At 42.3% G+C, this 56,024-nt stretch overlaps 1 protein-coding gene and 1 long non-coding RNA gene across 4 annotated transcripts; both read right to left on the bottom strand.

Moving 5' to 3' along the window:
• Positions 1-916: 916 nt before the first annotated feature.
• Positions 917-1,405, bottom strand: LOC135349828 (uncharacterized). The gene is made up of 3 exons (XR_010399005.1): positions 1,266-1,405; positions 1,081-1,176; positions 917-1,014 (listed from the first exon to the last, which is right to left on the bottom strand). It is a non-coding gene; the product is annotated as an uncharacterized LOC135349828 (long non-coding RNA).
• Positions 1,406-24,550: 23,145 nt separating this feature from the next.
• On the bottom strand, positions 24,551-31,233 carry LOC135349825 (uncharacterized). Of its 3 annotated transcripts, none has more exons than XR_010399001.1 (12): positions 30,615-31,232; positions 27,468-30,567; positions 27,232-27,368; positions 27,065-27,184; positions 26,912-27,013; positions 26,743-26,852; positions 26,392-26,692; positions 26,191-26,346; positions 26,020-26,128; positions 25,813-25,970; positions 25,640-25,761; positions 24,551-25,317 (listed from the first exon to the last, which is right to left on the bottom strand). XR_010399001.1 is itself a non-coding variant. In XM_064548437.1 (5 exons), the coding sequence occupies exons 2-5, from the start codon at positions 27,703-27,705 to the stop codon at positions 26,918-26,920; spliced, it is 591 nt and encodes a 196-aa protein (XP_064404507.1). In that variant the 5' UTR covers positions 27,706-30,567; positions 30,615-31,233; the 3' UTR covers positions 26,900-26,917. The 3 variants fall into 3 exon arrangements, 1 of the variants encoding a protein (XP_064404507.1); XR_010399000.1 differs by having other exon boundaries at positions 24,552-25,351; XM_064548437.1 differs by lacking the exons at positions 24,551-25,317; positions 25,640-25,761; positions 25,813-25,970; ... (2 more) ...; positions 26,392-26,692; positions 26,743-26,852 and having other exon boundaries at positions 26,900-27,013; positions 30,615-31,233.
• Between the last annotated feature and the right edge of the window lie 24,791 nt (positions 31,234-56,024).

Raw genomic sequence — 56,024 nt, 5'->3', positions numbered from 1 at the left:
GTCAACAAAATTCAACATCAAGGACCTAGGCGAACTGAGGTTGATCAAAAGTCACAGGACTCAATTCGGATTGCTTGGAATGCAAGATTGCAGTACGCCAGTGAGCAACACTCACCAAAGCAGTTTGCTGTATCTCTCTGTTTGTACACGGCCGGACATTTCATATGCGATTACTTCGCTACCTGAAAGGAACCACGAATTATGGAATCCGCTACACTATGGATAGCTATGGTCGAAAGTCAACCTCAGGGTACTTATTCTTGCTATGTGGTGCAATCTCAGAGATGTGTTCTGCATACGTTGCTATGGCTAGTGCTACCCAAGAATCTGTCTGGCTAAGGCAGCTAATCATAGAACTGACTGATTCCTCTACTGCAGACTCACCTACTCTAAATCTGCTATCGCGATATCAAACATCACTTCATTCGCGAACAAGTGACGCAAGGTACCGAAATGGTTGCTAACATTGGTCTCAGTCGTAACTTTTTGCAAACTCCGAGAGAAAACTGGAGTGGTGGAACCGTAATGTTTAAGGGTGCTGGGACATACCAACAAATTGATGTAACAAAACCACAGGAATGTCGTTTACATAATAATATTCATTGATGCGCGTTTGAAATTGCGCCCGCGTGCAATAATTTACTATTAGCATGAGCCGCGCATTAATTAAGTTACAGTTACAGTTGCTATAGAGTCTAGACACAGTGGTTACAAGTAGGATGCCCAAATTGCCCAGCAGAAAGAGAATTCTACAGCTCAAAGCTGCAACAGAAGCCAACATCACAGATGTAGGTGCTAAAGTTGTTGCACGAGGCACCAACCTTCTCGAGCCTGGTAGCAACATCACGACACATCTCACCAACTGGTACTGTACACATTAGGCTAAGAGTAAATGTTGCAGTGATTTTAGTTACCGTGGTGAGAAGCCGCTGTCAGTTGTCCTCCCTCTGTTCCTGGACTGGGTTACTGCTGTCACCACATACGTTAGTGATGTGACCACGAATCCTCACTATCCTGGTAAGACAAATAAAATACCCATGTAAATAAAATACCCATGTAACACAAATTATTATGTTTTACTTTCCCAGTTCTTGTAGCTCACAATGGGTTCTTGTTTGATTTCCCAATTCTACTGGCTGAAGTGGAGCGACGCCAAGGGACTCTGTGTACGTCTGCCTTTGAGAGTAAAAAAATACACTTTAGCGATACCCTACCTCTCCTACGTCAGGTATGCTTTTCAAGAACTGAAATTAGCCTTATCGTACAATGATCGTAGATGAAGAAAGATGGCCGGAGTGAGTTAAATGGCACCAGGCTGGGTATGGAAGCGCTCCACTGTACATCCTGGGTACTGCTGTAGAAGGTAGCGTACAAAATTGTAGCAAATAAAATGATAACACTCCAACGTCGTATCTAGGTGCTCACAGGGCCTTCCCGACGTCCAGGCTATGGAAGCAGTGATGACTCACCCGTTGCTAGTGAGCTGCCTCACCAACCTTCCTATTCGGTCTCCTAAGAGACAGATCGAGCTGTGGTCAACACAAAAAGCTGTGCATCAGCAGTCACTTGTGAAGGCCTTGGGGAAGCCAACTATCAGCAAAGCACAGGCAAAGAAACTGGACTGGGGATTGCTACTTTGAAGACCCTTAGAACAGACTGCCCTACTCCAGATACTCCAGAGGCGTTCATGGAGGCTTTGAAAGCTAATGGAGTAAAAAGCAAGCCCCTGAGAAAGAATTTATCAATGAATGTGCTGCTGCAGTGAGAGTGACTCACCTGCTCCAACTACATCAGCAGTTAGCCAGACTACAGCCAGAGCCCCGTGGATCTTCTGCGCTGTCACCTCAGTCTGGACGGCTACTCATAAACAGCTCTTCTAAGAGCTAACCACCGTCGCACAAAACATTGTCTTTTCATAATTGCACAATCAGGGGGCGGGGCCAGAGCATGAAGATCAATTGCGAACGCAAAGATGATGTCACAAAAAGTGTTCGATCTCGAGAACCAGGCGCTGGGCTTATATTTTGCATGCTACTCCAATGACTACGTTTTGATATTTTTCATACGCTACCCAGAGCATGAGATATGGGTGTGCCGTATTGGATAAATAGCTCTACATAATCAAAAACTCTTCGTAACTTCGTAGACAATAGTACAGTTTAGCTAATAAACAAAGATCAGGTATGTAGCACAAGCGGTTCTCCAGATCGAACGATTTTTATCTTCAGAGTGCAGTCACTTATAACAATCCTGTTGTTGGTCCTCACTTCTTGATTTTTGGAACATAAACTAGTTATCCACTTCTTAATAGTTCTGTGAAGGTAAGAAGTGTCTATTTTCTGCAAACTTTCCCTAACAACCGTGTGTGGGTGTAGTGTCCCAGCACCCTTAAGTCAAGAGAGTATGTGTTTTAACACTTAGACTTCATTATTGGTTATTGTGTAGTTACCATAGTTTATGTTGACTCGCTTAGTAGTCTTTTGTTCTTTTGTTGTAAAGAGGAGAGGCCCTGCGCGTCTGGTCTCTGAAACTCTGTCAAATTCAGCTGCCAATACAATGCTTGGGGTATGGGAAAGTTGGGTCCTGCGCAACCTGTTACTGATGACACCACCATGTATGGGATCTTGAGACCAATCGGTATGCTGCACAGTGTAGAGGTGCACAGCGTCCCACACGTGCTGATAGTCGTACCCTTGAAGGCGTGTGCATGATTGTTATTCTGCCAACGATCTGCCAACGATCTGCCAACTGCCAACGATTGAAATGTATTGGTCTCGCAAAAGCCTCTCCCAAGTCATGATTCTGAGCAGATCCCTCATGGTTATGACAAACTCCGTAAGCTCTTAGATTGATTACACCCAAGCTAATACAATCGATGAACCCTTCGAAGGGTACTTGCCAAACCAACTAAATGGGTGTTCGTTTATCAATGGTACCATATACACTGGTAAAAATAGAGATCTAGATCAGCCACATCTGATGTTGGACTTTAAACTTATGGATGGTATAGAGCCTAAGGTGTACATGGATCCGACTAGAAAAACATTTGAAATTGCTAGGATTGGCGACGAGAGCACCGTTTCAACGTCAACTGGCCCGGCCAATATAATAACTGGTGAGTGATGACCAATCCTTTTATTGTACATCCATTTTGGGCCATGATGATTTATGATGATTTGTGATGAATTGATGTTCATGCAGTGTTGAGCTACATGCAGTGTTGAGCACAGGTACACACAGTCCATCCATATGGAACGCCACCTGGGTCAAAAATAGAGTATCAGCATCAAGGACCAGACTGTCAGCAATCAGTGATTCCAGGAAATCGATATACTAGCTAGCAATCAGTGATGCTAGGAAATCGATGTACTAGCAATCAGTGATGCTAGGAATGCTAGGAAATGGGTGGGGTCATTGCAGTCATTGCAGTACCCTCCTACTCAACTGGAAGAAAACGTGGCACCCCAGTGAGTATAAGAAACAATATGAGATAAGAAACAATAATTTTTTTTATTTTATTATTATTATGAGAATGTTTTTTCTATTGAGAAATGGAAAGCTCTGTCTACAGGAGAACAGCAAAAACACACTCTCGCAAAAGAGATTCAGTGCTCTCCATCAACCCTGAAAGCCTAGATAATCTAGGAGAGGTTAAGGGACGGGTTTCAGACATTTATTGACACCGTGATGGTGTACAGGTAAATCGGTAAATCTATAGGTACAGAAGTACAGTTTATTGTATAATCATTTGACAAGGCATACACAATACTAGTGACGCAATACTAGTGACGCTGCGCATGCGCCAGCGAGGTATACGCTGGTGTGTGTGTGTGTAGAGTTTAGAGTTTGCAACTGCTAGCTCTTGGATTGCAATTAGTGGATTTACAAAATAACGTGCTAGAGTTGTTGTGTAGTAATTTATTAGAGTATAATTATAGGTGTACGTGATTTTGTTAAATTAACTTATCACACAATGAATCCAAGAAGAAACTCGTAAAGAAAAAGCTCAAAGTGAAAATGCCCCAAAAGCATTTCTAATGGCATATCAACGCAAGCTACCCATTCTATCGACTCTACACCTACTACCTGATGCCGTTCTGAATGACTTGGAACAACACTCTTCTGCTCCACCTCCAATCAACTGGCAAAAGTTTGCTAGAGACCACAATGTTCCAGGAGACAACTGTGTCAAAGAGTTCGCCGAGAAGTCTGGAGATGGACGGCAACCAGGCAGTAAAAGGAAGAGACATTTGTGTGGAGGGGTACCTGTACCTGTCCCACCAACTGTGAAAAAAATTCAGGAATCATGGACAGAACAAGTCCGAACAGGAGAAATGTCACCCTGCTCTCCCTTTACTCTTGTGTCATACAATGTTTGCAATGGTGATTTGGAGAAGTTTCCTTTAAGATAAACCAGACAACTAACCACCAGACTGGCCACAGATGAAGACATCGAGAACATGTCCAAGGATGAACTATATTCGAAGCTGAATGCAGAATATAACGACACAGACACAGTGGAAGAGCAATTTAAAACTATCCAACGACCCTGGCAGTAGCTCTGCTGGTCTTCTTCACTGTCATTGAATCTGTACCCATTGTCGGAGTAGTCCCACCACACACGAAAGGACTGATTCGTTTCAAGTGCTGATTCCAGATTCCAGCTGCTCAAGTGTCGTTCGACAAAACTCTTCTCAATTATCGTGCCTTGATACTGTGGAATACTCTTCTTGGTTTACAATAGTGCTAATAGGTTTGAGCTCTGTTTTAGCTCGTAGTCGAAGAGTTAGGGTTGAAACAATGTTCTGGGGGTGATGTAGCTGTTGCTGTCTTTCTGGCTTGACTAAAGATACGCTCTTGGCATTCAGTGTTCACGGACGACAGAGGACGACAGAGGAAGAATTTCAAACTGAGCAGGGGCATGAGCAAGTCCAAACATTTTCTCTCTTGTCATTCCAGCGTAAAATCTGTGAATGAGCTCATAGCAGAGCTCATGGTGTACCCACGTGCGTTGAAGTATCCGTCGTTAGGGTAAATAGAATAGACGGGTAATTTGTATGGCAGTTTCGAGAAGAAGCAGTATGCTCTTTTGGATAGTTTGCACATGTGCTCACAGTAGCATGTCTTCAGTGGACTTTCGGACGTCACCTTTCAACAGATACAGTAGCTGCTTGCAGAGGTTATCCCTTAAGAGGTTAAGAGGCTCACAATCCAAGATCGAGTAGTGAGTGAGCCAGTCGGATTTAAGAGTAAAAGTGTGGGTACATGCTGGTACATGCTGGACTCCCGTCTTTTAATATACCTTCCATCTCATCTTTCGTTGTGTTAATACTTCGGGAGTCTAGCTCTTCTCGGATTTCGTTAACTTTTAGGTTGATTGATATTGCCTGTTGTTTTCCCTCTCTTTCCATGTATTGCAATCCTTTGCAAATCTTCTAGGCTTCGCCATGGCGCATGTCCGAGAACCTGGCACCGCATCCACCACATTTGTATGTGCCTCCTTGTTTAGTCCCTCTCTCGAACTGTTGTGCAGGATGGTCGCCAACAAAGAATCTCAGTTTGTCGGTAATTTTAATGCCGTTGGTTGTGGTTGTTGGTGGTTCAGATAGGGTTAGGATGCAATCTAGCCGATCTTGTAGCAAAGAAATCTGATCTTCAGTAGATGGATTTCTGCTCTATAGTGGCCTGTATGTTAATTGTTCCTTGAGTCTCTTGCTGAGTACAGAACACTGCTGGGTCGTAAACTCAGTGTGCCCCAGTTAGTTACAGAAACATGTTGGGACGAGCTAATGACAAGCAAAGAAGAGCTTCCAACACCGACTCTATTTATACACGCACTCCATGTGGTGAACAACAGCAGCAGCAAGGCGCCACCACTTCTGAGCTCCACTTCTGAGCTCCACTTCCGAGCTCCACCACCACTTCTGAGCTACAAGGTGCCACTACAAGGTGCCACTACACAAGGCCACACCACTTCTGAGCTACAAGGCCACACCACTTCTGAGCTACAAGACCACACCACTTCTGAGCTACAACACATGCAGTACCTGCAACTGGGTTTGCCAGAGGAAGAGCATACCCCACAAACACAGCTTAAGACTAAACATGGACGAATAATTACAAGACTACTAGGAACAGTGATTGAATATGACACCCTTCGACATAGTCTCTTCAAAAAAACCCTACTGGCACAACTACAACGAGACATTCAAATAGAAAAGACAAATCTCTTGAGTAGAATATATTTCAACACGCATCATTCACTCCCCGACTAATGCGCAGACTATACCCAGCTTACAAATAGACTTTCCCTTTTCAACAAGATACTTGCTACAAACTGAGAGATACTTGAATCTTGGAGGCTAGGAGCGCCAAGAGCAGCTAGCTAGCTAGCACACGACAACGCACAACGCACAGACACTCAATAAATGCGACAATGCTTTCAGGGCTACTTCCTGTCACGTGAAATGAAGTCATTCACATGAATATCATTAAAGCATGGCCACGCCTTGGCCCTAAAAGGAAGTGCATGGAGATAGCTGATACACAATCTTCCTCAAAAGTTCTCAAGTTAAGATATGTGTCGAACACGGTGGGTACAACGAATTGATGCCGTTGATATTTTTCAGTCTCTTCACCAATCCATCATCGTTGCTTGTATGGAAGTCATCTACCGCCCGCCGGTCGGGGTTTAGATCCGATGCCCGTGTTAGCCATCACCACAACCGAATTCCTCTGCGCACTCGTGACTCATGCCTCAAGTATATTCAGGTCAAATCTTCGAAGAACATTGTAGCAGCGAAATAAATACAGTAACAGTACACCATTCAAAATGTACGACCGGGCATACACCATTCAAACGAAACCATTGAGCAGAGAAACCATTGAGCAGATGTGCAATGATGTAGGGACTGAGCCGTTTTCAATGTTCCTCCATCACAGTTCTACTTTCTACTGTAGTTCGATATCGATCCCGGTACTCGAGCCATCTGCTCACAGAGATGAAATCTCGCTTCAGCGCCCATCAGAAAACAGCATAGTTCCATCAATTATGGTAGCAGAAGAAGATCACAGCTCCAAAGTCAGCCAACTAGTTGACCTGTACAAGGATGATCTCCCATCACCAACCTGCATCGAGAGTGAGCTACACTGATGGCAGATGAGCAATACTGTAAGCAAGTCCTACTAGTAAATACATTTGAGGGAACTGAGGGTATTTACTAAATGACTGAGCAATATGTATATACAAGTTGTTTAGTACATACCCTCAGTCAAATACCCTCAGACATTTACTAATACCCTCAGCGTTTGCTAAATACCCTCAAATGAATACATTGTGTTTTTGTCATCAATATTTTGACACAAACGGCTTATCACTTCTACACACATACCTGATGTAGCTATATAGATGATGCAGTGGGTAGATCTGCTTTGCTTGATTGTCTTTGTCTTTGTCGGCGTGTCTGTTGTCATGCGCAGTAACACTAATGTAGGCGTGGCTTCATGTATGATGGGCGTGGCTTCTGGTGTGTGGGCGTACCCCAAAATGTTTTGCACTCTCGCGCACCCTCCTACTGAGATTCCGAAACGCCAGACATGAAATTGATAGCACTGTTACATTCATATGATGTGAAAATCAAGCCTTTATACCATATGATACATATGATAGTTATCTCACCGCTGGCCGGGCATTTAAAATGATAAAAACGGGTAGTCTGCACCATTTTATTCCTTGTTGTATGTGCAATTGCTAGTCATCTGGAAACCCGATAGAGAATTAGAGCGGTTAAAGTTAAAGGACATCAAGATGGAGTAGAAACATCTGAGGGAGTCCGGGTCGTGATCCCGTTCTATGATTCTTCCCTGTCGTCACATCATTTTTGCACTTCAGTCTCAGAATTTTGTGATAAACGATGGACATCAGCGTATTACAAGGAGACACAGCTATCTATTGAAGTACATCATCATCGACAGCAGACACAGACACACAACCTACCTCCGTTCGTTGATGATGCTGAACATGGAGAATGACGAAGGGGTTAGCAGTGAAAACGCAAATCCTGCGAGACAACCGGTTTCACCATCTACAACGATGATGTAGCTGCCAAAATCTGTCTCCTCCTGTCCCTGTAGACTCACCGACCTTCACGAGCCTTGTTGCAACATTGTTGCAACCATACCACCAGCTGGTAAAAACACTCTATATACAGTTGCATATCTATTAGTTACAAGGGTCACAGGCATCACCACCACTATGCTTCGAGGCGAGAAACCGCAGTCTAGCAAGTCAGCGATAAAACCATTACCCAGCACATTCTAACTTAATTACCACAGGCACAATGGAGAATCCATTGATGCTTTTGGCTGAGGTTGAGCGCCGTCCGGAGAGTCTGTCCACCAGTGTGCTCGAACTGACGCGCCTCGCTTCTTGGACATAATCATGTAGGTCTGACCTCTGTACATGCATGAACTTTGACAAACAAAAAACTTGGTGGCTGCCGCGCAACCAAGCTCTCTTGTACCTTTGTACCTTGCTTCTTCTGCTCAGTGACATCATCATGTAGGTCTGAGTTGGATCCCTCGATCTGTTCTCCAGCATTGGACCGCTAATTGGACCGCTAATTGGAATGCCCTCCATTCTTTTTTGGGTAAACCATACATAAAGCGCTTTGTCAAGATTTTCATTTGCACCAAGCTTCATTGATTTCGTCAAGGCGCATGGAATCATCATCAGATAAGGTCTGCCCTGACCAAATATTCCGTGTTCTACCAGAGAAGACAAAAATCGAAAGATCGAGTTACATTACATTCAATGTGATCCAGGGTCCATTGACTTTTTTTGCGAAATTCTAATTCTGCGATACTTAGGAAGTAGCTCGAACTACGCACATCCTGTAAAATCACGTGGAATTTAGTCTAGAGCCACGTTGCTATGTTAAAATTTCCGCACGAACTTTTGCCGATGTGCTTGAACAGCTTGAGGACAGATGTCTCCTCTGGTGATGACAGTGCCTATGAAGGAGAGGGGATAGTAGGATAGTAGGATACCTTATGCCAGACGCTGATGAACTGTCTGGGACTGAGGACATGCATGACGTGGACCTAGACGCTAGCGCTATGGACCAGGACGGTGAAAGACCAGGAGAGGGCTCACTGTGTGACTCTGGCAAGTAGTATAGTATAGCTAGAATATCAGTAGTGAGTATAGTATAGCTAAAATAGAATTAGCAGTAATGAACAGTCTTTATGTGAGCTTGTAAATTTGTAAATTTCATAGATCGTTCACCGATATAGTAATACATGTACGTATTGTACTTCAAATTGATATATCTGAGCACTGTTACATTCATATGATGTGAACCATATGAAATTAACCTTAGTCAAGCCTTTATACCATACCATCTGATCTATAAAAATCTCACCGCTGGCCGAGCATTTAACTTAAATGTGATGTGAGCGTAATAATCGTGGTTGTTATGGCAACACATGTTGCACCCTTGTTGTATGGGCATTCTATTGATATATGGTTGTTATTGCTCTGGAAACCTGATAGAGAATTTACAGACATTTCACTTCACTGTTAATTAAGAATCCGACGGTTAAAGGGTTAAGCTGAAACTACACTTTAAAACCGATTCCTTACCTGTTAGGTACTCAGGACAGAAAAGTGGACGGTTTAGAGCCCCGAGCAGTACTTACTTTGGACAACTTACTTTGGACAACTGTTCGGCTGTTAATGGACCAGGGGGTAATGGAAGCTCGGTACAAGTCCTTCGCGAAGTTGATAGATCCCAGAAAATCTTGGCGAAAAATATTCATATCAATCTACTGGAATTCTTGGCCAACCTGAATGACGCTCATCAGTTTCATACAGCAACGAAGACATACAGCTCTCAAGGCATTCGTTTTAGACCCAAATTTGTTACATCAACTATAGGAGCAGTCCTCCGAGCAAGAATTTTCAGGAGTACTAAAACAAATTGGGTATCAGCTAAGTGAAACCGAAATTCGAACTTGGAACTTGGTTCCCTCTCTGCAATTTTTAAGCATCCCATAAGTGTGAGAGAGTGGTGCAATGCCCCGACAGCGATTATGCCCGAAGGCGGAGAAGTATGGTAAATACGAAATAAGCGTAAATACAACATTTTCAAACCATGCTATATATAAGCGTGGGCTATATATAAGGGTGGGAAGGGAGGGAAGACTTTGCAGCTGACAACTGAATATGTTTGCAATTGAATATGTTTGCAATTTTTAAGCACACATGGTTGGTGATTGTCGCACATTAATTTCAACTTTTTTGCTTGTTTATCGTCGAATCCATAAAACCTCATCATTGTCTCCCAATCAGACAATTCAGACAATTCAACCAGGACGAACAACCAGGACGAACTACAGCCTAGTACCAGCCCAAGTGAAGATGTTACTGAAACTGAAAGTGCCCTGCTCTGAGCCGTGAGAGATGCATTCATCCTGGAATAATCCTCCTGCGTGCGTACGCGATTTCATAATAATTATAATCTATTGTCCAGGAGTGTTATTAAGCAGCCTGAGAGATGTGAATTTCAAGTGAGAAAAATCAAGTGAGAAAAATCAACAATTTATGTACTTTTCATCGTGAACTTGTCACCAAGATTTGTCACCAAGAGTAAGTTGTCACCAAGAGTAAGTTGTTCAACGTAAACTATTTAGTGTTCTGTGGTATAATTTGTGTGTTTACTCTGAGTTTGAACAAAAAGACCAGAAGAAATGCAGCTAGTCACTCAATGAGAAGGCTTCATATCGAGGTGGACACACTACGCGACAATTTTACAATTTGAGAATTTGAGTATATGACAAACAAACTGACATGTACCGTACCCTGTGTGCTATTAACCCGTGCTATTAACCCTTTAACCCTTTAACCGTCACGGGCCAGCAATAGTGACAATTTTTGCGAAATTCTAATTCCAAGTATCTCGAACTCCCTGTATAGAGTAGAATCCTGTATAGAGTAGAATCACGTGCAATTTAGTCTAGAATTTTCCAAGGCACGTTGCTATATTAAAATTTCATTAGCATCTTACCGCACGAAGCTGCTAGGTTGTTATGGCGATGTCTCCTCTGTTGATGACAGTGCCTATGAAGGAGAGGGGATAGTAGGATACCTCCCAAAGACTACCAGCTTTATGCCAGACGCTGATGAACTGTCTGGCATGCATGACGAGCTATGGACCAGGACGGTGAGTATAGTATAGCTAGAATATCAGTAGTAAGTATAGTATAGCTAAAATAGAATTAGCAGTAAATGAACAGTCTTTATGTGAGCTTGTAAATTTCATAGATCGTTCACCGATATATATAGTATTACATGTACGTATTGTACTTCAAATTGATATATCTTAGCACTGTTACATTCATATCACTGTTACATTCATATGATGAGTCAAGCCGCAAGCCTTTTCATACCATATGATAGGCTGATCCATAAAAAAAAATTTTTGGATTTTATCTCACCGCTGGCCGAGCATTTAAAATGATAAAAACGGGTGAGCGTAATAACCGTGGCAACACATGTTGCACCCTATTGCTCTGGAAACCCAATAGAGAATTTACAGACATTTCACTTCGCTGTTAATTAAGAATCCGACGGTGAATCCGACGGTTAAAGTCTACGAACTCCAGCCACACTCATGCACATGCTTTGCCGGTTCAGTGCATACCGTACCATTCGTTAAAGGATGCGGCTGTGCGAGACATATTCAACAAGGTGATCAAGGAAATGGTACAGAGAAGGATGAAAGTGGCAATTCTGTATAGTACGTACTATTATTGACAGCATGGCTACATATAAAGTGCTCCTATACCTTAAAATGAGTAAGTATTAAAATGAGTAAGTACCTCAGGGACGTACACAGGGTGGTGCTACTCTTAAACAGCGTCTGAGAGGACTCACTGCAACTAATCTACAGCTTAATAGTGACAGTTACTAGACTTGAATAAAACTAGCTAGCTTTTACAGTTTCTCTAATGTACTGTACTGAGGATAACCATGTACTGAGGATAAGGATAACCATGGTAACTAAAGAGTGGGAGGGGCTCAATAACACTGAGACCCACGTGGACTAACACAAGGCCATGTGGTAACTCTTGCATGTACAGTTGGTTAGCCAGTATCACAACAGGAATGTCTGAGTCTCTGTTTAAGTAGCCGTAGTAATAATCATATGTGAAACGTAAATTACGATCTCCTACCTCCTACCTATCAACCAGTATTCGATTCCTCCTACCTCTCCGCCAGAATCACCTCTCCGCCAGAATCTCCGTATTCGATTTCTCCACCAGAATCTCCCACCTCTAAGCAGTGATGTTGTTGTTGTTCAGGTTCAGTCTGTGCGGCAGTCTCCCCGCACAGACACCTTTTGAAGAGCATTTTGAAGAGCATTTTGTACCTGCGCCTACATACAAGTCAGGCGTGCTTTTCAACATAGGTGGCTATAGCCAGAAAGATGTTAACTGTGAACACTTTAGGTCAGATCCTGGGGTCCTTGTTACGAAGCCACTCAAGAAGGCCCTTGAAAAAAAACCGTTCCATCGAACGTCAGTGGTCAGTGGTGCAAATGGAAGACAAACGAACAACCCAGTATTCGTAAAACGTTGAAGTGAGGCGGCAATTTGTCGCCACAAATTGCTCCAGTCGATAATAAGCTTGTAAAATTTCAGGCAACAAATGAAATTCAAGATTTGACCCAGTGATTTGGCCCAGTGACATTATTTCAAGCTATTATTATTAGTCATCACTTTACGATACATCATTTGCACTCCTACCGTAAGTTTGTTCAAGAAAAATAAATAATTACATGTACGCACAAAACAAATTAAAGCATGCATGCGTGGTTCTAAACCATTTCGTTCCCACTGACCACTCTTGGTTACCGTCTAGTCAGTTATGTATTTCACCCACTTGAACTTGACGTCCACTTTGACGTCCCTCGTTGCTGAATGGACACCCCAAATGAACATTCAAACACTACAGCTCCATTATGTTTGTGGGGTTGGTACCTCATTCTTACAGGTACTCAGGTGCATTAAGGACTGGGACCAACATAAAAAGACCAACATAAAAAGACATTTATAAGAGGCACTTCAACCTGCTGCTGTTTACTGTGTATATATAAAACTTTTATGATGAAATGAAACACTAGCTTCCATTCTCTAGGAAAATATTAAAATGAAGCCCCGCCCACTAATTGATCAGTGGGGGTGGTCCGTTTTGTCGAAGCACTATTTCACTTTTCTATTGAAAAATCGGCGTTTAAACACTAAGGCTACTAGCTATTGCTGCTGCTCATTATACTTAGTTCTATCTAAGCTAACAACTCACTCTAGCGCTTAGCCCTCCTGGTCTTTGCAAGGGAGAAATAACAGAAAGTTGTTTGATCTAGCAGTCTCATCTTGGATAGTAGGCTTCCCAGGGACACGGTCAACAATTTGTTGACAAAGTACAAGGATAAATCAGCTAAGGAAGGCTTATGGAAGTCATCTATTGTCTCGCAAGCTTTACTAGAGGGTGTTTTAAATGCCGACTAAGTCACTTCTCTAAACTAGCTGAATTACTGCATTACTGCAAAATGAAAAGGGAGTGGTACGTTGAAGTAATGAACGCGTGGGCGGAACCATGGCGACCGTGTGGGCGGGGCTTATAATTGCAAATTCAGCAATAATTGAAGGTCCCAGTCCTTAATGCACCTGAGTACGCACCTGAGTACGGTCCGACCATCCATTCTGCAAGTTGAAGTTGTGCTTGGCTGCATCTTGATACTGACGGCACCGGCACCTATACATTTATATATTTAAAAACAACGGATGAAGATCAGCTGATCAGCTGTATATAGTTGGTAGTCGGTCGTTCAGTCTCAGTCTCAATCTCAATCTCATCTGAGTCGTATCTCATCTGAGTCGTACTCTGTTGACGATAAAAAAAGCGACGGAGTCGTACTCTGTTGACGATAAAAAAAGCGACGGCCCGTCCTTTCTTGTGTCTCCTCTTCAATAGTCGAGCATAATTTATACTGATTCCTGAACAGTTTTTGTGAGTATTTCTATAGCGTGTACCTGGACGTAGCAGTAGTTGGGTCACTTTAAATAGAGAAAGGAGGCGTCAACTGAGGGACAGAGTCTTCTTTTCTTTAAAAAATACATCCACAAGAGACACTTTCCCACTTTCCCATCAAGCTTTTTAGGACCGTATACTTGTAAGACGACGACACAGAGACAAGCGCTAGCGCTAGATCTACAACTAGATCTACAACTATTACACTCCTTCACGGCACGTGACAGACGTCACAAAATGGTCTAGATATCAATTATTGATGACCTATTGATGACCTTTTGACCCCCTTGCGTTCCTCTCTTAGACAATTCCGCCATTGCTGAATCACTCAGCTCAGCAATTGCGTTGCGTAGATAGGAACAAACCGTGTGCCTAAAATCAGTGCAGTGCTTTTCCAGAGTCTCTCCCTTTCTCATGCTAGAGCTAAAATGGCTTCACGAATTCAACATATCAATTACTCACATATCAATTACTCATTACTGAATTATTAGTCCAGAGAAGATATCATTAATCCAGTTTCTCGTACTACTGTCGTCGTAAATTTATACTACTGAAAAAGAAAGAAAAATGTGATCAAAGAGCGTACGACATAGTATATAGACTGTTGATGGACTGTGTATACCTGTGCAACATCAATTCAGTACAAATCACATGTTATATATGCCAAAATATATAGGGAGTAGTTCATGTGTACATGTGATAGTACTGCTGTACCTATGTCTGCCTCTTCCCAAAATATTTCAAAAGTGGTATGGCTTCGAAAGTGGTTTCGAAAGTGATATGGCTTCGCAAAGATCCAAAACAAGTAATGTCATAAGCCTTCGATAAAAGCTCCTCGGGCCAAACTTGGTTGTGTGGAAGAATCCGGGTCTGATTTCCTTTGCGAAGTGGAGATTTCCTACATTGTTGCCCGAAGAATGGGTGTGCAGTCTTGAGCCAGGCATCTTGAGCCAGGTCGTTTAACCTTTTTACCTGTTTGACCTTTTTACACTGAGCACTTCTTGATGCAATCCCAGAACGAAGCATATTTGATGCTTCGACTTTTCTGGAAAACGCTGCAATCATTCCATGGTATTTTTATGGGTATGCACGATGATTAACGTTTTCATTATTATATGTGAGAGTGAGAGTGAGAGTGAGAGTGGAACAACACTTGCTATTGAGCAACAGTGTGTAGCCTCAAATTTTCTGTTTCGCACGCATCTTACATTTTGTACCGTTTTCCGATAGACTGTGCCTAAGTCACTATACTGGGGGCCTAGCTCCTCTCCTTGTCTAGCTATTTTTGTGATGTAATTGCTTTCGCTTCGATCAAGTCATGGTTATTTTTTCAACTCAGATAGCCAAACCGTACCTTGTCCACTGAACTGCTTGACATTCCCATACAATTTTATTCCCATACAATTTTACGAAGTGTAGTAGACAAAGAGTGTGCACTCACGGACAGAAATAATCCACTGCATGTCGCTGCGCACATGCAATCATGGTTGAACGACCATGAACGGTACCTTGGCCTCTCTCTTGATATTATATTAAAACTCTCTTGATACTAAAACTCTTGTGAAAATAGAAATTTTACATGCAATCTCCTAATGGGTAGCACTCTGCATTATAATCTGCAACTTAGCAACTTAGTCCATCTGCAACTTAGTTTATCTCGTCTGCTCCAAGGTTTGCCACAGCTCCGACCGTGACAGCAATCGTGGAGGGGGGAGATGTTGATGTTGCATTTTTGTTTAGTCCAGAATTAGTTCATACATTTTGTGGGTATCGTGGTTGCTGCTTGGGATTGTAGGCAAGGTCGCTTCATTCGTGGGTAAAATATTCGTGGTCAGACCTCCAACCACCCACGAAAATTACCCGCTATTGATCTAAAGATGTACACCAAGAGAGTGTAGAACTTTTGTATGTTACTTTTGCAGTTTAATATAATTATGCAGTCAACTGGCATACACTGAGAGCCACTGAGCAGCAGACGTCGACTTAGGACTAGGCTATTTATTGTTCGATGAATAGGTAAATATCGGTTAGACGTGAATGTTAAACACGTAGTGGGCTGCGAACAGTGCAAGGCTAGCTAGGTTGCTACACTCAATCACAAGGATGGAGGAACGTCATCACTTGTGTCACTCAGTCACTCAGCTGGAAATGAATGGTTGGACAATCCACACACTCGGCTAAAATTAATTATGCATGTGTGGGTGAGAGGAGACCCGCATAATAATTACTGATATATATATTTTCCTTACAGGTTTGTCTGTCTCCCAACTACATCCTTTCCAACTACATCCTTTCCCTTTTTTTTGTGTCTGTCTCCCAACTACATGTTTTTCCTTTTTTTTTGGCTGTAAGGAAGTGGGCCCAGCAACGAAGTGACGTTAGACTATACAAGTCATATGATTACTTATGTTATTCTATGAATAATACCGTATCTTTATTATCACATTGTCGCAATGCACATACTCAACAATACATTTCTTCCAACTGGACACAAAGATTTTTCTTCAGTATAGCACCTACACAAAACACAAAAAACACAACAACTAATTACTTAATGGAGTACGAGTAGTCAATATATCCACTTACAAAACTAACCCTTTCCCCGTCATATGACGGCAGCGGTAGTGATAATTTTCAAAAAATCGTTGTGGGCACTGTGTTTGGAGGTACCAGCACATGCTGCTCTTTCACGTGGTATCTTTAATATCTTGCCTCGAGGTACAACTTCGTGCAATACTGTTTGATAATGGCTACAAGATCTTCATAGTACAACCTCAGCGAGGTTCTAGGGCAGTGAGAATAACAATGCTTTATGGCCTTGTTGGGACTGGGATCATACCAAGAGAGTCATACCAAGAGAGTAAACTACTTTTCAGAGGTGCCGGAGGAAGAAGCTCCTGAGCATGAACCAAAGTCCTGGACCTTGTAAGTAACTATAGGTGACAGGCTCTGGGAAAACCAGACTATTGGAGCAGAATTTAGTATTGAGCTACAGCTAAATTTATGCCTACAGTGTAAAATTTCAAATAAAATGTTATTGATGTATAAGTATCTACAGTCCTTCTACTACATCTCTGTAAAATCTGATGCTCTAAATCCAACTCTTTCCATCGAACGCTTCGTCCAAACTTTCGCTATTACCTTATTTTTCCGAATTAAGCAATCTTTGAGAGCCGTTATTCTCGATACTACATTTTACGGCTTTGAGTTTCCAACGCGTATGACTCGGGTATGAAACCAGGTATGTGAACACTAAGCATATCATTGTGTAGGCAATGCTCTGCTCTATCACTTGGTACATTAATCACCAAAATTTTAGTCTGCTCCAATAGTCTGGTTTTCCCAGAGCCTGTCACAAATTTATTAGAGTATCATAATGTAGTCAGGACAAGTATGGTATGCTTAGTCTAGTAGTGGGCCACCCTTGAACCTGTGTGTAGGTGAAGAAAACATTTCCTGGGATCTGCCTCGCAGAGAATGAACCATGGTCACCGTGAGAACATTGAGAACACTTACTTAGTTACATCATGCCTTCATACAATAATTGTTTAAAATGTGTAAAAAAATTTTAATTAGTGGGGGTGGTCAGTTGCTAGGTAATGATGATGATGATGTCATGGTACCCCCATGCTGGGCTACCTGTAGGAAATAATTGCAAGTGATTACAATGCATTGTATGTATTTTTAGAAAAATGTGTATTTACTTTTTCCAGACGTCCATTTTCTTCGAGAGACACTCCACTAGACTGGGCGAGTTTTTGTCAACTCGTAGAGCTTTGTTGCGTTTGTCACGTTTGTCGCATGGCATGTTTATTAACGATTGTTTTTGAGCGCTTGGGCTTCGGGCCATCAAAAACATGTTTCGTGCGATTAATGTTCTGGTACAGCAAGTGTTGCCAGGAGTGTTGCCAGGAGTGCTGCAAGTGAGAGATGATTTATGATTTGGCTCTTCATGCAAACACACATTAGCATACATGTGGAGACATACATGTGGAGAAGATCTTCTGTCCCGCTACTTTTTTTTTGTCTAAATTGTTTTCTAAACATCGGTATAGGGAAAGGATTTGGAACTCTTCTTAATTTAATCAAACATCAACATCAAACACTAACCAACATCAAACACTAACCCTAGATGACTTTGGAGTGGTGCTGGAGTGGTGCCTGGTTTGGATTCTTGGATTCCTGTACACTAGCAGGCAGCTGGAAATAATTCTATAGTGCTTACGCTAGAAGCACCAGATTTAATAGGGGCCTGTGGATGCAGTTCATTAACTATTATATTATAGCGTAAGCACCAGATCCAGGGGATTTAATTGGCTGAGACTGTAGGCCGAAGTTGTGTACCTACGGCAGTATTTACAGACATTGAAATGTTCGCATTACACACGAAAATTAAACTACCACACTAGTATTTCACGTGCACGCAAATGTTAGAACCGACAAAATTATCTGCTGAAGGCAAATAGTAAAACCCGCTACAGGCTATGAGGTATCATAGACTTCCATACCATATAATAAACATGTTGTGACGTTGAGAAAAGACGTTGAGAAAATGCCAAACTGTGTTAATTCACTATCATTCACAAGGTATTTATCGTTGAATTGGGGACGTTGCCTCTAAGTTTTGTTGTGCTATATACCTTTTTGCTATATACCTTTTTTTGAAAAGCTAATTTTATTTCGTGGTAAACCTCTAAGCGCGCAGTCCAAGAGCAGGTACGAAGGGCCATCTCACACTCTTGATAGTTATATTATAGTTAATATGTATGGCGTTCACAACTGGTTATTTGAATCCTTTGCCCTTTGCCATAGCCAACGAAGCTAGAGATTTCATAACTCGCCTTGGTTGTAAACCTGCTTTCTTGCTAGAGCTGTGTACTGAAGAAAAACGCACAATAAAACGCACATGCACGTGAGTGAGCAAATCTTATTTGAAGACCACCACTAGACATGTGACAAGATCCAGTACAGTGTCGAGGTGTACACAGTGTCGAGGTGTACAGTGTGGCCAGAGGATGCAGATGCAAAATTAATGTGTTGCAGGTGCCTGGGAGGACTACTGTAACAATTGCTGTGAACAATGGAAAACATAATTATATGCTCATGCTCAGTTTTTCATGCAGAATAGATGCAGCTCTAGTTTTCAATCACATGTTTCAAGAAAGCCTGTTCCAATAAATGTACTGAAGCTAATGACCTTCAAGTATGCATGAGGTCAAATAAGTTTCCTGGACATGGACTGCTGCATGCTAGATATTGCTCCATCATTCTGCAAAATCATGAAGTAAACCAACCACCATCAGAGGACGAATCTGATCACACACTTTAGTCACTGATGTGGCAAGCGCATCATAGGGTTCTCAAGAACCATTATAAGCCCCCTATTTTAAGGTTACAGCTTTTCCAAAGGCCGTCTCCCCTGGCTTGTGTATCCCGTTTGCATCTGACCCTGGTACACTTGTAAGTCGTCCTTTTGTCCTTTTGTCAAGGCACTGGTGTTATTCCGTAAGCATGTCAATAAGGTTCTTTTGACAATGACAAATAAGCAGTTAAGCATTCAAGGTCATGTTAACCTGCCGAAAGGATTTCTTCCATTATTAACCCTGCGATACTTAGGAAGTAGCTCGAACTACACACATCCCTGTATAGAGGAAGAGCTGTAGAATCACGTGCAATTTAGTCTAGAAATTTCCAAGCCACGTTGCTATGTTAAGCCGCACGAAGTTTATAGCTATGTTTACTTGTGCCGATGTGCTTGAACAGCGTGAGGACAGCAATGGCGATGTCTCCTCTGGTGATGACAGTGCCTATGAAGGAGAGGGGATAGTAGGATACCTCCCAAAGGCTACCAGCTTTATGCCAGACGCTGATGAACTGGCTGATGAACTGTCTGGTGGGACTGAGGACATGCATTGCATGACATGGACCTAGACGCTAGTGCTATGGACCAGGACGGTGAAAGACCAGGAGAGGGCTCACTGTGTGACTCACTCTGGCAAGTAGTATAGTATAGCTAGAATATCAGTAGTGAGTATAGTATAGATCGTTCACCGATATATGTACGTATTGTACGTATTGTACTTCAAATTGATATATCTTAGCACTGTTACATTCATATGATGTGAAATCAAGCTTAGTCAAGCCTTTATACCGGCTGATCCATAAAAAAAAAATTATCTCACCGCTGGCCGAGCATTTAAAATGATAAAAATGGGTGAGCGGGTGAGCGTAATAACCGTGGTTGTTATGGCAACACATGTTGCACCATTTTATTCTTATTCTATGTTGTATGGGCATTCTATTGGTATATGGTTGGTATATGGTTGCTAGGCATTTTATTGCTCTGGAAACCCGATAGAGACTTCATAATTAAGTTAAGACGATAATATTCTGTGGAAGACAAATGTTGCCCATCATGATAATTCCACAGATATTGAGAGAGATGTGTCAGGTTGTGCTTACAAATTTCAGAGCACTCCTAATCGAACATTTAGCGACTGGTTCTCGATCTGCCATGTACACGTCATCCACGTCATCCAATATCCAAAACCAGTTAATTACAGTGCCAAGTTACACAGCAAGTCATTGACAAAGTTAAAGCAGCAACGGACGAAGTCACCGATGTGTCAAACAAGGAGCGGTATGTGGACCATGTTCATAAGAGAAGTCAGGTCTCCAACAAAATCATGACCGCGTATGGTTTAATCGCAAGAGCTTCTTCCTCAGGCCTTCAGGCTCTCAAGCTAGTTATGATCCCAGTCACTGTCCTCTCACTCAACAAGCCTCACTGTCTAGCTATACTTTAGAAGGTTGTACTACGAAGATCTTGAAACATCAAACGGTACTGTACGAAGCGTACCGCATAAGCTCAATGCGCATGTGCTTGAGCTTGAGCTGGCGCTCCAACACAGCGGGCACAACGAATTTTTGAAAATGACCACTAGAGTGACGGCTTCAACGGGGAAAGGCCTCCAAAAAAGCTAGCCAACTTACGTGAGGGTTGGTACACTTTGGTGTGCATTATTTGTTACAGTTTGGAGAAGGGACTTCTTTCTAGCGACTCCGAGAATGATTTCGTGGACCAGTTTGTCAAATAATTATGTCTGTATTAGTTCAAATTCTGACCTGGAGGATGTAACGGCGACTGCTAAAGAAATGTTGATGCACGTACTGAACATATCCAATCAAGTGTAAGCTTGGATGGCATGTCACTATTACCTATTTATTGCACAGAAACCAGAAAGCCACCTCAGCAGGTTGACATGCTGCCAAGAGATTTTTTTTGATTTTTCAAAATCATTGTGGCAACTTGATGTTGGATGTTGAGTGTGTGTTTTAACATACACAAAGGTGGACTTTCTGGGTGAAGATGGTGGTGGACTACAAGACATGACATTACAGCTCAGGTGCATTAAGGCAGTGTCCAGAGACGATTTTCCGTTTTGCACATTTTGTCACATATTATCAGAATGAAATATTTTACAAAAAATGTACATCATGTGACACTCTTAATGGCAAAAACTTTGGCCAACATTGTTCCTCAAAAACCGATTTGTTGCAGGTGGGGTTAGTACGGTGGGGTTAGTACACGGTGGGGTTAGTACTCAATAGTATCTAGGAATGAGATTAATAATCCTGCTGCGCAAAACTATAGCTACTACCACATATCCAACTTAACAGAATTATCTGTTAAAAATTATCTCAGTCATTCGAAACCCCAGACCAACAAAAAAAAAACGTAAAACATTCCCCAAATTTCGACAACGTCACCTGGGACAGAGATGGGATCCTCGAGAACTTAAACATTGGAATAATGAAAATGGAGAAGTCAACTGGACAAAGCTAGCAAAACAATTTGATGTACCAGGTGCTAACCAAGGTCAAATTGTGAAAGAGTTTGCAGATGTGACAAAACTAGATGGGCGACTCCCAAACACGCGAACAAGATCCCGCAAGTTGCGTCTACCTGGAGGGGAGAGATTTCAGTACCCACGAAATTAAAACCGATTGGGACAAGAGGATAGAAAATGGGGAACTATCACTCGGTAAACCATGCCACCCTCAAAAAAATAAGCCGAATTTCTGATATGGAAGAAAAATTCCATTGCTGGAATTAAGACACGAGTCTCTAATGCACTGATGAACTGCACTGATGAACTGCTTACGAAACGTAACGTCACAGATTATGTTGACAACACTTATGCTGACAACACTCTCAAAGACCTTCTAAAGAAAACTGAAAGGACACGCTGTATTGGGCTATGGCGGACATGGCTATGTTCTAATCACAGTGAAAGTGTTCTATGGGTGTTCAAGACAGAATCAGAGAAGCGAACGAAACGGTGTGCATAACATTCAGTCCTTCATTGAGGAACCCGAAATTCATATTCTAGCAATGTCTTCCTCTACTATTGTGCTCTCATTAAAGATAGAATGGAATGTATCGAGGAAATGAACGAACCAGTAATCTCCACAAAAAACATTGCCATTAACGACAAATTGATGTTTTTCAGTGGCGATAAACCGGCTTCACAGTTTGTGTGGATGTCCTGCAACACGACTCATCCTTAAAACAAAGGAGGTTTCAAGACATACAGTCTATAGCAGTTGAAGGTAAATATATACATAGAAACATAGCAACCTACATACATTCTTTTAGCTATTAAAAAAGTATGTTATTAATAATATTACTACAGGCCAATGTGGTAAACGGTATGGATACATAAAGCCATTCGAAACTCTAACAACAACAGAGCAAATGAGAAAGGAGTTGCATTCGAGACCACTCAAGCACTTAAAGAAGCGGATCAGGTGATGGATTGTGAGCCCCTTCACGACTATTGCCCGTAATTTGTTTGACGAGACAACCACTGGTAATTGATACCGACCTAGCCTCAAAAGATGGAAGATGAAATCCTGCAATCAAATAACGAAAACGATGAAGAAAAGCAAGAAAACATTCCACAAACAAACATTCCACAAACACCTCATACATTATGGAAAGCTCTCGGTGAATCAACGCTACTACAACAACTAGATAAAAAGCTACGTCTACAACGCTACTACAACAACTAGATGAGCTACGTCTACAACTAGGTCCAGTGAACCACAATCAACGCGTACAGCCTACAAGAAAGCAATTTGTTCAGTTAAAGCTAGTCTCAGCTAGTCTCAAATCTACAAGAATGAAAAACCAAGAATGTATCAACACATTCGAAAAGAAATACTTTTCTGCAAACAGCCAACAGAAGAACATGGAGTACGAACAGCTTTGTAAGACGCATTGAAAAACTTAGATTGCTTCTACATGTACGTTACATTTTCAAATCTAGACTGAGTGGCTGGGCTAAACGCAGTCATTACTCAATACTGAGCTATTGGTCTGGTCTGCAGCAATAATTCTGCAGCAATAATTATAGAGCTAGAACCTTAATGTAATTATAATTATCTTCGAAATCTGATTATGTACTGTGTGTACACTTATGCATGAGTAACTTTACTATAACACCTGAAAACCTGAGAGCTTACACATGTAAACAGTACACTCACCGACACAATCACAAATAATATAATTCTATATTCTATATAGGTTGTCGTGTAGAGAGCTTTCTATTAGATCGGATTTACGTGAGCCAGCTGATTTTGTGCACGAAGCTCCTCTTGCAACTCTTGCAAATCTTGCTTGTCTAGCCTTGCAAAAGGCTTTATGCATCTTTCTTTCTTACAGTGGTTTTCCATACCTTTGCAGGCTATACTCCAAGAGCACTGTAACCACAATGTAGTGATTACCTGTTTGTGTTATTTTAGTCCACCCACACATCACAAAAATCAATGATGGGTAAAATACTGGCTATTGCAGACTTTTCACACAACTCAAGGGGTTACTACTCTACTTTCACAGCAATCCTTCTGGGAAGTGCGGTCTGGGATCGAGGCTAAGTAAATATAGGCCCTCCGCTCCCTATAGCTATACATACAAGTTTTAGCTCATATCATTTTGCCACAATGAACCAAGCAACAAGTTAGCTGAGCTACCATCACTTCAGTCAGACAAAATATGAGACACTTGAAACATTTAGCGGCTATTATAATTATTTTGGCGAGTGAGCTATTAGAATTTGGCGATTTTTAATTTGACGTCTTAGGCTACTACAGCAATTAGGTCCACTAATTTGGCAGTTTTGAAATTGCCAAATTAAAACCAGTTACAGTTTGCATTTTGCAGGCCATAGCAAGTAATTGTAATTTTGTTGGCTTGTTACTAACAATCATAACAGAAGCCAACCAAAATACTATATTTACTACATTGTGGTTGCAGTGCTCTGCAGTATAGCCTGCAAAGGTAAGGAAAACCACTGTACCTGTAGAAAAATTGTGCAATGTTGTATTTATGGCTGTAGTTGTGATAATTCTAATACAGTGGTTTGCAGAACAGTTGTCATGCTCATAGAGCAGTAGCTAGGCGGTGGCTCTTTAAACGAGCATGCGTCAGATATTAATGCGCGATAGCACGCCGCGCACCCGTGTATAAAAGGGGGCTGGGCAGTCCGGAAGGAAGTGATTACAATTTCAAATTGTGCCGCAAGACTTACACACACAGCTAGCTATACTATCCACAGAGATATATTATCTTTGCTAGCGCTTACTATGGCTGCAAAAACCATAAAAGTAAGACCAATAAAAGTAAGACCAATACAAACAATATGAAGCTATACACAGTTTTGTTCCAGGTTACAGGTTAGAGTTGAATACGACGATATTCCTCCTCAAGTTTTCATCTCAGAATTAAACAAATTCATTCGTGATCACCAGCCAACAAGAGGGTTTAAGGGCAGAGATCGTTCGGGAGAGGGTGGTTAGATCTAGACCAGAGAATGAAATTGATAGGCAAGGTAAGTGACCATATCACAATACGTGTACAACTTAGCCAATTATTATCGCTTTCTTTCAGCAGATGTGAGTGTGCGCGATCTTCCTCGTGGTTACGAGACACTACAACATAATGTGCCCGTCCACAGAGGGCTCAACCACTGTCCACACTGTTTCTGTGCCCCGTGCGTCGTTCAACAGCCTCCAACATTTTTGAAGGGATCATGTGACCCACATCCAGCCAATGCAGAGAAGCGACACAGGCTCTAACAAGCTGTTTTGGAGGTGTCTGAACACGCTTGGGGTGTGGCAGGACGAGGAGTACGAGGAGTACTTGAGAGCAAAGGAGCTGCGCACTGCAAGGGATGACAGGAGAGACATCATGCCACGCTGTGTAATTGAAGTAAGAAAAAAATATTTATGGCAATAAAATTACTCAAGTGTTATACATGCAGGAAATTCGAAGACGCTATCCTACAGATGACGGACATTATAGGGATTACATGAGGGATTACATGAGTACATTTGACGCCAGTATTGAATACGACACTACAGACGATAATATAGAAGATTAATTTTAGTACAAACGGACTTATTGTTAATGATAAACATAGGATGACGTATGACTAGCTAAAAGGGGGTTAGCGAAACAAATGTACATTATACCAACATACTCACACAATCAGACGTCTGGTCCCACACAGCCAGGATCATCACCCTCGTAATCACTGTCTGAATCAGGTACAATCTCCCCATCTTCTAAAATATCAGAATCATCGCCATCATCTTCATCAAGAAAACTACAACAATAACAATAAGTATTGTACTGATCACTAGATATGTTGACTTACTCCAAGCTTGTCATGTTCTTTGTAACGTAGGTGGTCCACAGTACAAAAGCAAACTGATACGTTTTCTTGACGAGAGCTTTCATGGCAGTTCTGCGGTCAGGTCGCCGAAGGTCTTTCAACTTGCGCTCGCTTGTGTGCTCTCGTCCCACGTTCTCTTTCTGCGTATAATTATTAATATCAAATTGTCAGGGAAAGTAGTAACCTTACCCAGTCCAACACAGCCAAGTTCATTCTCATAGAGAAAACTCTGGTAGAGAAGTGGATCCTCTTTGAGATGTAGCAGAGAATGAGATGTAGCAGAGAAGCTGGTGGTTCACTATATACAGCACACAGTAGCACACAGTCTAAGTAGGTTATAGTCATACTCAACAAACATACCCTACACATAAGGACTCTGGGAAGCGATAGATGTAGGTGTCTTTCAATTGTTTCTCCAGCTGCTGGACAAGTAGCCGGGTCAGTCAGCAGATCCTTGCCAGGAGCGTAGTGAGGGAGATGACAAGTCGATGAAGGGTGGCATTCAAGGTGGTTGTCCTAAAAATTACTAGTGTAATAATTATTATTATTGTATTACTTTACCTGATAGTGCATAGCGATATTTTCTTGGCCATCACCATCACAATCACAATTCTTCATAGCCCAGTATAGATGCGCTTGTCAACCAGCTCAGGAAACCATGTCAGTCCCATGTCTCTAACTCGACCCTGAGTAACCTTCTGGAGACACTTTGACATATTCTTGGTCCCTGAATAAAACAGTTCTGAACATGCAGTGTACTACCATGCCATGTATCAAAGGAGTTCTTCAGTCCCCAGATCAGAGGTCACGTAACGGGACACTTGATGCTGCATGTCATGCGCTACTTCTACAACATTCCGACCTGAATTACAATACTGATTAGCATAGTACATACACAAAAAGGTGCCACACCACGAGCAATTGCCTGTGGCACAGCAATCTTAGTGCACTGCAATTCTCGTGTCTGAGCAACACCGTGGTCTGTTCGAGACACTGTAGAGATCCCAACTATCTTCTTGGTGCTAGGAAGAAAGTAGGTAAACAGATATATACAATTTTTATACAACATTTTTCTTCGTACCTTTCTTCATGTACCCATGTCCAACATGGCCGATTCCCGCAAACTTAGAGAGTTTGATGTACTGGACTGGCAGCACACCGGCACAGGTGAGACTGAACCATTCTAAATACACATGTAAATGATTTTATGTTTGGTATAATGTGAGAAACTTACTTTTGGGTCAACAAGTAGGGTCAACAAGTAACGCGCTCCAAACACTCTGGAGCTGGACCACGTTCTCTCAGCGACATGGTATCTGCGGCACGAGAACTTCAGCCTCAGGACATGGCCCTTCTATTATAGAAGATAATATTTGTATATATACTTGTAGCTACACGTACCTGAACAGGTGATCCTACTGTCCAAGGGTTGACAGATAAGCCACACGAGCAAGATGTCTTCAACCCCTCCAACAAATCAGCCAGGCACGTCCTCTCAGTGAGGAATGCAGCTTCATCATCTGGTCCAGTATAGATGCCTGTATTTACAAATAGTAGCTATATTAAAGACAAAGGCCTGTGCTCACTAGCAGCCAGTGTATACTATTTACATCTACTTGCTACAAACAGTAACTTACCACTGTCTTTGTTGAAAGACTGTCTTGCAGGAACTACACTAGGACTACCCGCGTAAGGCGCGGGCATCAGCTGCTCAACCAGGTCAAACATGGCTGACATCAAACCAGCGTTGTCCAGCGTTGGCTGTCCAGCAGGAGAAAGCACAGAGTGTACATGCTCAGCCAATGCAGCCTTAGCTGCTTGATTGTCAAAATTGACAACTAGAGAATGTCTGAAACCATTTCTTTGACTTGCCATAGCGAAAACTACTCGTACACGTGTCTGGTTGCTGGCTTAGATCTCTAAGTACCTCCCAGAGCGCTATATATAGCTTAGCTCCCAGAGAAAGTGTGCATTTCCACCATTTTATATAATTATATGCGTCCATTTTCTGGACTGCCCAGCCCCCTTTTATACTGTGCATGCTCGTTTAAGTGTTTTGTGGTTTTGTGGTCTGATTACTGGCAGGCTGGCATGGGCTTCTGGCTGCGCATGCCCATTTGAGCAAGCACATGTAACTCTATTTAATGTGCACTGTTTAGCTAGGCTAGACTGCACAGACTGAGAGAGTCACACAGTAGTCAAGTGGCTATCTTAAAGTTCAACTATCATCACATGGCTAATTTCAACTATAACATTTTGCAACGTTCAGATGTGTACCCTTCTAAGATGTGTACCCTTCTAACACTGTTCCTACACGTACACAGCAAGTGCAATTTGGCCTCAGATGCAGCTAGGCCTCAACCAACAGCTGGTAGCGATTTCTATTTAAAGGTGCTGTGTCCTGAAAACAAGAAAGATTATAAGACAGTTACATTGCGTGGATTATCACCGGACAACATTGATAGTCCTACTAAGTTGAAAGAAGCTGGGTCTAGACATGGATGTGGGTTATTTTGTTCAAGCCAAAAAACTTTGGATAAATACACGTTTGGAACAGTGTTGGTAGAAGTGTTGGTCGAGGAGAAAAGTTAACACTTTGGTGTGTCACCTCGACAGTCTAACAAACGTAAGCATGATGATGATGATCGAGACAGTGGCCCTTTGGTTAGTAAGAAATCGCGTTCTTCACAAGGCCCCTCGGCTGTCGAGGCAAAGAGTATGAACATAAGTTGGTCGGGTTACATAACGATAAGTGGTTCAGTACAAGCTATGGGCAGAAATGCTAGCGTGTGGAACTACGCTTCCATGTTTAACAGAGATTCGAAACACTCACAAGGCACGACACCGGGTATGATGACAGTAATGAACATGGCATTGGCTCCCAAACCAACAGTGGGGTCTACTCCAGTAAACTGAGAGGGACATACATGAAACAACTGACGGAGCGAAGGAATTCTCGATCAATATGAGTACGAGGAGCAAAGGACTGATCTTGTCGAGCTGATACGTAAGCTGAAGTGACATTGCTGAAGTGAAAACATTCTTGTTTTAGGTAATTTGTATGCATGTGTTAATTGCATGTGTTAATTAGTTTGTCCATTTGGTAACAAGTAATTTTCATATTGTAATTGACTGTCAAAAAATGGAGTTTTAAAAATAGCCAGTATAGTTTAACCCTTTAACCGTCACGGGCCACGATCGTGGCCCGCAATAGTGACTTTTTTGTGAAATTCTAGTTCTGCGATACTTTAGGAAGTAGCTCGACTACGCACATCCTTGTCCTTGTACAGAGGAAGAGCTGTAGAATCACGTGCAATTTAGTCTAGAATTTTCCAAGCCACGTTGCTATGTTAAAATTTCATTAGCATCTTACCGCACGAAGTTTATAGCTATGGCTAGGTTGTTTACTTGTGCCAATGTGCTTGAACAGCTTGAGGACAGCAATGGCAATGTCTCCTCTGGTGATGACAGTGCCTATGAAGGAGAGGGGATAGTAGGATGCCTCCCAAAGGCTACCAGCTTTATGCCAGACGCTGATGAACTGTCTGGGACTGAGGACATGCATGACATGGACCTAGACGCTAGAGCTATGGACCAGGACGGTGAAAGACCAGGAGAGGGCTCACTGTGTGACTCTGGCAAGTAGTATAGTATAGCTAGAATATCAGTAGTAAGTATAGTATAGCTAAAATAGAATTAGCAGTAATGAACAGTCTTTATGTGAGCTTGTAAATTTCATAGATCGTTCACCGATATTATAATACATGTACGTATTGTATTTCAAATTGATATATCTTAGCACTGTTACATTCATATGAAAGCTCAGTCGTGCAAAGGCACAACGCCAAATATTGTGAGTTTTATGAGTTGTTTCCAAGCAGGTATAATTATACTCATGATCATAATTATTTTTAATGCAGCTCTTGCTGTTGGTGAATCTCAAACAAGTAAGCTTCTCAAACCTGAACATGTGATTGGTCTCCCTCCTGGCATTACCCTGAGGGTAGGGAGAATCTGCAAGCTGTGTATGAAAACATTTTGAACATCAAGTTCGTTGGTAAGCTGCTTCTTCAATGAATATGTAGATATTACATGTACAGTTCAATCAATCTAGACCATTACCAGGCCTGTAGGTTATACTACATGCATCTACCATAATTATGCCAGCGAGGTATACGGTAGTATGTTTGTGTGTCTGTGTAGACTGCTACAGCTGCAGCTGCTCAAGGATGAGTAGCTATGTTTTCTTGGATTTTGATTCGTGGATTTGCAAAATAATGCTTCGTTCTCGAGTTATGCCTAGTTTTGCTTACTTGGAATGCCTTGAGTACGTAGCCAAACGTGAGAAGAGAGCTCTGCGCTTAGACTTGAACTTTTGGCTTTTCCACTCTTTGAGTTTGCGCAGTAAAATATGTTAGTAGCTTTATGTTATGTAGCTCTCCACCGAGGCATCACCAACACTTACTCAGGTACATTAAGGACTGGGACCAGCAATTATTGTTGATTCAGCGAAAACGAAGCTCCGCCCACGATTTTTGATGATTAATGATGTCATGTAGTACGGGAGGTGTATTCTGAATGTTATAGTGATTGATGAAATAGTGTGATGAATGACTCACCTCATGAACGTGATCCATCTCTGAGTGTGAATGAAATAGTGTGATGATTGACTCACATTCCGGTTTGTCATCCTCATGTAATACGGGAGGTGTCTCGTTTGTGATCCACGGGAGTCCCCTGAATGTGATCGATTTATGAATGAAATAGTGTAATGAATGACTCACCTCATGCTCATGTGTCTTCTCAGGTTTGCTATCGATGAAATAGTTTTCGTGATGACTGAATGTCCTGCTCATTCAGGTCTACACTCGAGGGACTCTGTAGTACGCTGTCTGTATAGAGCTACTCTAGGATTGAACAAGATTAGGCAGACTAACAACTTTTTATCAAACAGTAAAAGTGTACCATGAGTTAGAACAACAAAGTGTGATCAACAGACAGGAAACAATAACGAACAAGACAAATACAGATATAAATTCCATACTAACCACAAACATACCGCCGGCCAAGACCGGACGGTCTTAACAATACATGCATGAGTCTATGTTGGTTATCAGTTATCAGTTTACAGTTTCATCTTCCACTTGCAAAACGACAGCGATTTTCGTGACGGGTCTCTTATAGATTCCTTGAGCGGTCTTCACTGATACGACTCTAACCAGATCATCTCTCCCAAGATAGACCTGTACGACACGGGCTAATGGCCACTTAGTAGGGATGAGATTGTCCTCACGGAGGATGACAACATCTCCCACTGATACGTTTCTTTGGGGGCGACATATTGTGGTTAGGTACTCACTTGACCAGCGCTGCCAAAAGTGGCGAACTAGCTGCTGGCAAAGCGTTTCAACAAAGTGAACGATCGATAAGAAAATGCTGGATCTGGCAGAGACATCGTCCTATCAGGAAGTGACCTGGTGTGAGAATCTCTATTCCATCTGTATTGGGAGCCAGGGGTCGGCTATTCAAACATGCCTCTATCTGATTAAGCACTGTGGTCATTTCTTTGTATGTCAACTTAACGTTAGTTGTGACTCTTTTCAAATGTGCCTTAAAACTCTTTACTGCAGCCTCCCACAAGCCACCGAAATGAGGAGAGCGTTCCGGGAATTTCCAGACGATTCGTCTAGACGAGCAAAATTCGGAAACAAGGCCTTGAACTCGCTGCTGATCAAGAAAATCGGAAAACTCTTTCAATTCTTGGTTGGCGCCAACAAAGTTGGTTCTCCAGATCATAGACGGATGACCTTTTCGTGAAGTGAAGCATCAGCGATGAACGATTCTGCAGTGAGATCCGAAATCAATTCCAAATGAACGGCTTTAATCGTCATGGACACAAACACACCGACATAAGCCTTGATGACGGTTGGCTTTCGAATAGGACCGTACTTAATATATAGGGGGCCCGCATAATCAACACCAACGTTCTCGAAAACTGTGTCAGGGGTAACACGTTCCATTGGTAATTGACCCATTTTTTGAGGCTGTGGTCTGATGGAACTTCTAAGGCAAATGATGCACTGTCTCAACACTGTTTTTCGACCTGTGACAATATGCAGACGTCGGCACAATTCTGCAAAGAGACCTGCATGAAACAGACGAAGATGCTCCGTACGAATAATCACTCTAGTCAGAGAATGATTTCCATGCAATATAATTGGATGAAGGTTTGTATAGGATATTTTCGAATTTCCTATGCGTCCACCGACTCTGAGAACTCCAAAATTGATTCAGTTGCACAAGGATACTACGTCGGGAAATGTCAGATCCAATCTTGAGACTGTTAATTTCTTCCGGGGAAGCAAGCACATTGAGATAAGCTAATCCAGTAATTCTCATCTTTTACAAGTTCGGGAATGAGAAGAGAATTGACTAAAGTGACGTCATTCTGACCGATACGACAATTGTTCAGAAAACGAATCACCCAAGCTGTGACGCGAGTAAACATAGAATATCGATTGATAGGAAAAAGTGGATGATCGGGATCTACTGTCAAAACAAGGCATATCTCCCGTTCCTCTTCAGGTAGTTTCCCGTACTGCACGCAAGACTGCTCTGGCCATTGTGATGGATCGAGCGGAAGCCAACTTGGTCCACGCCACCAGATATCAAAACTCACGAGTTGAGAGGGCCCCTAGATGCACAATCCGCTGGATTATCAGTACCACTTACATGACTCCACCTACTGGGTGGGATCTGATCCATTATGAATGAAATTCGATTACCCACAAAGGTTTTTAGATGTCTTGGATTTCCATTCAACCAGCCGAGCACTATCGTGCTGTCCGTCCACGCGAATATGCTATCCATTGAAATAGAAAACAAGTCTCGAACGTGACGTAAGAGTTGGTAGGCTCCACATAATTTCAAATGTGGAATGGTCAATCTCTTAATGGGTGCCACCTTAGTCTTAGCAATGACCAGGGAGATATGCACCTTCGAATCAGAATCGATCATTCGGAGATACACGACACCTGCATATGCATTCTCCGATCACAAAATCCATGAATCTGAACAGATTGCATCTGAGCGTCGCTTGGAAAATAGCATCTACTAATCTGTTTGCTTGAGAGCAAGGGTAGCTCTTGTCTCCACTGTAACCAGGCATCTTTGATTTCATCAGGGACAATCTCGTCCCAGTCCACTTTTCTTTCCCATAGCCGTTGCAACAGTATGTTTGCTTGTATGAGAGTGGGGGCAAACCATCCGAGAGCATCAAAGGTTTTTGCTATGTCTGACACGAGTGCTCTCTTCGTAATGCAATCGATGGATGGCAGACTAGCGACTGTTGGGTGAAAATGATCTGATCGTGTATTCCATTCAAAACCCAACGTTTTCGTTTGTTGATCGGCATCATGTATGCTGTGCGTCTCCTGGCAATTCCTCAGTTCAGATGAGATGTGATCAAGAACTGAAGAGTCATTTGAGTTCCACTTGCGTAGGATAAATCCTCCACGTGAGAATAATTCTTGCAGCTGGCTCTGTAATTGGACAGCTTCTACTCGACTATTGCTCCTGTTAATGCATCGTCCACGTAGAACGATTCTTCTACAGCCTTAACTGCCAAAGGGTATTCATGAGCATGGTCCAAGGCGTTTTGATTTACTAACATATTAGCTGCGAACGAGGATGCAGACACGCCAAAAGTGAGCCTTGTCATACGGAAGTCTTTCAATACATCAGCTGGAGAAGATCTCCACACGAAGTCTCTGTCTTCAGCAGATAGGTCGATACATTTTACTAATGTCAGAAGTTAATGCAATGCGATGAAACCGAAATCTGAGTAGTACATCTATTAGTTGCGGGTGTATCGTAGGGCCCACCATGAGGGTTTCGTTTAGCGATACTCAGAAGCATCAAAGACGGCACGAATTTTAGTTGTGCTACTTGACGCCTTGTACACTGCGTGCATGGGTAAGTAGAATACTTGGCACTGTGATCTATCGAAATCATTGCTGGGTACAGGTTCTGCGTGCCCTAAATCGAAGTATTCTCGTATAACTGCATCAAATGCTCCACATTGATTCTTAGATCGCAGAGATTTTTCCAGAGTGAGGAATCTTCGTACCGCTTGTGAGCGAGACTCACCAATAGGTTTTACTTCAGGATTCCTTGGGAGAGGGACAACAAATCTCCCATCTTGTTTACGATAATGATGGGTTTGAAAGTGTTTCTTGACTTCACGTTCCTCCTGAGACATAGGGGGGTTCGACCTTGGATTTCTTCAAGTTCCCAAAACTTATGAAGAATGTCATTCCCAGACTCAGCCATAACATGCAGCGTTGCAATCTTTCCACTAAGCACCCATCCAAATATAGCCTCGAAAGCTGTGGGTGTGCCCGGAGATCCAGTCCGCCGACCATGAAGAAGCACGTCAGCGAAAACATCTGCACCCAGTAGAACATCAATCTTCCTGGATCAGCTAGTTAAATTAAATACATGTAATAACGGCAGAGTAAAATATAATTACGGGCCCTGGCCAGTGGTGGAGCGTCCCCCGAGAGGGTAGCCGAAAGTGGTGTAAGAAAATAGTTAGAGTCAGTGTCACAGTAGGGGTCGCCCCCACAAGCCACAAGACGTCGACGTTCAGTTGGTTACGTGTGTGTTGTGTGTTTACCCCCCTCGGTGTCATGGCTGGGTGTGGCAGCTGTTGGTTGGCACACCCGCCGGGGGATATATGGGAGAGGGCATGTTAATTCTCGAGTTGGGATGGGAGACCGGGCACAAAATGTTATGTTACCAAAAAAGGGCAACCCAAAAGCGGTACTATCGTGAAGTGCTCGAAGGACTACCACGTGGGCACAATATGACAGGGCCACCCTGAGGTGGTCCAGGATCAACCCAACTCTGTTCAGCCTTGGAAGCACAGAGCCGCGACACAGACTCGTAACCCGCCGAGTGGAAGGGGCGGTGAGAGTCCGAAGAAACCAAGTGCAAAGTCGAAGTGGTCCGAGGATTTGCTACGGGTTTCAGGCAACGTTTCGAAAAATGTCGTTTTGCACACGTGTGGGTCAGGCCTGGTGTCTCCTCGGGGGGGGGGGGGGGAGCAGACCCAACATTTAAGTGGAATGCATTGTATTTATGATGTATGCATGCAACATGTTACAATACTACATGTACTGGTTATTATTGTGAAAAAAACAAAAACAAAATGGGCAGAGTTAAAGGGATGGTATGGACAACCAACATCGTCGTCCAGTGGAGATGGTTATGACCGGGCACAATAATTTATTAGACTTCAGTCAACCCTTACAAGGGCGGAACATACAAGGGCGGAACATTCTGTGGTTAGAGGGATGGGGATTGTCGGTCCACCAGAAATGGCCTCCCACCTGAAGAGAAACATAAATATTTTATTAGACATACATTAAGTTGTATCGGATATATTTAACTATAGGAACGTACCCGTATACGGAAGATCTGGGTGGGACCCGTAGAATGGATGGTAAAACGTGTGGCATTACTTGGACGATTTCATTGTGTGTGGTGCGGGGGATTGCGCTTCAAGTTTGCAGTTGTTGAGGGACCTTACTTGGGAATGCTGAGGAGAAAGTGGAGGGTCCCACAACTCGGATCACGTTCCTGGGATTTGAGATAGACACAGTGGAAGAACAAGTGAGGTTGCCAATGGCTAAAGTGGTTCAACTACGTGAGCTGAGTGGAGCTGAGTGGAAGAACAAAAAACGGTGTACCAATTGTTGTCAATAGCTGCAGCATGCAGCGACGGTGGTATGGTTATGGTGACGTTTGTTCGCCGGTTGTTCGAACTAAGTGCAAGGGTCCAAAAAATAGAACACCACCTAAAACTGAACGCTGGAGCTCGATCGGACCTGGCCTGGTGGCTGCAGTTGGTGAGGGGGATAACCATGCTAGGATCCCTCAAACAGTTAGTCCCCACAACTGTCTTGACATCAGACTGAGGATGTGGTGCATTTTGGGAGGACGAATGGTTTCAATTGGCATAGAGTGATACAAAGGTCACGGACAAAGAGAATATCGCGTTCGTGCCGACGGCAGCATTAGGCGATGGGTGCGTTGGTGAACTGTCGCCGTAGTGGCAAGTAAACCAGTAGATAGGCTCCAACTGTACCGGAATCTCCGGGACAGTCCCGGAAATTCAAATTTATCTTAGGGTCCCGTAGTGCCCTACTTGTTCACTGTTGTTTGTCCCGGAAATGATCATTTCCGACGACTCTATCTAGCTATCAGCTATCGTTCCAGCAATTTCTTATCGCCTATAAAACTACTTCTGACCTGACACTCAAGTCTCTCATCATGGCAAGCCCCAGAAGGATCGTAATTGGATTGCCGAGTTCTCAAAAGGTAATTGACAAAGACTACACATACACATAATTATGTCTTAAATCATGCAGATGTTCGATGTGTGCCTCCGATTTCAGTGTAGCTCTACTCACGTCAAGGCAAACATCATATGAACATGGCACTCACAAAGGCTCTTGATGTTGGTTGCATTTGCCACCTTGCAGATCTCACCATCAAAGCTGGTTTGACATCAATAAACTTTTTATAGATGTATTTTATTACTTCTACCACAGCAGTAAGCAAAAGCAGGAGTTTTGTGACGTTCTCTATTCACTTCTGAACCGCCGACAGTGACGTTCTCTATTCACTTCTGAACCGCCGACAATCTTGAAACATTGCCCAACTCGATGGCTAAGTCTCTTGCGATGTGTTGGTCGTTACCTCACCCAATTTGATGGCTTACTTTTTGTCATGTGGGGAGGGAAAGAGCATCGTTGAGAATCCTCTTACAAAACCTCTCCTACTTTTTCTTTCGTTTATACTTCCTTCAATGGATAGGTTTAATCGGCTGTTCTAAAAATCGACAGACTTGTCAGTTGTATATCGAAATGAGTAGGCTAGTTCGATTGTATGCCGGCAACTTTTTAAAACCTGAGGCTGCTGGAGATAACCTTAGTACACTTAGCTTAGCCATCACAGACTGTCACTTTTTTTTATACAGCAGTTCGAAACTTTTAGCTTTCAACTGTATCAAAAATGCTCTCACCATTCTTAAAGATTTGGGAATCATCAACCCCGACAAAACGAATTCGTACACTGTTAGAAGTCGCAATTCAAACAGTTAAGTCTTGACGTCACTGGATCAATTTAAAGAAGAATTATTTTATGGACTTCAATCTTTCCCTCCCAAGCACCTCTGTCGATAAACCGGAGCATTTTGGGACACTTGACGGAGAAAAAAGATTCCCTCTCTCTGCTGTTTAAACTGATGGCTTGCTTGCTCAGAACGTGGCTTTTCGATGCTCCGAAAAATACACACGTCCAAGTTTAAAACCTTCAACAATTGCATCACTGATGGCCATTAAATTGAACAGTGAAGAGTGCTGCTACAACTCAGGCTCTCCAAGTGTAAAAAAGCTACTGTAACATCATTGCACCACTAGTTACATTGCACCACTAGTTACCTCATTATCTGCGCTGTACTGAAAAGTGTATGCTTATAATATATTTTTTTATATTCGTCAACCTTTTTTCTAACTGTCTATTCGAAAAAGTTGGAGCCTATGCTTATGCACGATGTCTGTCGTTCTTTGAGGCCGAGTGTCCTCCCATATTGCAGGGGTGGATAATACATTGGCCGACGATTTATCGCGAGATCGTTTATCTGAATTCCTTCAGGCACATCAGCGGGTTCACGCATCCTCCAGCCGCACATCAAAGAGTTGGAAAATCTATTCTGAAAACAGTACCGTTGTGGGTACAGCATTTTTCGATTTTTCAGACTGGGAGAATTACTCGAGCATTCTTCGCAGCTGCGAAATGAGGTGTCGATACAGGACGTGACGGTCGACAATCCAGAGAGACAATCCAGAGAGACGATATCAATCCGGCTGAGGAAGTCGAAAACGGACCAATTCGGAAGAGGACAGACAGGTCAAGACATCTGCTCTGTCGGCTTGCAGTCAGGGGAAGTAAAGAGTTCAGGGCCGCGTCTCGAAAAGTGCGGGGGTGGACGAGAGTGGCCACAGTTTTCGAATTGGAGCAGCAGCTGAGAAAGGATTCGAGGACTCAACCATTAAACCATTAAAATGCTGGGGCCTACATTCGAACACCCAATACAACCTTGGCGGCAAGATTGATGGACGAAGGACCGTCTGGATCATCGTGAAGGACAACCCCCTGTGGTGGTCATGTTAGTCAGTTCATTGCTAATAGCATGTCCTGTACCGCATGTCCTGTACCCTTTATTAATTCACCATGGCAGTGGATATTTGCTGCCGCAAAGCCCTGTAGGGGCAATGATGATGATGATAGATGCTATAAGACGGCCTGAGGAATAGCCTACCGGCACGCCCCCCACAACGTCATCAGGCAGTAATGTAATGTATTTAGTAGTGCTAAATGCAGTTTAAGCACTACCTCGGATGTCTCTTTCTGAACCAACAGGAGTGTAAGGTCCCACTACTTTCGTATCTCTTTCTTGCAAGATTTCATTGGTTGCTTGCTTCCCTTTGTTGCTTCCCTTTGTTAGGACGCTTTGAACGGGGACGAGCACCAATATTTGGTGTAGGGTCTATTTGCAGAATCAGTACCCGACTTTGTCCCAAACATTTTGCCGAGTTTTTCGCATATATTATGATGAGGCTTGTTGTTCACTCATAGAATAGTGTTTGCGTGAAACACTCCGCGTTGTAGGGCATGGCTAAAACTACAAAGGGATTATTTTATAGTCAGCATGCTCATTACCTGTCTTGGTTGCCATACAATGTGCAGAAATAGTGAAGAAGTTGAATATTCTAAAAAAATGAGAGCTCTAAAACTCACTAATGCTATAAAAGAAGGAATAGCCTGAGCTTACCCGTGGTGTGTCTAAAAAGCAGTTTGAAGGACTATACTGCAAACGTTTATGAGCTGGCATGAAACCATTCTACATAATAACCAAGTCAAGCAATGTCTTTTTGACAAGGAGCTATACTCAACAAAAGCTAAAAACAGAGTAAAGACAGCGGACTTAGACAAGTTAGAGCTTGTCAGTGGTAGTGGATAGGTCAAAACAAAAATAATCGCGAGCGCGAAATCATAACGCGGAGTGTTTCAACCATTTACACAGGTCGTTTCCAATCCCAGACTGTATACACAGGAGGCATTCTGTACTCTGTAACGCGCTAATCTCCTAGATCCTAGGAAAGTATAATAATAATTATAATAATTATAATGGACATAGTGGATCTAAATCCGGATAATGAAGTAATGTCTCCTTGCCACCACTGGATCCTGCCTGGCCTGGACTCTCAGCCATCATAAAAATCTTTATACACGAGGCAGTGCTACAAACTATGCGCATGTTCAATTCAATCTTAGTTCTATTTTTCATTCTTAATTCTCATTCTACTGTACCTAGATGTGAGGCAACATAGTATGGAAAAGGTCGAATTGCAGTTGTGACTGAATCGAATCAACAGACTTCGACGGATTGTCAGATTGATCGATCGACCAGTTTACCAGTTTCATCAGAGAATACTAGCTTTTTGCCCACCAAACGCCACACTAAGAATTAAGAAAGGTACCGTTTTTAGCTATCCAGAATTTTTACACACAACATATTAAAAATCGTGGTTGAAGGCCTTAGCACGTGGGCATATGTAGAAGAAGCTTTGATATACATAGGACAGATCTTACAAAGCAAGCTACCCATAATTATTGTACATAATTATACATGTATACCTCAAAATTGTCTGTATTTTTCAATTTCCTCCTCTTCGGAGGTATCTGATCTGGTGTGGCTGATGAGTCGCGATCAATATCCATATCCATATCCGTCTCTTCAAAGTTACCTACCAGTGATACAGGCTGCTGCTTGCACAATATCATGTTAAATTCACATCACATCACATCACATCAACGATTCTACGTACCTTCTTCAGTCATCAGCATCTCCATACAATCTAATCCGCTTGGTTGAGTGTTGATAAAAGGTTGTTTTAGATATTGTTTTAGATAGCACCTTAGGGGTGCTGCTAGCATGAATTATAGACGCAATCCTATTTAATGCACATGATAATTGACTTGTTGTCTGGCAACTATATTGAGCCACGCCCTAAAGCCTGACCCCTCTAACTAGCTGACTGAGTGGCCTAGGCAGAGGGCTAGGGCAAATTATGATGATGTCAAGAAAGCTGTCCACAACTACCACTTAAGATGGTGCACCAACTGACCATGCCTCTCACCAATAGTACACGTGTGATGATCAAGATTTGAGTGAGCCAAAAAAAATTTGAGTGAGCAACAACACCGACCCTGGAGCTTTTACTTCTCCAAATACCTTTCCCTCACCCTCATTCTCATGCCGTGAGTTTCAGGAGTGACAGAGCTCGACTGTCACTCCATTTGATCTTCGTTCAATTCTTCAGGGAATCCTTCAAAAAATTCTCAGCAATCAAGAAACTATCCAAAAAACACAAAGCAGAGAGATTAAAGAAGCTTGAGTCAGTGGGTTCGACACCTGCGTCAAGCAGTGATACCAGTGTGAAAAAGAAGCAAGCAGTCTACGTACTTTGTCTGTAAGTTACTTAAATACTACTGTACCTTGTATTGTCAGATGGTTCACACTGCATTGGAGTTAAGTGTTCATTCTGATTGTTTTATTTACAGTTCCACGTCTGACCACAGTGCGGAAGAAGATTGTAACTGGGTTATTGATAACTGGGTTATTGAGTCAAAGTGATCGTAATTCTTGGTAAGAATACAGACACAAATAGCTGCAGTGGTACTAGTTGTTACCTGTTGTAATCAAGTATTACCCGTGTACTGCTACTAGAGTAATATCTGTTCGGGTTACCCACGTGGTTTAGCTTTTTAGCTAGCTACACTGCTACACCTGGATAGACATAATGAGGCGACAGAAAAAGGCAACTAGTCTTCAGCTAAACTTTGTTCAGCATAATGCAAAGAAAAAGTCCATTTCAGTCCAGAAAGTTTCTTATCCTTTTGATGCTATTGCTGGATCTTCAAATGCAAACTCCTCTAGCTCAACCTCTTTCAGACCATTGATCTCCTCATCTGTATCTCCTGCTATAGTTGATTTTGTAGACGATTGAGCTTGCATGACACTAGCAGGGACACACACGCAGCGGAAAACAAAAGCATCGGAAGTGTGGGCAGAAGTAAGACCTAGCCTGGATTTCCAAGCACTCCAATACTCTGCATGTTTTGTGCTCCTTGTAAGATTGTGGGCCGTCTTCGTTTGTGCTACAAAGTTACACGGTGTTAATAGGTCCCACTCTTGTATTAGTAAGGCTAGTTAGTTAGCTTCACACTTGGCAACAACTCATCATGATATTCACTTCAACACATTTTATCAATTGTAATTCTAATTGTACAAAACAGAAACATTGTAATACTGAGTGAAATAAACGACCAGTACCATACAGAAGTTCCATCAGTGTAAGTTCCAACATATACCGCCGGCCAAAGACTTTTACGTAGACAATCTTGACGACGGGACGAGTGTATTCTCTTCCAGAACTTGCCCGAATAGTTACAACTCGAACTATACCGTCCTTTCCGGGATGTGTCTTAATGATTCTTGCGAGGGGCCAGTGAGTAGGGGTGGTATTGTCTTCTCGAGCAATTACAACATCTCCCACAGAGATTTTAGTTGAGTTGAGGGTGACAACCATTTTGTTACACGTTGCATGGCTGATAAATATTCAGTGGACCATCGGTCCCAATGGTGCTTCACGAGTAATTGGCAAAGGTGCCAACGTTTCAGCAGTGAGAGATTTTGATGCTTAAATTCGGGATTGGCCAAGGCCACCAAGGGTCGGCCAATTAAAAAATGACCAGGCGTCAATACATCATCATCGTCACACGGAAGACGAGTTAGGGGTCTACTGTTGAGACATGCTTCTATTTGGGTTAGCACAGTGGTCATTTCCTCAAAGGTGAGTTTAACTGTACCAACAATGCGCCTCAAGTGCCTCTTGAGGCCTGCTTCCCACAGTCCACCAAAGTGTGGTGCTCTCTCTGGAGTACAAAAATCCGACACGAGCTCTGAAGTCTTGGTTTGGCTTAGAAAGTCGTATAATTCTTTAATCTGTCGAGCGGCTCCCACAAAATTCGTGCTGCACATAAGGGTTGGTTTCCCTCTACGAGCTATGAAGCGTCTTAGACAGGCAATAAATGATTCAGATGTCAGATCAGATACGAGTTTGATATGTACGACTTTAACGGAGAGAGACACGAAAACACAAATGTACGCCATTGGTTTGCGTACATAGCCGTGTTTTACGTATATTGACTCAGCGTAGTCTAGTCCAACTCTATAAAACACGGAGTCAGGAGTGACTCGTTCCTTGGGCAACTGACCCATCAATGGGGATTCAGTTCTCCGTCGACAAATGACACAGCTACGAGTGATCGATCTGATAGACTTCTTACCACCAATAAAATGATATTGGCGACTAAGTGATGCAGCAACAAACTTCTGGTTTCGACTGCGCTTCATCCCAACCCAATTATTTCTAATCATTTTGTTATACATTTCACTTCGTCCAATATGAGTGAGCCTTCCCCAAGTGGCAGTAAAGGTTTGGGTTCAGGTTCAGGTAAGGTGTGATGAGGTTTTTGACAAACGTGGCATTTGTGTAACGATTTGCAGTTCTTCACAAAGTGTCCTGATCGCATACAATTCATACACAAACAATTTGACTTCTCGTGGGTACTTTGTGCAAAGATACAAGGGATGCTTCTCTTTGCAAACTACACAGTCGTGGTTGAGACTTGCAGAGTGCGAGGCAACGTGCCTTGGAGGGTTAGCGTACTTCCTTGTATATGGCTCACTCCTAGGAGTTTTCTTCACGAGGTCTGAGGAGCTCTCTGACGCTTGTGCACGTAGATTGATAAACGCCAACAAGTCTTTGTACGGTGGTACATCAATGGATTCTTGACTATGACGCTGCCATTCAAACATGGTTTGGCCATCAAGTTTTAGCTCAATCATAGAAGTGATGAATGCTGGGTCAGGCTCATGTCCAAGGGCCCTCAAGTGTTGCTGAGCAGTATCATGGAGTCGACGAAGCTCTTTCCCATTGCCATCCTCGTACGTGTGCTTGATGGATAAGTCTAGGTCTATCGTACCTGTCCTTTAGACAAGCGATTGCTTCCTCGTATTGTTCTCCAGATCTACTGAGTCCTTCAATCGAAGCTTTCGCATTTCCATTCTTGAGAGCATCTCTCAAATATGCAAGCTTCTCGGCTGTAGCTAGGTCAAAACGGGAATGGATGGAGATATCAAACTGTTCCCAAAATGTTGTCCAATTGAGAATACTACCATCAAACGTGGGGATTTCTAACGTTGGTAGTTTCACCGGTTTCGAAGTATCTATAAGTGGTGGTGTAGATCTGAGCAGCTTCCGAACCTGTAGTGAAGTGTGCTCCTTTTAACATGTCCAACATGCTCTTCATGGTCAGCTGACATATACTCCTGATGAACGTCAGACAATTCTTTCTTCAAGTCTGTTGTCTCCAGTATCAAGTGAGGAGAGATTCTCTGCGACAATAGCAAACGCTTGAAGGTCACGTTTGCTACTTTGTCAACTGCTGGGGGTCGCCTGGCAGCAAGCTCTTCCAGTCTAGCAGCAACATCATCGTCTAAGGTGTCCAACATCGATTCCAGTTCTTCTTCATCTTCATCATCAATAAAGTTGATTACAGCGAAGTGGTGCACTTTAAACTCTTCATTTGTATCTTTGCAATAAGTCGTTGTGCATGGCTAATAGTAGCAGGTAAATCAGGGGCATCCGCAATCGTGTATTGATTCGGGTGATGGAGGCTCGAGTTGTGCCTCGCTTCTCGTCAATCAGCCTCAGACATTACTGTGTGCGATTATGACAACGATTATGACAACGCTCAATTTCGAAGAGTTGAATAATAAACGATTTATACTGATCAGTAACGTTGATTCAGACAGAGATCCAGGATGAGTAAGATGAGTTTCCAGGATGAGTAAATGATCGACGTATGAGAGAGATCCAGGATGAGTAAACGATCGACGTATGAGAGATCCAGGATGAGTAAACGGGTTTTACAAACGTGACAGTCCGGGTTGAGTAAACGAGTTTTCACAAACGAGAGAATCCGGGTTGAGTACTGAGTTTGCACGTGCGATCAAGTGAACACGTGGTCAACAAGCCAACAGTCCATGTTTCCAAATAGAGAGCAGGACAAGATAGAGAGCAGGACAAGCTCCAGTGAGACTGATTTCGACGACAACGATCCGGTTTGAAGGACCAAATGTTAGTAGATCCTACTCTCTTGTATTAGTAAGGCGTAAGGCTAGTTAGTTAGTTTCACACTTTGCAACAACTCATCACTTCAACACATTTTATCAATTGTAAATAATAGTTAGATACTGTTTAGGAGGTATCTAGGGGAATTATAAGCCCAAAGGCCTGCTGTAGTATCCCGAGCGAAGCGAGGGTACTACGAGTGCCTGCGGGCTTATAATTCCCATAGATACCGACTAAACAGTATCTAACGAGTTTAGTTGCTAGGTTCATTTCAAAAACTAACCGAAAGAATGGACGCGGACGAAGACCTAGGCCTAGACAAGCTCTTTTCTGAAGAAGTACTCGGCATAATAATGACCGAGCCCATAGACCCCGCCCTCTAAATGTGGAGGCGGAGCTGGCTACTCTTTCTACAGAACAAAGAAAGGAGGAGGAGCTGGACAAGCCAACAGAACCTGCACAATCTAACTCAAAGCGAATGAAGCAAAGTGTCTGCAGGCCTCTTATCACGGCAGGTGCAGTGTACAGTTTGGATAGTGATATCTGCATAAGGTGAATAATTAGAATGGAAATCCCGGGATTGACCTGTTCAAGGATGCTTGTTTTGCTGACTTTCGAGTGTGCCTAGACTCCGAAATGAAGCGCTTGCAGAGAGCTGGACTAGGGTCACAAAAGAAGGCTGAACCTCTAATACATACTCCGTGCAACTGCTGCTACTAGACTCTACAACGCTGGAGTGGACGAACAAATGATAATGGAAACAACTGGACACCGAAGCTTGGAAGGAGTTCGCAGCTACAAGAGAACTTCTGAGTGTCAAAAGAAGTCAGTTTCAGACATCCTCAACGTAAAGCCAATTAACATACTGGCACACACTGATCACTCACAGATGGCAGTGCAACAAAACTCACAAACCAACTGCTGTCAATTTATGCCTCCAAACTTTAACTTTAGTGCCTGCAACGTTATACCATCAATCTCTCTATATGCCTACATCCAACAACCAACGTATTAACAGCGACTGAACATTATAATTTTTTGTCATTACCAAAACAAAACAGTTACTTCTCATTGTTTTTTATAATACAATATACAAAAAACATGTTTGAAAAACACAAAAAAATAAGTAATGAATGGTTGTTGTGAACATGAAAATTACAGGTTTATATGAGAATTTACAGGTTAATATGGGAAATATAAACCCTGTACTGACCAATCAGATTGCTGGATTCTGGGCTACTAGTAACTAATTCTAATTATACAACATTGTAATACTGAGACTACAAGTGAAATAAACGACCAGTACCATACGGAAGTTCCATCAGTGTAAGTTCCAACACACGGGTCAATCCACAATTTTGCAGACGACTGAGTATGATTCACTAGCAGGGACACACACGCAGCGGAAAAAAGCATCAGAAGTGTGGGCAGAAGTAAGACCTAGCCTAGTGTCCACGTTTACAGGATTTCCAAGCACTCCAATACTCTGCGTATTTTGTGCTCTCTTGTGTGTGCTCTCTTGTGTGTGGTGCGGGCCGTCTTCGTTTCTCTGTGAAGGATGTGCTACAAAGTCAATCAATATTTTCCACAATCCTTTAGTAGTTAAATGATATTGATAGTAGTTAAATGATATTGAATGATATTGAAAGTTAAATGATATTGAAAGTTTATTTTTTAGGAGGTTGACCGTGTATTCACTCCAAAGTGTGCGTGTTCCTATCTAGCTGCATGTTAACTAGCTGCAGTCTGGGAATGAACATGTCCTTCTAGCATATTAAACAGTTCATAATATAGAGAAACACAGCCAGCACGCCACAGTCGCTCGATCCTCTGATTATGTATACTTCGACCTGTGATACGACTCGCATATATTCTGAAACGTGAGGGAATACCATACTCTGACACAGCATTAACTTGTTCGAAGGTAAACTCCATGTATTACAATTCTCCATTTAATAAGTAGCGCCATTAGCTATTTGGCATGCAAACACTGTCATGCCTAAACACGTACTCCTCTATGGGGTGCCGTTTGTGTCAAAATATTGAGAACAAAAACACAAGGTTTTGGTGGTATTTAGTTAAACAACTGAGGAAACAACTGAGGGTATTTAGTAAAAACAACTGAGGGTATTTAGTAAACAACTGAGGGTATTTAGCAAAGGACTGAGGGTATTTAGTAAACAACTGAGGGTATTTAGTAAACGACTGAGGGTATTTAGCAAAGGGTATTTAGTAAACAACTGAGGGTATTTAGTAAAGGACTGAGAGTATTTAGTAAACGACTGAGGGTATTTAGCAAAGGACTGAGGGTATTTAGTAAGGTATTTAGTAAACAACTGAGGGTATTTAGCAAAGGACTGACGGTAACAACTGAGGGTATTTAGTAAACGACTGAGCAGTAAACAACTGAGGGTATTTAGTAAACAACTGAGGGTATTTAGCAAACAACTGAGGCAGTAATCTGCTCCTGCAGGCGGTGGTGCGTGGTTGTGCGCATGCGCAGTATGTGCAAAAACGCATGTGGCATGCTTTCTCTGTAAAGTTATGGTCTTCTCTTCTCTAGCTAGTTAGAGCTCTGCTGTGCCTAAATGAATTCACGCTCTGTTAAGAGGAGTCCCATTGACTCCCATTGACTCGCTGAAGAAAGTAGCAGTGCTTTGTCCGCTGTAGGATCAGGATCCTCTGCCAGTGCTTTTAATACTGATGATGATGATGAAGATGACATGAATGACTTCCTACCAAAGAAAAAGGCAAAGAACTCTGTGCCTGGGTCAGGCACTGATAAGATTAATTTTATTCATTGCCTACATTTTATGTAGATCATGTACAGGGTTTTGCAGAATCTTTGCAACAGTGTTGTGAAAGCCTATGTACACTGTGGTTACTAATGAGTAACCATAATTAGATTTTACTATGGTAATAGCCTCGAGGGCGGCTTGAAAACGAATCCCGTAGACCTGAGTGGGAAATTCAAAATGTCTTGCGAGCCAAAGCGAACTAAGGCTTACTCAGCTGACCTCAGATGGCGGATTGTTTACCAAGTAGAAGGGTTGAAAAAGTCATGTCGAACTGTAGCACAAAATCTCTGTGTTGACTTATCTACAGTAAGCAGAACTGTATCTTTGTTCAATACTTCTGGCAATGTTGAAAAGAAAATATATCTTCCAAACACTGGAACAGCTAGTTTAACAGAGATAGACAAAATCATCATCTTGGAAACAATTGCTGAGACTCCAGCAGTGTTTCTACGTGAGATACAGCAGACTCTAATTCAAGAGACCGGAACCAATGTGGACACCAGCACAATTTGGAGGTTTTTGAAGAGCTCGAACATCACACGGCAAAAGATGGTACTCGTAGCAAAGCAGAGGAGTGAATTACTGAGGGCAGAGTACCTCCTTGACATGCAAGTTTTTCGTGGCCACCCCCAAATGTTTGTTTTTGTAGATGAAACTGGAGCAGACAGAAGGAACCGCTTGAGGAGATATGGATACAGCATAAGGGGCAGACCTGCTGTATCAACTAAGCTACTTGTGCGCGGGCAAAGAGTTTCTGCTATTGCAGCTATATCTATGGAAGGCCTTCTGGACTGTTACACATATACTACTTCTGTGGCTGGTGACAACTTTAAGCACTATGTTCGCTAATCTTTGCTCCAACAATTAAAGCCATTTAATGGCAGCAATCCTCATATCCTCATAGTGTTGTTGTATTAGATAATGCTTCGATACATCATGCAAATGGTGTGGTTGATCTTATTGAGTCAACAGGAGCCCTTGTGCATTTCCTCCCCCCCTACAGTCCGGACTTGAACCCCATTGAAGAAGCATTTTCAAAAGTGAAGTCAACTTTAAAAGCAAATGAATACCTACTGGACATATTTGACATAGAATCATTTGTATTGCATGCATTCACATCAATCACCGTTGACAATTGCAATCAATGGGTACAACATTCTGGTTATATTTGATTAATGACGAATAACATTATTGCTCAATCAGTTATAACAATAATTATCCCAATCACAGAGGTATTTTAAAAGTATAGTGTACAATTTCTTAGACTTTAGTGTGGTCAAAACACGCTCCTTTTCTTCAGCAAATTCACTCTCAGATATAATATCTTCTTCACACAAGTTCTTCAGCGTTTTTAGGTCTTCCAAACTGCTGCGGCGCAGCTGGGCGTACTTCATTGGTGACAGCTTAGAAGAGATCTGAGTAGGGCTGCTGATTTTCTGGGGTGTTACGTTTGGTGACTTAAACACTTGCGCAAAAGCTGTAACAGCATCAACCAGTGCATCTGAGGCGCAATTCTTCTTCTTTTTTGTAGATAATGAAGAGTCATCTTGCAGTAGAGGGATGGGAGGGACGTTTTCAAAGTCATCATATCGTCCTTTGCTGATAAGTTTGGCCCACAATCTCAGCTTTGGACAGGACATATCAGGATGTTTTTCCTTGAGTTTCTTAAAATTTTCGTCATCCACTACTGTGTCTGAGACAACAGCCTGGCCATCAGTTTTTCTCTTTTTGGAAGGTGGCTCACCTCCAGTATATTACCGCTCTCACGAATTCCATCACACCACAGAGTGATATCTGAGCCAATATCAAATGATTCGTACATGACACTTAAATCCTTTTTTTCTACGATCCATTGTTTGGTATTACTTTTTACAAAGTAGCCCATCTGACAATCAGCAGTGGAAGAAATTTCCTGGGGGAAGGCTTCTTGTAGCTTCTCTTTCAACAAAGCAACAAAGCTGGAGATGTGAAGGTTTCAGAGATGCCATGCCACATTCTAACTACGAAGTCACTCTTCTTTATGGGATTAATTATTTTCACAAGATAACTGTAACTGCTTGAACCTTCCTCTAGCTCTTTGTCTGACATGAGAGTGAAACGCGGGCTGTTTGTGCCTTGAAAGTGCTGGATTTGTTGTAGGTAGTTTGTGGGAGCTGTAGGCCTAGTTTGCTGATACAGGAGAGGAGAGGGCCAGGGCATGCCAGTCTTCCAGGCGTCCATCTTGCTATAACTAGCTTTAGATCTCTGTAGCACAGTATTCTAATTAATGCACAAATGCGTGATTGTTAATTAGGTACAAATGTGGTTGATGCCTTATTTGGAAGTCAATAAACAAGCTGTTGCAAAGATTCTGCAAAACCCTGTAGATCATGTAGTGTTAAATCATCTAGTGTTAATGAGATTCATAATGTTTATTAATGTTATTCATTGCATGTGACGTCATAAGGTCAATGTATTTGCTTAGCTAGCTGCTAGAACTATTATAGATTATCTTTGGCAACAAATACGAATACGGCGGACTTAAACAAGGTAAGAGTAGCTGTTTAGGCCCTCAAAAGATAGAGTATGTTGTTATGATTATGTTTCCTTGATGGGAAGCAAAAATGTCCAAAGCTATGCTAGCTTCTTTAGCTCTGACAGCCACTCTAGAGGTAGGCTATTATCTAGTACATAGCTATGAGATGTTCATCTAGCCTTGTTTTTGAAGCTTGATCTTGGCATCTTCAACACCGTATTATGGGACTAATTAGCATAATTGAATTAAGCTAATTAGTTTTTTGGAAAAAGAAAACATTGAGCTTCATTTTGGATCATTTTGATGCAGCATATACACTGTATATTGAAAATAATACAGCAGTATGAACATAGTGTAAATTTTGGTGTTGAAATCTGGACCCGGGCCTTAAGTGCGCAGAGAAGTCTCTTCGGTAAGATGTTATTAACAATTAGAAGTTGTAAGCGTGTGCTCAAGTATACTACACACAGACACTGGCCGGCTCTGAAGCATGCCCTCTTGGACATGACTCCGAGCCTGTGTGTGTGGTATACCGTATATAAATTCATTGGCTATTTCTTGTTTTGCATACTTGAAATGCATACTCGAATTAAATGTTTTATTTAGAAGAAGTACGGTATACTCCAGTGGGTATACTCGCACAATTATCTTGACCTGCCTAGAAATCCTCGTGAAACCATGTCACTGTGTTTCGTAATTGTAATTATGTATTAAATTGTAGGTACTTTGTATCGAAGACTTGAAGATGAAGGTATCAGCTCAAGTTGTAGATATTAAAGTTGTTCCTCGAGCTAGAGTCCGTGGTTCCACCCGATGGGTGGATCCCGAAAACACTGCAATTAGAAGAAGTGTGACATCAGACGAAGAGTTTATCACTCACTGTGGCATGTGGATGGTCACCACGTAGAACAGTTGTGTTCCTTAGGTGCTCAGATAACCTCCACAGTTCTTACTGCATTTTTAAGTGCGGCATGGATTACCAGAACGATTACGTACAGACCTTGGAAGGGAAAATGTACATGCCTGGCGATACATGGTGGAACAGCATGCCTCAACAAGTGCTGGCTCATCAGTCTATAATGAGTGCCTCTGGCGTGATGTGTACCGGTGTGTTGGTGTTATCTACCATGATTGGTTTCGCGAGCTAGAAGAAACAGTTATGTACTGCCTTAAATTTGTTTTTATACCACGCATGGTGTTCTTCAAGTCAATTGTACCTAGTGGTTACCTAGTGCAGCTCTCCAACAAATCAGGTTGCCCTGGCATCAGTGAGTATCCATCCTCAATACGGTTCAAGACCAAGAATTTAGTAGTTTGGACAGAACCTTTCGAACGATACTTCTCCACTAACTGTAGTCAGTGGCATGTCCCCAACAACACCCGACAAACCCCAAATTCTAAAGGTTTTAACTGCTGCAAGGCATGTAAGCAACGCAAGGCATGTAAGCATCATGATGTGCACCAAGTGACAGAAAAGTGTTCTGAATCGGATCGTCGTAAGCGATTGTCAGTGAGTTCAAAATATCCTATCTAAGTTGTCCCGGCTCTCAAACATTAACATTAATGCGAAGAGCAACACGCTAAGAAGCTGAGCAAGTTTGACTGTGAAATGAGCAGTAAACAGCATGAAGACCTTGTGCAATTGGTTTCCCTGGCAGATAAGCACGACTCTACGGCTGAAGGTGACCGAGTTTTAGGTAAAGATAATAACTGTCTCAGGCTAGCCTGGCAACAAGATGTCACTGAGCGCCAATATAAGAGGGACCAGGTGTGTAAAATTAAAGTGATAATTAAGTTAGATGTGTGTAAGATGTGTGCTGCTTGTGTAGTTACCTCAAGTCGGGGAAACAGAGCTGACAATTAGAGTGTAATGTATTGGAATTTATAGTTACTATTCTGCAGCACTTGCTGTATTTACCAGAGCGTACGAGGTAGCTTCAAGCAACTTCAGTTGCCATGTGTCCGCACGTTAAAACACTACATTGATGCAAAGTCCTGGAGATTCGTTTGCAACTGTATCAAAGACAGTATCTATCGAAGAGAACATTTGCTGAAAGACAGCTAGTTCTCAAGCAAACGGTTTGTTTGTAAATAATAAAACATTTAGACAAACCAAACTTGACATTTAGACAAACTTGAACCTGAACCTGAACCTGAACCCAAAGGCTCACTCATATTGGACGAAGTGAAATGTATAACAAAATGATTAGAAATAATTGGGTTGGGATGAAGCGCAGTCGAAACCAGAGGTTTGTTGGGCATGCAATGTCCCATGATGAATTGTCTTCAGTCTACTCTCAGATGTCTACAAGACTATCAGTGAAGGGCACCAGTGACAGCACTTTCTCTCTGTGCCCAATTCTGTTTCATCTCTATGGGTTCAAGACTCTGGCTGTAGTTAACATGTCTATTGTCTGGTGTTCTCCCAAAAGCATATGGGTAAGCATTTGCGTGTGTGTGTGTGGGTATAATTATGTCAGCAATCAGCAATCAATTATAATTACAGAAAGGAAAGGACAGATGATTCGTGCCAAGTATCGCCATACTTTTTATCTCCCTATTTATCTCCCTACACAAACAGGAATGTTTATTTCATTATATGCCCAAGTCATCAGCTGTAGTAAACAATTATTTGAACAAATTATTATTTTTAGCTCAAGAACATGGTGGCGGCACTGTTTCAAAGTCGTCCACGGGAAAGGGTACACAAACAGGAATGTTTATTTCATTATATGCCCAAGTCATCAGCTGTAGTAAACAATTATTTGAACAAATTATTATTTTTAGCTCAAGAACATGGTGGCGGCACTGTTTCAAAGTCGTCCACGGGAAAGGGGAGGAACACGAGCACTATGTATAGGTGATCGTACTAAACAGTCAGTGAGTGTTCGCATGCTCAAGGAATTCAACTAAATATTCATCCATCCAAGATAATGCAGGTATTTTGTATAGACAGCTGACATTCTTGTGCAGTAGAATTATTTAAATGTGTGTGTTACAGATACTCGCTGAACTCAGAGATTATACTCGCAGTTGCGAGGATGCTCCAACGGTGGAACTTGCCGAACTTGTTTGAAAAATCGATTTTAGGCAACCACGTGAGAATCTATACTGCCCAAGGTACTGCAATTCAGAGAATGAAATCTGCCTATCAGTTGGCACACACACACACACACACACACACACACCACACACACACACACACACAACACACACACACACACACTGCGCACGCACGGGATCTTGTTGTATGGATTTAAGGGATTGCTCGAAGACATTCACTATTCACTACTGCTCATCCAGGCTACCCTGCAGCCAACTATGAAGCTTGAAAAGCAACGTTGTTGACCAAGAAACAAACCATTGTTACCAAAGGGAAAGACAGCTATCGCTCAACTGATCTTTATATGAGGCAATCAACCCTACAGCGAAAAAAGTAATTTAAATGTCTGACTTTATGTAAAAATTGATTTTTTTTTGAGTCCCATATCTGTGTCCACTGCTTTATTTTTCTTTATACATGATAACTTGTTTACTGTAAGCAAAAATTCGTTGCATCTAACATTGTAAGTAGTCCTCTTTAAATTTAAATTTCTCAAGTAGGAGGCGGTCCATTTCTACAGCTGATTTTGTTGCGATTTTAATAATGATTATAATATAATAATGATTATTGCTTACTTGAAAAAGCCTCTATACATACTTTTCGTAGTTTTGTTGGTTCAAATGTTGGACTATGTGATTCTCTATAGCTCTCATCCACGGAAGTAAGTTATCTTAACACTTTCAGGTAGGTATTCTTTTTGACCTCAAATCATCCTTCACCTGCTCAGTTGGCTACACACACCACTGCCACTTGATGAATAGTACAATCATCATAGAGGACATCAAATTTAGTGACTGCTGACTCGATTAAGTGGCTGATTTTCTGGGGTAGCAGGAAATCCTTTCTTTCAGGGCTGACTAGATGGAACTGAGTTCAGTACATATGCCAAGTCAGTACATAATAATGCCAAGACTTGTTCCTTGGCACTTTATTTTGCTGCGTTCATCCTTTTTCAGCAATCTCACTGCTGCTGCTGTGGCTTCTTCCACTGAGAGCAGTGCCAGTGGACAGGACGACAGATTTATTGTACTTAGCAGTGGGTTTAATTTTCTTGGCGCTGCAAGTGCTTGATAGGTTGCCCCCTGCCTTTGCCTTGCTATCACATTGAAAATTTCGCTGAAATATTTCATTTGCAGAAGAGAGGAAAGGCTTCCTTAAAAAGTTGTGTCACCAGCTCCTTAGAGGAAAGAGCGTGCCATACTTTTCTTTTTATGGCCAAAATATAAACGCCATTTCTGTGAACAATCTTCTAGATCATCATTCTGTGAGTGGTCCATTTCATTTTCAGGTCAACATCGCTGTGATGCGTTCGAGTCGTCTTGCTCTAGCTCTGAAATCTGGCTACCACATCCTCTTGAAATGTGCTAACATTCAGTCACACATTCAGTCATCAAACTAAACAACCTTCAGCATACCGTGGCTTGAAGGACAGCTTGCAACCTCGATGAATGAGCACATTTAGTCCTTTGAAGGACAGTGTACCACTTGCAACGTAGTCAATAATTAGTAATACATCACACTCAGCATACCACACGGACTTGAAGGACACGAGTGTAGAGTATCATCACCCTTCAGCAGACCACTCGACCACTTGCAGCTGAGCAGGTTAGTCAAGACACATTCAGTCAACAACCGCCACACCCATGGACAAGGAGACCACTCCCTTAAAGGACAGTGTTTGTGGTTAGTATGGAATTTATATCTGTATTTATCTTATTCGTTATTGTTTCCTGTCTGTTGATCACACTTTGTTGTTCTATATAACTGTTTGATAAAAAGTTGTTAGTCTGCCTAATCTTGTTCAATCCTAGAGTAGCGTTCAATCCTAGAGTAGCTCTATACACTAATGGTCCTTCGAACCGGATAGTCTATCCTTAATCATTGTCTTCGGTGGCTACTCTCTGAGCAACTCTCCAAGTGGTGTCTACTCTGTGAGCGACTCTCCAAGCGACTCTCCAAGTGGTGTCTACTCTGTGGGCAACTCTCCGAGTGGTGTCTACTCCCTGAGCAGTTCTCAAGTATCCCCAATCGTGGAATTCGGCGGTTACTTCATGAGCAACTCTCAAGTAACATCTCCCCTCTATGGGTTGGATTATTATTGATATAATTATATTGTCGTTTGTCGTAAACAATTATTGTGCATTACAATTATTGAACTGAATTCTATTGATAATTATTGTATATCATTATATGAGTATATAAGACCCGGGTCTCAACACAATAAACGTACACGTGGCCACGTAGCATCGCTCGTATCATCGTCGAATCAATGTCTCGCAACGAAACCTTGCGCGCAATCTCCAACATGCGGAAACGTCGCGGTGTTATTCGATCATCATTGACCAAGTTAATCACCAAAGTACGAGATTTGGAGGACAGCGAGTCCCCTCTTAAACGAGATCGAGCACTTATCAAGTTAGACTCTCTAGAAGGGGAGTTCAGAACCCTACACTTCCAGTTCCTGGACGACGAGGAGGAACTGTTAGACCAAACGGAGGAGGACATAGCCACAATGAGACTTCAACTGTCTCAAATAATTAAATCAACTACTACCACGGATCCTGATGAACGCGAGCTTAGAATAACCACAAGGAAATTGGCTCATTTGGAGAGAACCCTGCGTTCAATAGAGGAATCAGTATCAGCTTTGGATCCAGAAGCAAACATTTGATAAAACAGTACAGAGAACAACTCAATGATACTAAGGCTAACCTGCATAGTGCTCATAGTGACCTGCTATCACTAGAGTTAGACTATGGGGATGAACTCCACACCAATCACAGGGGTCTGGAGAGATTGTTATTTGAATGCGCACTGACAGTTAGCAGACTGAGTGATGATATAAAGCCAGTTGCACCAGTTGCGAGGTCTGGTGAACACGATGGAGTAAAACTTCCTAAAATAGAGGTTCCCATGTTCGACGGAAACATATTAAGCTGGAGGAGGTTTTGGGAGCAGTTCTCTGTGTCAGTACACGAAAGGTCCAGTCTGTCATGTTCTGAGAAACTTCAGCACGCTCTAAAGAATGGTTCTGCAAATGTAGTGATTGATGGTCTCTCGCAGTCTGGGGAGAATTATACAGTAGCAATTGAATGCCTTCATGCAAGACCCCGGTTTATTCACCAAGCACACGTGAAGGTAATCCTTGATGCACCGTCCTTGGATGCACCGTCCTTGAAAGAAGGGACCGGCAGAGAGCTACGAAAACTTCACGACTTGGCACAGCAGCAGCTCTGAAGTCAATGAAATACGATCCTGGGCCGTTTATGACATCCGTGCTTGAGTTGAAATTAGATGCTACTACCACTTTCGAATGGCAAAAACATAGCCAAACCCAGCGCAAAGTACCTCATTATCAAGACCTGTTGGACTTTATTAATCTCAGAGCTCAAGCTTCAGAGTCCCCTTCTCAACAGCAAGTCAAGAAGATAGATAACTCTAGTTCT

This window comes from Halichondria panicea, chromosome 16, assembly GCF_963675165.1.
Source record: "Halichondria panicea chromosome 16, odHalPani1.1, whole genome shotgun sequence".
NCBI lineage: Eukaryota > Metazoa > Porifera > Demospongiae > Suberitida > Halichondriidae > Halichondria > Halichondria panicea.
The sequence above is the reverse complement of the archived record's forward strand: the minus strand, read 5'-3'. Positions and strand labels throughout refer to the sequence as shown.

Excerpts from the sequence above, each read along its gene's own strand:
- LOC135349825 (XM_064548437.1), bottom strand. The coding sequence starts at position 27,705 with ATGGCAAGTCAAAGAAATGGTTTCAGACATTCTCTAGTTGTCAATTTT. Across the intron at positions 27,369-27,467 it reads GTCTTTCAACAAAGACAGTG|GCATCTATACTGGACCAGAT; the intron begins GTAAGTTACTGT and ends TTGTAAATACAG. Across the intron at positions 27,185-27,231 it reads CAGTAGGATCACCTGTTCAG|AAGGGCCATGTCCTGAGGCT; the intron begins GTACGTGTAGCT and ends CTTCTATAATAG.